This window comes from Toxorhynchites rutilus, chromosome 3 (assembly GCF_029784135.1).
Source record: "Toxorhynchites rutilus septentrionalis strain SRP chromosome 3, ASM2978413v1, whole genome shotgun sequence".
Taxonomy (NCBI): Eukaryota; Metazoa; Arthropoda; class Insecta; order Diptera; family Culicidae; genus Toxorhynchites; species Toxorhynchites rutilus.
Genome location: NC_073746.1, coordinates 300,733,109 through 300,805,197, shown reverse-complemented (window position 1 = coordinate 300,805,197; position 72,089 = coordinate 300,733,109). Strand labels below are relative to the sequence as shown.

Sequence of the window (72,089 nt, the reverse complement as noted above, 5' to 3'; positions counted from 1 at the left end):
ACAAAAATTGTCAAAATATTGGACTCCCGGCCCCGTCAGGCTAACGCCACATGTGCCTTAATAAAAAATATATTTTGGGGGAAAAAAAAATAGCATTGTCGGAAGAAATGTATATCACAGTATCGTCGGCAAATAGGTTTATGTCACAATATTTTAGTATTCTCTTTAAGTCGTTGATATATAAAACAAACAAAGTGGAACCTAACACACTGCCTTGAGGCACACCAATATTTGTCTCTTTGGTATTGGATATCACAGAATTGTACTTAGTCCTTTGAGTTCGACTGTCAAGGTAGGACACAAACCATTGTAGAACAGTGTCAGTAATACCATACTTTGTAAGAGTGTTCAGTAGTTTTCTTCTCGATATCGACTCAAAAGCCCTTTTAAAGTCCAAAAACACCGCAATCACATTTTGCTTCTTCTCGAAGGTCTCTTTCCATTTTACAAGGACTAGATTCAAAGCGCTTTCACAAGAATGTTGCTCACGGTATCCAGATTGTTTAAGAACTAGAGGGGTTGTTTACTACAATGTACTCCAGCAACTGTTCCTTGACGATTAGCTCCAACACTTTCTCGTACACTGGAAGCATGTTTATCGGGCGATACTTTTCTGCTTTCACTGTTCCATTCACCTTCTCGATGGGCACTACCACCGATTCTTTCCACGAGTCAGGCACATTTCCGGTGACCAAAGAGTCGTTTATTATATTTAACAGGTGTACTTCAATAGCTTCAAATGCATCTTTCAAGATTCTGGAATTGATCTCATCAGATCCTGATTTTTCCTCCAGCAACCAAACCACCGTTTTGAGTTTTTCGAGAGAGATTGATTGAAACCTCGGCAGCTTACTACCAGTGAAATTTTCAGTCAGTTCTACTAGTTCTTCTACCTCATCTATTGAGTTACTGATATCCTCGATGCTCCTCCAAAATATTCGTTGAACTTTTCAACAATGACCTGCTCGTCACTTACTTCTTCTCCATTAAAGTTAATAGCTTGAGGGTGGACTAGATTAGGTATTCATGCCTTGTTCTCCTCAGAGTACATGCATATTCGTTCCGGTGGACTTTGTATGTTTGCCAAGATTGGCCAGAGCGTTGTTGGAGGAATTTTCTATATGTAGCATCTCGTTTTCTCTTCATTCGCTGTAACTCTACGGTGTACCACTTGTTCGTGTTTTTCAGTTTAACAAACTTGACAACCACTAGTTGATCAACACATATTTTCATTACTTCAATGAAGCCGTTAGCTTTCTCATGGAAGTTGCTTCAACTCACTACTTCTGACAATTTTTCCCTTAATAAATTCAAAAGGGCAGTGCGGCTGTAGTTTTTCCAACAGTCAATTTTCACGTCAGTTTCATCAACTTTGTCCAAGCTACCGTCAAGAAACATACACAATGTTTCGTGGTCAGATATCTTAAAATCCGGTACAACACAAACATTGATATCACCGTTCGAGAATATTAGGTCAATTGATGTTTGACTAGTACGGGTTACACGTGTGCATTGTTGGACTAGTTGCATGAGTACTTGCGCTTCAGCCACAAGCTTTAACTGGGAAGCATCTCGTGAATTGAACCAGTTGATGTTGAAATCGCCAGCAAGTAGTGTGAATTTGGACAGATCAACGATTTCTTCCAATCACGAATCCTCCAATCCTCCATTCGCAGGAATATCGAATCGCTTTCTCCCGGTGAATGATATAAGACTCCATAATGACCGGGCTTCATACCATCCAGGATCTCAATCGTCACGATCCAGTTTTTGTCAGCTTACGCGCTGAAGATTAGCCGATGTCTCAAGCTAGAATTGACGTACATCATGACAACTTATTATTTTGTATCCATTGATCTGGAAATGATCATCTCCTATGGTTTCAGTGACGTTTGATTCATTGATCATAACCAGTTTGGGTTTCAGGGTTTCTACAAGAAGACGAACTTCAACGAAATTTGTAGATAATCCACCACAATTAAGATAGATCACCGGATGATAGTCTTTTGTAACCATTGGTTGCTATTGGTTTCGTTCCAGCAACTGTTGTTTTCTAGCAACCAGTTTTTTATAGACAGCACATTCGTTGCTGTATGCAAAATGCTTCGTGCACGAGTGAACTGTGTTCTGAAGGCCTAACGGAATCCTACGTCAACTATGCGGTCGTGTCTCGAACACAACCCTCCTGTGACTTTTTTGCCAAAAAAAATTACAGGAGGTTGTGTCCAAGATACGACCGCATTGTTGACGTAGAACTACGCTATTATTTTATATAAGTCGCTTGTTTATATCTTCGGATATCATTCTATAACGCTTTGGCGCACAATCTTAACGTCTGCTTCGCCATAACGTCAGTTTAATGCATTGATGCATCCTCAAAGGCACCAACGAAGCCCTTATGATGACGGAAAACAAACAATGTTAACTGCTTGGAAAAAGACTGAATTATGCCACACAGCTTGTACCCTGCTGTAACACCCTTCGATGCGAATTCGCTGATGAGTTTGTCAAGAGCGACCGCCTTCACCACCAGCGGGGAGAGTTTGATTTGGTTGCTGCCTGGGTAACGGCGTTTACATGTTCGCTTACTTCGCTGTTGTTCGATGCGGTGTCACACTTGCGAAGGCTCGTTCAGTGCGAGCGCTTTTCATTGCACCAACATCGCGTTCATCATTATATGACGCTTACCTCGAAATTTTATTGCCCCTGGCAATGCGTTCGTTTTTTTTGCAGGGCTCGAGCCTGCCTTCCTCTTCTTCTTGCTCATCACACACTACGTGAAGTGTCCAATTTATGACGCGGAAAGAAAAACACACGATACGAATAACGCCAAAAACGAACTGAAAAAACCACACGACGATATCCAAGTTGGATTACCACTGGTGGGGTCCAATCTTAGATCGAAGCGCAGCGAAAGCAAAGTGAACTGGATTGCTCAACAGTCCGATGCCGAATGAAAGTTTGCCTCAGCGAGATCCACTGTTTATACTCTAGGCAAAAATTCCCCTTCATTCTTCTACTTTTTCTTTGTTCACGGAGACTTGAAATCCTACGACTTCCCCTCCGTTGGTCGTCGATAAGTTGCTCGTTACTGACTGCTCTGTTCGGGAAAGCACACAAATGTACAGAACAAATGTATGGAAAAATGAAAACGCTAAAAGTTTTCATGAGTTTTAACCATTTACAAACCAGGGAATTCTAATACATAGCATATTAAACAAATCTTACGGAATTTCCGATTCGTGTAGTATGCAATTCGCCAAAATCCTCTCGCGGCAAAAATAGTTATTAACGTTAACTTTATTTCATAAAAACGTGACCTGTTTTCTGATTTGGCACCCTTAATGAAAGACGTAGTTCTACGTCAAAAAACAAATAAGTTCTGCAATGATGGAATTTCAAAGTTGCGTGAAGGATTGCATCAGATATTAGGCACTGACTAACGTCTATTATTTTGTACAATTTAAGTGTTGATCAAATCAAAACTACATAACGCCCCACAACGTTTCAATATCTTGAACAGCGTAATGATATCCATATCGATTTTATTATACTACTGAGGTCTTATTTCGCCTCAGCTTTTCGCCTCAGATTTTGATTAATTCCACTAACGAAGCCCTTGATTTCATTGTTTGATTTTCTCCAAAACTTAAGCAGCTCAGCTAGTTTACGTTAGTTTACGCTACAAAATGTCCGAGATGAGATTTACAAGTGATGCTTTGATATAACGTATAAAGTAATAAGTAATATAAAGTAATATAATGTAATAACAACGTGAATATAATTTGAATGAAATTAAGAAGTTATACAAATAATTTCACGGGCAATTTGTTGGGAAACAAATAAAAAATGAGCACAAACCACTGCTATTGATAAACTATTAGTAAACTTTTTTATCAATTTAAAAACATAGCATAGAAAATAGAAACAAACTGAAATGGAATTTACACGCAATTCTATTACTTTCCCGATTTGTTTTCAAAAAATGGAGTAATGTCCACGTGGACAACAGGGGGAGGGGTATAGAGAATGTCCATGCTTGTCCACGGAGGGGGAGGGGGTGTCTAGAATCGTGCTTTTTCTGTCCACGTGGTATGTGGACAGCCCCAAAAGACTAAAAATGAAATGCAAACGCGAAAAAAAGATATTTCAGCAGGTTTTATTACTACAGACATCATTCAACTATTCATCTGTAAGATCGTGAGTTAACAACAACATCTAAGCCAGGATAACCCAGCAACATAAACAACGAGCCACTCAACATCATCACTCCATTTCTTAATATAAGCAGAAAACCGCTTAGCTAGCCGATGGATAAATAATGCCAAGAATCAATTAGTGAAACCATCTCACGGTCATCGCGAAAGAATAAACAATCCCACGATCAGGATTAGACGCGAATATCGCGTATGAAATAATAAACAATCTCACGGTCATCGCGAAAGAATAAACAATCCCACGATCAGGATTAGACACGAATATCGCGTCTTACTAAAATCTGTTATAAATATCAGGGCAAATGAATTGTAAGTTCAGTATTAGTATTAAGATAGAAGTGAATAAACGCACAGTGGTGCAGTGAAAAGAAAGAAATTGTTTTTTTAGTTAGTTTTAGAGTATAAGAATTAACTGGCGCCCGAATAGGGACCTGAGTGTTGCAAGTAGTTAGTGAAGTGCAAGTGCCTAGGAGACAAACTTAGTAATCCGAAACGAAAGAGTTAATTGGATACCAAGTGACCAACATCGCACTAGGAAACCGTGATCCGATAGAGGATATCACATTCCTGACTTCACTACCGAAACTTATCTGGATCGCAGGGAACTGCAGCCGTACGTACCAGCGCCATTAGTAACCAGGACAGCTAATCACTCGGCCTAGGTGAAAAGGATCACGCGGACGTGCTGAGAAGGAGAGAAAGACAATACATCAGGTTCCAACCCAACGAGTCTCTACTGCACCCGGCAGTGTTGGGAAAAAGGTGATAATAGGACACCGGTAACAAACCACTGAACACGCGCACCGGAGCTTTCCAAGAACGGCACCGTAAGAGGATTGACGTCTGGAAGTACGTTGTCCCGCAGTCTTGTGGTGTTCCCACAGGATGTTCAGGCTAGTAACGTAAGTAACCATTTTCTATCAATCATACAAGTGAATCAAATAAAAGAAATATATCAAGTGAAATACAAAAGTGAATTATAAAACATAAAACAAAAGAGCAATTTATAAAGTAAAGATATAACATATAAGAAAAACAAAAGCAAAGTGAAACAACGATTCTAGATTAAGTTTTATCCAAACGAAAAAAATTGACGAATTAACGAACTTATTGCAACAATTCCATTTCAACATGGAACAACAACAGTATCAAGATATTTTGAATAGACTCGCTGCACTGGACACTACCAGAGCCGAGCCAAGTGACATTGATACTTCAGATCCACCATTATATCTGACATCATCAGATGGTACACCTGTGGACCCAGAGAAAATTGAAAAGATCCCTGATCTCGTGAAAGATCTCCCTATTTTTACTGGAGATCCGAATGAGGTTTGTGTTTGGTTAAGTGATGCAGGAGGTTTAGTACAGTTGTACCAACCTTCAGCAACAAGCAGCATAGACACCAGAAATAAATTTCACGTAGTATGTAAAGCAATTCGTAGGAAAATCCGAGGTGAAGCAAATGATGCACTAGTAGCATCAAATGTGAACACCAATTGGAATCTCATCAAACGTACTCTCTTGACATACTATGGAGAAAAAAGAGATATTACAACATTGGATCATCAGTTGATGAATTGCCAACAAAATCGTAGATCATTAGAAGACTATTACGATGAAGTAAATCGTATCCTTTCTTTGATTGCTAATCAGGTAAAGACGGATGTAAAATTCCAACATCCCGAAGCATGCAGAGCAATGATCGACATGTACAATGAAAAAGCAATCGATGCGTTCGTAAGAGGACTATATGGAGAGATTGGAAAATTCCTTAAAAATTACAGACCGGACTCCCTCGCAAGTGCATACTCCTATTGCATTTCTTTTCAAAATGTTGAGTTTAGAAAGAGTCTCGCTAGACCAAAGCCCCCAGAAATATCTCAAGGCCCACGAAACTCAATACCCTTAATTCCTCAAAGAAATAACATACCTAATCTACCCCCGAGAATTCCTCCTAGAAATATTATGCAGAACGGAAAGATAAATCTAAATAGATACCATCCTTATATTCCAATCAATAATCCACAACCCTTCATAAGACAACCATTTTTCAATAAACCACAGAACGCTCAATCGTTCTTCCGCCCAAAACCACCACAATTCAATAAAAATCCATTTCAAAAACCTGAACCAATGGAAATTGATCCTTCCATTAGAACAAAAATGATTAATTACAGTAATAGACCCCAACAATCTCATCAAAATCATCCCTTAAAAAGACCTCGATTATTCAACACCGAAACAAATGAAAAGCAACCGCCAGACCAAGAATGTGGATTCGAAGAAAGATATGGATACACACCTTCAGACGACGAAGAATATTACCCTGAAGAATCTTCTACATTTGAAAGGTACATGAGAAATATTGAAGCTCAAGAACCAGATGATCTCGAAGAAATTTCTGAAACCGCAGAGTTAAATTTTTTAGAATAAACTCCGCGTTACCATATTTTCTTTACTATGGTAACATAGAAACTCCCTTGAAAATTTTGATCGATACTGGATCAAACAAAAATTACATTCATCCCAAATACGCTCAAATTTCACATACCACTAAAACTCCATTTTTTATATCATCCGTCGGAGGTGACATCAAAATCAATAAATTTTCGAAAGCAAAATTTTTTAAACCATATTCAGACCTTATGGTAAAATTTTATCATTTGGAAAAATTAAAAACATTCGATACAATAATAGGGCATGACACACTGAAAGAACTTAAAGCTATAATAGATACATCAAACGGAAAACTAATCATTACAGATAATCACGTAATTCCACTTCTCCAACACCAGCTACAAGAGGTTAATAAAAAACATATTCGAGATGAACACCTAACAGAACCTCAAAGGGAAACACTTAACAAATTTCTAAATAACTTTCAAGATCTATTTCAGCCACCAGATGACAAGTTACCATTCACCACAAAGGTAAGCGCAGATATACGAACCACAGACGAAAACCCTGTGTATAGTAAAACCTATCCATATCCACAAGCTCTAAAATCAGAAGTCAATAGACAAATTGAAAAACTTTTAAATGACGGTATTATTAGACCATCTCGATCTCCATATAATTCTCCAGTTTGGATCGTTCCGAAAAAGCTAGACGCATCTAACGAAAAAAAGTATCGCATGGTCATAGATTATCGAAAAATAAATTCAAAAACCATTAGCGATAAATACCCTATTCCAGATACTTCAGTAGTTTTAGCCAATTTAAGCAACAATAAATTTTTCACAACTCTTGACTTAGCTTCTGGATTCCACCAGATACCAATGGCACAAAAGGATATAGAAAAAACAGCATTTTCGGTAAATAATGTAAAATATGAATTTGTACGATTACCATTTGGATTGAAAAATGCCCCTTCAATTTTTCAAAGAGTTATGGACGATGTTCTGCGAGAACATATTGGAAAAATTTGCCACGTTTACATCGATGATATCATTATTTTCGGAAAAACCTTCGAAGAACACTTGAAAAATTTAGAAACCATCTTTAAAACATTACGAAGTGCGAACTTTAAAATCCAACCAGATAAATCAGAATTTTTGAAAACAGAAGTCGGATTTCTAGGTTTTATAATTTCAGAAAACGGATTGAAACCAAACATGAAAAAAGTAGAATGTATTCAAAAATACCCAGAGCCAAAAAATCTCAAAGATTTAAGAGCCTTTCTAGGACTTTCCGGATACTACCGACGTTTTGTAAAGGATTACGCTAACATTGCGAAACCCTTGACAAAACTTTTAAGAGGGGAAGATGGCCATCGCCAGATTCCTAAAAACCAATCAAAAAATTTTCCCATCAAATTCGACATCGATGCAAAACAATCCTTTGAAACATTAAAAGAAATATTATCTTCAAACGACGTACTAGCATATCCAGATTTCAAAGAAACTTTCATTCTGACTACTGATGCTTCAGATACAGCATTAGGAGCTGTACTATTAAAAAATTTCACGATGGAGAACGACCAATAACTTTCATTTCAAGAACACTCTCTAGAGCAGAAGAAAATTATGCTACAAATGAGAAGGAAATGCTCGCAGTAGTATGGGCTTTACGCACTCTTCGAAACTTCATTTACGGAGCTAAACTAAAAATATACACCGATCACCTTCCCTTAACATTCACATTATCCCCTAAAAACAACAATGCTAAACTAAAACGATGGAAATCCTTTTTGGAAGAACATGATTACGAAATGTTTTATAAACCAGGAAAATCCAACGTTGTAGCTGATGCATTATCCCGTATACAAATCAACTCTTTAACTCCTACACAGCATTCAGCAGAAGATGATGACAACTCCTTCATACCCTCAACTGAAGCCCCGATAAATGTCTTCCGCAATCAATTAATTTTTACAATTGGACGAAACTCTAGCTTTGAACAAAATATGCCATTCGAAAGTTACCACAGATATATCTTTACAGAACCAAACTTTACAACTAACTTCTTAAAACAGAAAATGAAAGAATACTTAGTACCAGGAATTATTAACGAAATTATGACAGACGAAAATACTATGGGACAAATACAAGATATATACAAAGAAAATTATAATCCCAAAATGGTCAAAGCTCGATTTTCTCAAATAAGAGTAGAAGACATAGAAGAGGTAGAACAACAATTCGAAGAAATCAAAAATATCCACAATTTCGCTCACCGTAACGCTAAAGAAAATTCAATACAACTATAAAAAAAATTTTACTTTCCCGGAATAAATAAAATGATCCGATCATATGCTAATACTTGTGAAATTTGCAAAACCGAAAAATATGATCGTAAACCTCAAGAATACATACCTATAAAAACACCTATGCCACAATACCCAGGAGATATTGTTCATATTGATATATTTGTCTACAATGCAAATTTCCTATTCCTTTCATCCCTGGATCAATTTTCAAAATTTCTTAAAATCAGACCAATAAAATCCAAATCAATAGTAGACATTAGAGATCCATTAATGCAACTTCTTTATGATTGGGACGTGCCAGCACAAATAGTAATAGATAATGAAAGTGCATTCGTTTCAAACATAATAGAGCAGCAAATCAGAAATCTAGGAATCCAAATTTTTAAAACACCAGTGCATAGATCAGAAACTAATGGACAGGTAGAAAGATGTCATTCAACTATCAGAGAAATAGCAAGATGTATTAAGGCACTTAACCCAGGTATAACTGTAAACAATCTAATTCAAGAAGCTGCACATAGATATAATAATACAGTACATTCATTCACTAAGCAAACACCTAAAACAGTTTATATAGGAGACAACCCAAACAATTTAAGTTTTTCAGAATTTGCCCAAAGAAAAGAACAAATCAATAAAAAAATATAACAATTGTTTAAAGACAAAGAAAACAAGATCGTACCCAAAAATTATAAAACATACATACCAGATAGCTATGCATACGAAAAAACTTTTACCAATAATAAAAGAAAAAGCAGATACAATATTGTAAAAATTAAAGAAAACCACGATACCTATGTAATTGATTCCAATAACAGAAAGATACACAAAACAAATCTTAGAAAAGACACAAGCAATTGAAAAATGTACAAATCTCTTACTTTTTCAGATTCGCCTTCTGCGTATCAATAGTACATTCAGGCATTCATATACACGACCTCACGAATAATCCGTTAGCTATTATACCGTTAGGGAAAGCCAAGGTCAAGACAGGGTACGTAAGAATTGTACATCCGATAGATTTAATTCAGATAGGCAACACAATAGCAAATGTTAATGAAGAAATACAATTGAATCCATCAAGCAATCCATTATATGAACTTATGCAAATAAAAAATTATAAATTATACGAAACATTCCTTAAGTTAAAACCATTTGTAACAAGACAGAAACGATGGGATACATTAGGCACCGTATGGAAATGGGTAGCAGGTAATCCAGATGCAGAAGATCTACGAATAATCAACGCAACGCTTAACTCCCTCATTACACAAAATAACAAACAAGTTATGATCAATCAAGCTATAAGTAACCGAATCCAAGAAGTAACTGATTTAGCCAATCAAATATTAGCAATGGAAAGGCAAAAAGCAGAAAACCATTCCATTGAAATCAATCACCTCATGATATAATCAAACCTAGATTCTCTTCAAGATCAAATAGAAACACTAGAAGAAGCAATCTTAATGGCAAAACATGGCATTCCATGCAGCAAGTTATTATCCATGCGCGACTTCAACACAATAGCAACCTTTTTGGGAAACCACGATATATCCGTTACATCATTCGAAGAACTCCTATCACAATCAACCGCCCAAGTAACATTAAATACCACTCATATTGCATATATTCTAAAAGTACCTCAATTCTCAAAGAATATCTATGAATACGAATATATGGACTCTGTCATTAAAAACAACAAACGAATCGCATTACAACGCAATTACCTTATGCGAAATATTACACATATATACGAATCAAATCAACCATGTGAAGACCAAGGAAACTATTTTCTATGCGAAACCACAACATTAACCTCAAGTAATGATTGCATTAACCGACTCATCCGAGGACAGCATTCTAATTGCATTTTCGAAAAAGTGTACTCAAAAGGATTAATCAAACGAATAAACGACGCTTCTATTCTCATCAATAACGCAATAGTAGCAGTCTCATCAAATTGCAGCAATTCGAATCAACAACTCAATGGTTCATTCCTCATCCAATTTGAAGCATGCAGCCTACAAATCAATGGAGAATTCTTCTCTAATTTCGAAGCCATCATACCTGGACGACCATATCATCCTACAACCGGTCTACTAGTTACCGAAATTGACACTCTCGATACACCACCTGCCGAGTATTTACAAAACCTAACATTGGAAAACAGAGAACAACTAGAAACAATAAATCTTCAAAATAACTTACTTACATGGAAGCTCAACTTATTTGGATCATTTGGAGGAGTAACGTTTATTTCAATTATCGCCATCATCGGATTATTCCTATACAATTCCCGGAAACCAACTATCAAAGCAGAATTCAACATTCCAGAAATCAACAAAGAAAATATCGCCCTTGAAGAAACACATTCTCCAGTCAGCGGAAAAGATGAAATCATCATAACAAATCCAGAGTCAACATCAGCAGAATTAACAGAACATCGCAAAAAAGAAATTCAATCATTTATCAATATGCCATCACCATTTAGAACAATTCAACTTTGAGGACAAAGTTACTTAAGAGGGGAAGAGTTAACAACAACATCTAAGCCAGGATAACCCAGCAACATAAACAACGAGCCACTCAACATCATCACTCCATTTCTTAATATAAACAGAAAACCGCTTAGCTAGCCGATGGATAAATAATGCCAAGAATCAATTAGTGAAACAATCTCACGGTCATCGCGAAAGAATAAACAATCCCACGATCAGGATTAGACACGAATATCGCGTCTTACTAAAATCTGTTATAAATATCAGGGCAAATGAATTGTAAGTTCAGTATTAGTATTAAGATAGAAGTGAATAAACGCACAGTGGTGCAGTGAAAAGAAAGAAATTGTTTTTTTTAGTTAGTTTTAGAGTATAAGAATTAACTCGTGTACACCAGAGGACGGATAATGTGAAGACTATGACCACAACAAAAGCTTAAAAACCTTCCACTCACTGACAAATTTCGGAAAGTACTATAGAATTACTGTAGAACTCACTTCAGCGGATAATCATCCGCTCGAGGATAATTGAGTGATTTTTTTTTAACTACCGGTTTGTCGCCTAAAGACATTTCAGCATAAAAAAACGAATCAAATGTAAGCATTTATTGTTCAGCATTCAAATACAGTAAAAATTATCTACTCTCTACTTTACTACAATCAGAATATAATCTACATCATTATCATTACGCATCGTGCCATCCTGTGACTGCACTCACTAGTGATGTCTTCCAAAGTAAGACCGATCTTGCTCATGACGGGCAGCGTCCTGATAGTTGGTACCGGATCTTCCTGCACCTCCTGCCCCATTCGCTGCGTACGATCTACGTCCGGCTGAATTGTTCACATTGGGAGATTCCTGCTGCCCAGCGATCTCACGCACAATCTTGATAGGCGTCGAGCTGACGTACTTATCCTCCTTTCGGTCGCCCGGTTTGCGATCGTCATGCTTCGAGGTGGACAGCTTGTACGAACTCATCGGTGCCTTTGTTGTGTGGAACGGACTGAAGCGATTGTTATACTTGTTATAGTTGTGATAGCGCAGATCAACGTTCGGAGGAGTTCGGACAATCTCCGGCAGATTGGCGTAGTAAATGATTCGTCGGTTTCTCGATGGTACGTATATCGAAGTCGGAGACGGTGCTGGGGCTGGCACTGGATCTATCACGTCGTTTGTGAACAAATAATGTCGGTCACGGTAGTACGAGGGAACGTCAAACCGTTTATCCGGATAGTAGTAGTAACTTGAGAAAGATTGTCTAGGGAAGTAAGAGTCATAGTCGGTATCGTGACGTCGCTGGTAGTAGTTATCGAAGCGATGTGGGGCGGGCGGATGCATCCGGTCCATCATGTCCCGATGGAACCCATCGTATTTATTGTAAACTTTCGGATACATCGGCGATTGAGATTGGGCTGAATAGGAATCGTAAATCCGCGGCACGTCTGGATACTCATAATACAGCCGAGCCAATGGTTTACGATATAATTCTGGAATTATTTTGTCTTCGCGTGCCTCCAAAGAATCCGGGTTGGATTTCCTCTGCGTAACAAAGTTCACCCTTGGTGCTCTAGCCTTTATCCCTTCGCTTATCATAGATGCTTCTGCTTCTGAATCCCCGCTCTCTTCCTTTTCCTGCTTGGCAGGTGCCTTCACCTGATAGGGGGTTTTCGCCCATGCTTCCACAGTGCGCTCATTCATCATTTGCTTCTCCGGTTTAGGCAACTCTTCCGTTGGCTTAGGGGATTCCTCCGTCACAGCGTCAACACTCTCCATGTCAATGCTTCGCCGATTTCTTCGCCGCGAGTGGTGCTCTTTTTGCTGAAATCCATCGTCTGTATCGGGTCGCTGCCTGAAATGGCTTCTCAACCCGGGGGACTCCAGAACGCGGTACGGAATTTCCCGGCGGTCTCGAATTGCACGGTACATAAACGGCTCGAGTAGACTTCGCTGCTCGTAGAAATCGTCTTCCGGATTAATCTCCGTACCGGCTGAATCCATTTCGTAGCCGTCCAAAATTTCCATATCTTCAGGGATGTGCATCGGATGTGCGCTGACGATGAATGCCGCCAGCAAAATAGCGAACGGCGTTCGCCGAAGGTGCGCCATTTTTCTCTCTACTTCCGATGGTTAAATCTGAAAACAAAGAAAAACGATAGCATTTGGTCAATCCAATCGTCTGAATTTGGGTTAACGAAGAGTTTAAATAGATTCAATTTCCGAAATTGAATGGAACCGATTTAAATTGGAACACGAATAGAACATGTGCGGCCCCAAATGGGTTCAATGGGCAGTGGAAAACAAAGAGCGCCATTTGCATACGTTCGTAACGAGTGTTAACAAAAGCTTGGCGGAAATTTTTCGCCACAGGTGTTGCCGTCAAGGTCTCCGGTGGCTTTTATTGTGCATACCTACCGGATGGTGGCCAAACAACACGGAATTACATCATGGGGGTGACCCGACGTGTTTGCGGCGATGAGCATGGCGAATTTGGTTTGATTTTGGTTAGGAATGTTTTTATTCTGCTTGACAAAAATCTACAAAAACCGATAATCCAATGTAAGGTCAACACGAATCATGTTTTGCAGTTGAATTAGTGTCTAGCTGGATATAGATAGGAAGGAAGATAGACGATTTGTTTCTGACAGCTGTTGATTCCAACTACGATGTCATAGATCTCACCAAACCTGGCTCGATGAGCGATGAGCGAATGCATCACAATTGTTTGACTGTGTGTATACTAGGGTGCCAATGAATGTATGGGAAAAAATCGACCCTAAAATTTCAAAAAGTTACCCTATACAAAATGTTCACCACCTCGAAAAAACATCCTATGCAAAAAAATGCAAAATATCAGCTCAATCGGACTTATTGTAGAGTGGCGCAAAGCGTTCCCCTTTTTTCGAAAATCGAACCATCACCCAAGGGGGGTGGGAGGGGGTTGAGGACCGCTGGTGTCGTTAAGGAAATCGAGGTTTTAGAAAAACAAAATTTTGATTCCAAATGACTTAAAATTGCATGAAACGTCGATATCTAGTGTCATCTCGAAAATTTTTTTTTGTGAAAAATCGACACTCTGGGACTTAGTTTTTTTTTTCGGAATACGAAACCAAACGTATGGTTTTGGGTACCAATAAAAATAGTTATTTCGATTTTTTATTCGGAACATGCTGGGAAATGTTGATTTGCACGATAATATGTCCTATGCAAAATATTAGCTCATTCGAACTTCATTTATTAAAATTTGAGTTTTTTTTTAAACTGAAAAATCACCGGAAATCGGGGGTTTCAAATTTTTTGTTATGCCAAATGTCTTGAAATTGCATGACACGTCGAGATTTACAGTTATCTCTAAATTTATTTTGTCTAAATTGACTTTTAGGACGGAAAAACGACAAAACGCGAAAAAATTTTTTTTTTGACAATTTTGTTTTTCGAGATAACAGTAAATCTTGACGAGTAATGCAATTTTAAGACATTTGACAACAACATTTTTTTTTGGAAAACACCGATTTTCGGCGATCTTTCGATTTCCAAAAAACTCAAATTTTAACGTCTGTAACACTAATAAATGAAGCTCGAATGAGCTAATATTTTGCATAGAGTATATTATCGTGCAAATCAACATTTCGCAGCAAGTTCCGAATGAAAAATCGAGATAACAATTTTGATTTGTACTCAAAACCATATTTTTCGTCTCGTATTCCGAAAAAAACCCAAGTGCCAGAGTGTCGATTTTTGACAAAAAAAACAGGAAGTGGGTTATATCTATGGTATAACCGCAAGGGTGACGTAGGACTATCGTTGATTTAGAGATCATTTGTTTGGAGTTGAATCAAAATCCATTCTGAATGAATGAATAAATGAATATTTGGGGGACTTCGAAAACGAGAGCGTTACGTTGGAGGCACAAGGTTTTATGCATCCAATATAGGATACGAAAAACCTTGTTCTGAAGAATAATCTTCAGAAGCTTTCCTGTTAACTGCACTTGATTGACAAATCACAAAACCAAATGTATTATATGGATATTTTATGGATAGAAAACATTAAAATAAACTCTTTCGCTTGAATGTAATTTTCAATTCCAAGGGGAACTGGCAGATTATTTTCCAGCAACGATAAGATATTTCCACATTTTCCTCGATACTGGAAGCCCACCAGTGGTTAATACTAACTCGATAACCACCTGTTAATAGCACTTGATTGAAAAATATTTGGTCACAGTGTTACATGGATAGAAAACATTAAAATAAACTCTTTCACATGAATGTATTTTTAAATTCTCAGAGGAATTTAAAAATGGAATCCTTCGCCGTCCACCTCCTCCAGCACGTTAGGCAACGATGTTGTCTTGTCGATGTCCACACGAAAAATGAATGCGTCTCACCACCAGAATATCGCTTAAGTATGCTCTTTGTGCGAGATTGAATCGAGAGAAGGTGTGGTTTACGATGGCAATTTGGAAGGCAAACTAGAGGGGATTGAACTCTCTGAGCTCGAAACTTCCGGCGACTGAGCAATAATCGATTGCGTGCGCATACAATATTGGATACGGAAATATCCTACTGATGGGGAAGAATAATCTTCAGAAGCTTTCCTGCTAATTACACTTGGTTGAAAAATTACAAAATCAAATGTATTTGATCGCTGTGTTATATGGTTAGAAAACATTAAAATAAACTCCTTCACATGAATATATTTTTAAATTCCCAGAGGAACTGGCAGATTATTTTCCAGAAATGATTAGATCTTTCCGGAACTTTCTCGATGCTGAATGGCATCCAAACGGAAAGAATTCCGCGCGTGTATGTGTGTATGTAGTGATGTCTTCCCGGAGAACCGTTTGTGGCATCACTCTCCTCCTGATGGATTCCCTTCTGCCCTAAGGTGCACAAACAGGCTCTTGGTGACACCGTTCATCCGCGCTTTTATGATAAACGAAGAGCTTCACCACAACAGCGACAACATGCTCCAATCGCTGTTCAATTAGAACTGAGTGGATTTCCGAGCGGCGCTCGCTTATATACTGATTGGTGATTTCAATAGCCTGTTTCGAGAACAATTTTAAAGCTATTGAAACAAGTTTGTGGATCAAAAAGTAACAAGTATATAACGCGTAGACATTTTATCTTTCGAATGAAGTGTTCATCATACCATTTCGTTCAGTTGTTCAGGAGCTATTAACGCTCAAAATCTCGGTCTCCGGCGTAACGCTTTCGATTTCGAAACTTTGATTTTACACCCCGGTATAGAAATGAAAGACGTAGTCCTACGTCAAAAAAAAAGATTTCGAGATAACACTAGATCTCTACGTTTCATGCAATTTTAAGACATTTGGCATCAAAAAAAAAAAAAAAGTAAGCGCCACTCTCCCTGAAGTCCGATTGAGCTGATATTTGGCATAGGGTGTTTTTTCGAGGTGGTGAACATTTTTTATGAGGTAACTTTTTGAAATTAGAGATGACCATTTTCATTGGCACCCTAGTGTATACTGTATTTTGTAAGGCCCGTAATCATCTGAATAGTTTCAAATCACGCGGAGGTGGAGTCTTGATTGCAGTTTCAAACCATCTTAGTTGCTGTCGCTACCCTTATCCCGTTTTTTCGTCTCTCGAGCAGTTATGGGTCAAAATTACGACACCTCACAGATCATTAAGTGTTGGAGTAATATACCTTCCTCCTGACAGGAAATTAGATTCCATCAGCATCAACAGTCACATCAGCTCGATTGGTAGTCTACTGTCACGACTAGAACAGAATGACCTGGCTCTAGTTCTTGGCGATTACAATCAGTCTGGGTTGACTTGGAACGTCACTGCAAATGATCATCCCACCATTGATGTCCAACAAGTTGTACACTCCTGGACGGTTTCAGTCTCCATAACCTAACACAAATCAACAAGATAATGAACATTAACTCTCAAATCCTTGATTTTGTGCTAGTGAATGAAGCTGCAATCCCGGAATGTTCTGTCATTGAAGCTTCTGAACACTTGATCGGCATCGACAATTGGAAATTCCTATTAGAGCCCCCGCAGACTGCAGACTGATTTGTGGGCCGATAGTTTGGTCGGCTTTTTAATCAATACGGAGAGGTATGCATGTACGCACATTACGCTGATTCAGTTGGGTCGGTTTTTGCACCAGAAGACCGACCCGACCAAACTGTTGGTTGACAGAAAGTCTGTAGTATGCGGGGACTCTTAGGGGTAGTGGGGGCATATTGGTCATGCGGGGCAAAGTGGTCACCTGCTTGTTTGGTAGTATAACTATTGACTATAGATGCCGTATCGATAGTCACCTTATGTTTAAAGAATTTAATGACTTTTGAGTCGCCCTATACTTCAGTAGGGCTGTCCCATGTCAAAATATAGATAAAAACATAAATTGCTTTCTCGATACTCATTCGGCCGTAGTTCTGTGCGGTATCTAAGGAATTTCTCGTGAAATTTGGTTTATTCAATCTGATATGTTGGACGAATCATCAGTTTGGATGACTGTTCACATATTCTAGGAGAGGTGAACAAATATTTCTTTTATTCTCAGCGATTTATTAACATAGAAATTATTTTGATGTTTGGGGGCAAAGTGGTCATAGGTGCATAACGACTTACAATGTTCTGTTCACTAAAGCTGGTATACCTCATCACATTCTGCTCATAAAGAGGTTCCTTTTGTGGCTTTGACCATTGAAAAATATGCCACTCCAACTAAACCAAGCCCCATTATGCGGAACGTTATGTGTTTCTTACTACGTTTTTGTATACATGAGAAAATTTCAATTTAGACTTTAGGTTAATAGGCCAGGCTTATTTCATACATGTACCTAATATATCGAATATGGTTTGAACAATTTTGGATGAAAAAAACAGGAAGTGGGTTATATCTATGGTATAACCGCAATGGTGACGTAGGACTATCGTTGATTTAGTGATCATTTGTTTGAAGTTGAATCTGAATCCATTCTGAATGAAAGAATAAATGAATATTTGGGGGACTTTGAAAACGAGAGCGTTACGTTGGAGGTACAAGGTTTTATGCATCTAATATTGGATATGAAAATATCCTACTGATGGGGAGAATAATCTTCAGAAGCTTTCCTGCTAATTGCACTTGATTGAAAAATAACAGAACCAAATGTATTTGGTCGCAGAAAAACATAAAAAACATTAAAATAAACTCTTTTGCTTGCATGTTATTTTCAATGCCAAGGGGAACTGGCAGATTATTTTTCAGAAGCGATATCTTTCCGGACTCTTCTCGAAGTCCACCACCAGTGGTTAATGCTAACTCGATAACCACCTGTTAATTGCACTTGATTGAAAAATCACAAAACCAATTGTATTTGGTCGCAGTATTATATGGATAGAAAACGTTAAAATAAACTCTTTCGCTTGAATGTAATTTTCAATTCCAAGGGGAACTGGCAGATTATTTTGCAGCAACGATCACTTCTTTCCGGATTCTTCTCGATAACCAGCAAACGTAAAGAGATGCGCGCGTGTACGCGTGTGTGTGTGTGTATGGCAATTGCTCCGATGCCTCAAGCGAAACCTGGTATTCTCTCGGTCGTCTTCTCTTCTCTTTCTGATGGATCGGCTTTTCTGCGCTCCTTCACAGTCCCAAACAAACTGAATGCGTTTCAGGTTAGGTCAGGCCAGGTAATGAATCCCTTAATCCCTCACCATCAAGCTCGTCCAGCTCGTTCAACTCGTTCAGTAACGATGATGTCTTGTCGATGTCCTAACGAAAAATGAATGCGTTTCAGAATATTGCTTAAGTATGCTTTTTGTCCGTGATTGAATAGAAAGAAGATGTGGTTTACGATGTTAGTTTGAAAAGCAAACTAGAGGCGAATGAGCTCTCTGAGTTTGAAACTTTCAGCGACTGAGCAATAATCGATTGAGAATTATGTTTTTCGCGATGTGAAACATTTTCCGTTGCGCGCGCATCCAATATTGGAAACGAACATATCCTACTGATGGGGAAGAATAATGTTCAGAAGCTTTCCTGCTGATTGCATTTGATTGAAAAATCACAAAACCAAATGTATTTGGTTGCAGTGTCATATGGATAGAAAACATTAGAATAAACTCTTTCGCATCAATGTATTTTTCAATTCCCAGGGGAACTGGCAGATTATTTTTCAGCAACGATTAGATTTTTCCCGATTTTCCTCGATACTGGAAGCCCACCAGTGGTTAATGCTAACTCGATAACTACCTGTTAATGGCACTTAATTGAAAAATATTTGGTCGCAGTGTTACATGGATAAAAAACATTAAAATGAACTCTTTCGCATGAATGTATTTTTCAGTTCCCAGGGGAACTGGCAGATTATTTTTCAGCAACGATTGAATCTTTCCGGAATTTTCTCGATGCTGAATGGTATCCAAACGAAGAGTTCCGCGCGTGTATGGAATCACTCTCCTCCTGATGGATTCCCTTCTGCCCTAAGGTGCACAAACAAGCTCTTGGTGACACCGTTCATTCGCGCTTTCATGATAAACGAAGAGCTTCACAACACAGCGACAACATGCTCCAATCGCTGTTCAATTAGAACTGAGTGGATTTCCGAGTGGCGCTCGCTTATATACCGATTGGTGATTTCAATAGCCTGTTTTGAAATCAATTTTAAGACTATTGAAACAAGTTTTTGAATCAAAAGGTAACAAGTATATAACGCGTAGACATTTTATCTTTCGAATGAAGTGTTCATCATACCATTTCGTTCAGTTGTTTAGGAGCTATTAATGCTCAAAATCTCGGTCTCCGGCGTAACGCTTTCGTTTTCGAAACTTTGATTTTACACCCCGGTATAGAAATGAAAGACGTAGTCCTACGTCAAAACGCATAAATCTATCCCGTTTAGTTTGATATTTGCAAGTGACCACTTTGCCCCCAATAGGTGATCACTTTACCTCCAAGCAAAAAAAAAAGTTCGATTTTTTATCTTTTTTTCTAATGATGAAAAATGTACTATTTTGAATTTTTATAGTAAAAGTCGTTTGCTATCTTGAACAACAATGAGTTGAACTATAATATTTTTCGAAACACTGGAATTGAAGCGGTATGTGGGCGCTGGAAATGGGCATATTCCTTAGGGTGACCACTACCCCACTTCCCCTAATTTATCCATGCCCGTTCGCTTTGACAATACAGCTGATGTGCGTGAGCTCGACTTTCGAAGAACTGATTTCGTTGCATTGCGTCAGTTATTTGCCCAGACAGATTGGCAGTTGCTGGACTCCCACTTTACAATAGATGAAGCCGTTAACTATTTCGAGGAGATCGTGGGCCGAGCTATATCTGATTGTGTACCGTTGAGCAGACCTGCTCCGAAGCCTGCTTGGTCCAATGCTCGACTACGTCATCTGAAACGACAGAGATCAAAGGCGCTCCGCAAGTACTAGGCGTCTACAGGATAATCTACGACAAATCAGTTCTGGTCGTTTGTGAGGACAAAAAGGAAGAAGGATTCACTTAGGTAATAAAACTGCCTGCTCCTCACTGTGAAAATGTAAACTACTGTGTGAGCACTTCAAAAGTGTCTTCAACGATTACTCCGCCTCTTCGACCCAAATTGATCATGCGGTAAGGAACACACCTAGAGATATTTTCGATTTCGATATTATCACGATCTCATCAGCCAGCGTCGAATCTGCCATCAAAAAACTGAAATTCTCCAACGCTGCTGGTCCCGACGGAACTCCCTCCGGTGTACTAAAGAGTTGCTCTCTTGAGCTTATAACTCCGCTGTCGCAACTATTCAATATTTCGTTGCAGCAGGGTGTGTTTCCAACACGTTCAAATCATCATTTGTGTTTCTGGTTTTTAAGAAAGGAGACAAACAGAACGTCGAAAATTATCGAGGGATCACTTCGCTTAACGCATGCTCTAAAAAATTAAGATTATAATTAACGACGCATTATTTTCTTGCTGCAAACATCACAATTCTGCTGATCAACACGGTTTCCAACTGATAACAATTTTCTAGCGAAACAGCTGGTTGTAGTTTTTGCTCCATCACTTTAATTATAATTGATTTGCCATAACATGTTTTCAACCGTTCATTTGTCACTCGCTTCAAACAAATTGAAAAATTAATGGCAGAAATATACTTTTCTGTGAACGCGAATGTGCTTGAAAAACTGAGGCTCACAATTTTCATTTATATATATATATATATATATATATATATATATATATATATATATATATATATATATATATATATATATATATATATATATATATGTATATATATATATATATATATATACAGTAGAACCCCGATTATCCGCTAAAGCAATTTCTCTACTAATTAGAACAGTGATTTTCAACCGGTGGGGAATTTAGTCATTAAAAGGGGGGAATTGGACACGGGAATATTGCACATTTACTTCGCTTGAAAGATGACATTGATTTGCAAAAATTGTCACATGAACTTTATTGACGAATTTACGCAAAGCTAAATCAGCTCATGCGACATCTACATTAGAGCTCAGAACCACAAAAGTGAGGGTGTATGTTTATTTTACGCACTGAAAAGCAAGATTCGGTGGTGATTATTCATTTTATTTCAATTTAGATTCGTTTCAGCCATTGAATGTCGTCAGTATATGGTAAGAAAGTTGGAGTTTGGTATATTTACGATGGTTTCAACAAGTGATTTGACCAAAGTCATAGATAATCTTCGAAAATTTGAAGTTTGATAATGCATACCGGTTATTGATACTATGGTTAATTGCGATGAAATCGATATCATATCAAATTGGCTGATATCATTGATTATGTAGGGGCCGATACGAGAAGGATTTGCAGTATTTTTAGCGCAAAACACCCTATTCATCGTTTATTTAGTTGAAAAAAATAAAGTTACAATACTTATAACAAGCCATTCCTCGTAATACACATAGCACATTGTAAAATGATGATTTTCTAACCTTTTCAGCGTGGAAGGAATACATGAAACCGGGAAATTTGAAGATAAATTCTGATTTGTCTAGAAAATTTGAACGAATTTCATACCAAGAAAACAAGACATCCTCATTTTACTCGTTGCGCCATCTGGTTGTAAATCCAACGTATATTCGTCAATTGGATACACTAAAATTTGCCATGGACAGTCACATCCAGGGTTGCCAATAATATTATTCAAAAAACTGGAAGATTGCCTTTAAAAAACAGGAAGTGGGCTATATCTATGGTATAACCGCAAGGGTGACGTAGGACTATCGCTGATTTAGAGATCATTTGTTTGAAGTTGAATCTGAATTCATTCTGAATGAATGAATATTTGGAGGACTTCGAAAACGAGAGCGTTACGTTGGAGGCACAAGGTTTTATGCATCCAATATTGGATACGGAAATATCCTACTGATGGGGAAGAATAATCTTCAGAAGCTATCCTGTTAATTGCGATTGATTGAAAAATCACAAAACCAAATGTATTTGGTCACAGTGTTACATGGATAGAAAACTAAAAAAATAAATAAAATAAACTCTTTCACATGAATGTATTTTTAAATTACCAGAGGAACTGGCAGATTATTTTCCGGATCTTTCTCGATGCTGAATGGCATCCAAACGGAAAGAATTCCGTGCGTGTATGTGTGTGTGTAGCGGCTGCTTCGATGGTCACCTTCTCTTCTCCTGAAGGATCTGCTTCTCTGTGCTCCCTCACAGTTTCAAACAAACTGCTTGCGTTTCAGGGCAGATCTCGATCCTTCTCCGTCCAGCACCCTCAGCAACGATGTTGTCTTGTCGATGTCCTCACGAAAAATGAATGCGTCTCACCACCAGAATATCGCTTAAGTATGCTTTTTGTGCGTGATTGAATCGAGAGAAGGCGTGGTTTACGATGGCAATTTGGAAGGCAAACTAGAGGGGAACGAACTCTCTGAGCTCGGAACTTTCGGCGACTGAGCAATAATCGATTGGATACGGAAATATCCTACTGATGGGGAAGAATAATCTTCAGAAGCTATTCTGTTAATTGCGATTGATTGAAAAATCACAAAACCAAATGTATTTGGTCACAGTGTTACATGGATAGAAAACATTCAAATAAACTCTTTCACATGAATGTATTTTTAAATTCCCAGAGGAAATGGCAGATTATTTTCCGGATCATTCTCGATGCTGAATGGCATCCAAACGGAAAGAATTCCGCGCGTGTATGTGTGTGTGTGTAGCGGCTTCTCCCCGGGGAACCGTTTGTGGCATCACTCTCCTCCTGATGGATTCCCTTCTGGCCTAAGGTGCACAAACAGGCTCTTGATGACACCGTTCATTCGCGCTTTCATGATAAACGAAGAGCTTCACCACAACAGCGACAACATGCTCCAATCGCTGTTCAATTAGAACTGAGTGGATTTACGAGCGGCGCTCGCTTGTATACCGATTGGTGATTTCAATAGCCTGTTTTGAAAGCAATTTTAAGACTATTGAAACAAGTTTTTGGAGTTTTTCGTTCAGTTGTTTAGGAGCTATTAACGCTCAAAATCTCGGTCTCCGGCGTAACGCTTTCGTTTTCGAAACTTTTACACCCCGGTATAGAAATGAAAGACGTAGTCCTACGTCAAAACTGGGAGAAAACTGGATCCTGTAGAATCGTTTTATTTTTTAAAATATCGGCTCTAAAATGATTTTTTTTACTTATTCTAATGATTGAGCAATAGGATTTCCTTCGAAGCTTCGTGTAGTATTTATATGTAGTTCACAAAATGGCGAAATAAACAATTGATCAATCATATCATTCGAGCAGATCTATATATTGAAATGCAGTAATAATTTTTTATCAGGTCCTACAATATTATTCCAATACTAAAAAGAGCACTTCCAATTCCAAAGCAACACTGATAAAGTGTTACTTTGGTATTGAAATTATGAAATACTGGTATTTAAAAGCTTTTTCTTTCCAATTTTTGTATTATTCTTTGGTATTTTATCAAGATCTAAATGAGATTTCCTGTTGCACGAGTGTTTTACAAATTTGATAAATGTGGAATGTAGCGTACGAAATAGTTAACCTAATGCAATCAATAACTCGATATTTTCAATTTTGCGACTTGGTCTCCTCTGACTTAACACCGATTATATTGACTCTATGATCATCTGAACTTTAGAATTATTTGGTGGATCTATAACATTTGATGATTGTACAAACTCAACGCCAGCATAGCACACGGTCTCTTTGAACCTTTATGGGTAAGATTTCTTGCTATGTACATTGTCAGTTGTGGTTGAAATGGTAGTTCAATTGGTCTGATCTTCAGAATGTTTTGTGGGACCCAGAATATATGATAAATGGAAATGGAATGGTGAGTGAGGGATCAGAGATGCCAGACATGTCTTCATCTTGAAGACATTTGAATTACTGTGAAGACATTTCATTTTGTGAATAAATTTTGAAGACATTATGGAATATGTGAAAACATTTCAGTATGATAGCGTACGTGGTTTGAGAGATGTTATTTCCATGAAATTCTAACTTTTGGCCGAAAATATAGTCTAGATAAAAGACTACTATCACAGTGTCATTCGCTCGCCTTCTTATCATTGTCACTTGTTTTGTTCCTAGTAATTGACGGAGACTTTTGTCTCGAGGTTATTCACTTGCTTTTCTCAAACTTTTCCAAGCAGAAAATCCCCAAGCATAAAGAATGAATTCAACAACAAAGCGGTTTTTACTTCAAATTCTGGAGAACTTCAAGCGGTCTGAATACATCTCTAGAAGACATTAGCTTATTTGTGCCCGAGAATTCGGATGATTACGACATTGTATTTTTATTATTTTGGGCTTAAACTATACAATAGATTAACCGAATTCTTTCAAACGACTACTTCTCGAATCGACGGTTATCCGGTTACTAACCGGTTCAATAATTAGTTTTATGGATATGGTTTTAGACACAACAGAAACTTGAAGGCTGAAATAAACAAATTGAGTTATCACAGTTCCGTGATATGAGTAGAAGTAGAAGAACTGGGGCTATATTCAATCAATCAACGGTTTATCAAGCTAATTATCACTTCTAAACTCATAAAATTTAGTATGCAGTTGCGTAATATATTCTTTGTTCACATTTATTGAAATAAACATCAAAAAGTCAAGGTAAGTTTAATGAAATGCGCTATATAACAATACCTATTAGAATAAACATTGAATAAGCTATTCAAAAGTAAGTTATGAGTTTTAGTTTCCTCCGATATGATTGTGAATACATTTGAAGACATTTTTTCGTACCATTTGAAGACATTTGAAAAAATCACCTGGAATCCCTTTGAAAGATATTATTTATGCACCGTGAATTCATTTTACATAACATGCGTAAAACGGAAGCACACATATAAAAAAAACTGGATAAAACTGGATGATATTTCAAAAAACTGGAAGATTTTAGGATTTAACTGTTTGACTGGATCGGAAGAAAAAAACCAACGCTGGTCACATCCATAATCACATCCAATGTATGATGGAAAGTGAAGGGAATAATATTGAACTCTTTTTTTATATTGCTTTCTCTTTTTGTTCTATTTCAGTACTGGACGTACAAACACTGAGAGAGAGAGAGCGAAATTATTCCTCTCACGAGCGATAAACATCTACGCTTCATATATTATTGATCTGTCCACATTCCCCCCACTACACGTCCATTATACCTGCATCAATAAAAATGTTCTACTTTTCGGCTTGTTTTAATTTCAGTAAAAAACATGAAAATGGAATGACTTTTTATAAATCCATGTATTGATCAATATTATAAATTGTTTTGGTCTCTTACTTCCAATTTTTCTGATAAACATATGTAGTATAGCTATTTATACCGACCGGTCAAAATGACTGTTGTATACGGTAGAAATAGGTAATGCTGAAATGAGTGCAGTTGAGATACTCACAATATTGTGCAAAATAGGGTTCATTTAAAATAAAAAAAAAAAAAAATATATATATATATATATATATATATATATATATATATATATATACTGGTCATTGATACTGGTCAAATTTCAGAATTTTATTTCATAACATTTTGATCGATATCAGAAAAGTCTTCTCTTGAATCTGTTACGCCCTTCAAAACTCTAGATACGTCAAGAAAAAGTGTTTCCTTAGAGAGCAATAGTAAAAAGAATCAATTTACGTAGACTGAGAAGAATGTTGATACTGTCGTCTTCTTCGGGAGAAAAGGATCATCAACAAGCTTAAATTTCAGTTCATGGAACTATCAGCATAAAACGCTGAATGTACTCCAGGAAGGATATAAGAAAAAAACATCATTTTCAAACGAATAATTGGAGGGGTGGAGTGTGTGTATTTGGGAGAATACGTGCGAGTATCTTCACTCCTTACAATCTTCATATCCACAAACGCCTGAAAACGGAAGTAACGAATCATTCATTTGGAGGGTACGCATAGCATTTTGTAATTTTGGTACAGTGTACGATGAAGTGTTGCTCTAATTTAAGGCCGTTTTATATTATCCAGCACGTAGCGTAAACGGTACGTACCGACACGGGCAGACAAATACATGATGTATTCATATTATCAGGCATAGCAACTTCTCTGTACGAACCGGCAGCACAGACGGAGCGGAGAAATTTGTTTTCGGAGCGGGAGAGTAAATTCGCGTTGACGAAATTGAGCCAAGCGTAGCTACTGGTGATTGAGCCGATGTCGTACCGAAGAGTGACGAACGCACTCATACCACGAACTTCGACGTTTGATTTGTATGTATGGTGCTACTTGCTCGTGTAGTTCGTGCCCGGCACCGGCAAAATATTCTTTTCGAGAATACCTTCATGGATTTGTCTGAAACGTGATGTGTATGCCCGGAACCGTTCCGCTATATATTCGCATACACATTTGAAACACACGTAATAATATTTTTTCTTGCTTGAAACGTGCCGTGCCGGTTACGTTACGTGTCCGATAATATAATATTACCTTTACTCCAAACTTCTATCGATCGGTTAAAAAAAAACGGCTGAACGTATATATATGAAATGTTCACAGTAGTTTAGGGGATACACTATGTTAAAAATGCTAATTGCTAACATTCTCCATTGGAGGAGTATAACTTCCTTTCTCGTTTGATCTACGACAGCGCACTTCGCGCTCAAACGAAACCAATCCACCATCCGTCGAAGGCCTCCCAATTCATGGTGGGATAGCCAATGTTCCAAGCTTTATCAGAATAAATCGAACGCATTCAAAGCTTTTCGGAAACGTGGAACCATTGAAAATTTTCAGTCGTATTTGGACCTTGAAAATCAATTTAAAAACTCAAAGGAAAAAAAACGTGCTTATTGGCGAAATTTCGTGGGAGGTTTGCACGAGAAACGTCAATGAAAAAATTATGGAAAGTGGCTCGAAACATGAGAAATCGCTCTTCAACGAATGAAAGCGAAGAATATTCACATCGATGGATTTTTAATTTTGCACGGAGGGTTTGTCCTGATTCCGCTCTCGTGCAAAAAATTGTTCGAGATATACCACAAGATAGGTGCGATCTTGATTCTGGGTTTTCGATGGTAGAATTCTCTCTTGCTCTCCTTTCTTGTAACAATTCGGCTCCAGGAACGGGTAGAATTAAGTTCAACTTGTTGAAAAACCTCCCTGACGTGGCGAAACATCGCTTGTTGAACTTACTCAATCGGTTTGTAGAACATAATATTGTTCATATTGTTCATGATTGGAGACAAGTACGAGTTATAGCTATTCAAAAAGCCGGGAAACCCGCGTCCGACTTCAATTCGTACCGCCCAATAGCAATGCTGTCTTGTATACGGAAATTGTTGGAGAAAATGATCTTGTTTCGCCTTGATCGATGGGTTGAAACGAGTGGCCTCCTCTCAGATACACAATATGGGTTCCGTAGGGGCAAGGGGACGAATGATTGTCTTGCGTTGCTTTCTTCAGAAATTCAAATGGCTTACGCCGAAAAAAAAACAAATGGCTTCAGTATTCTTGGACATAAAGGGGATCTTTGATTCAGTTTCAACAGAGGTCCTGTCAGACAAACTCCATTCTCGGGGTCTGCCGCCTCTATTGAATAATATGTTATATAACTTGCTTTGTGAGAAACATTTGAACTTTTCTCACGGAGATTCGGCAGTAAGTCGGGTCTCTTACATGGGCCTCCCCCAGGGCTCATGTTTAAGTCCCCTTTTGTACAACTTCTATGTAAGCGATATTGACTATTGCCTTACATAAAATTGCAACCTAAGACAACTTGCAGATGATGGAGTGGTGTCTGTCGTTGGATCAAACGAATCCGACCTGCAAGAACCCTTACAAGATACTTTGAACCATTTTTCAGCCTGAGCCATTGGGCTAGGGATCGGATTCTCCACGGAGAAAACAGAGATGGTGTTTTTTTCTAGGAAGCATAGACCAGCAAAACCAAAGCATCAACTTTTGGGTAAACCGATCACTTATGCTATGTCATTCAAGTATCTTGGGGTCTGGTTCGACTCCAAATGTACTTGGGGGGCCCATATTAGGTATCTGAGTAAAAAATGTCAACAAAGAGTAAACTTTCTCCGTACAATTACCGGCACCTGGTGGGGATCCCATCCCGAAGATCTTATAATGTTGTATCGAACAACTATTCTCTCAGTGATGGAGTATGGCAGTTTCTGTTTTCAATCAGCTGCCAAAACACACCTCATTAAACTCGAGCGAATTCAGTATCTTTGTCTCCGTATCGCGTTGGGATGTATGCCCTCAACGCATACCATGAGTCTCGAGGTTTTGGCAGGCCTACTCCCACTAAAAGATCGCTTCAATTTATTATCTCTTCGGTTCCTCATCCAGTGTAAGGTTATTAACCCATTGGTGATCGGAAATTTTGTGCAGTTATCGAGCTAAATTTTCATTCTGGATTCATGAGCTCATATCATGAATTCATCTCCATGCAGGTTGATACTTCTTCGTATACTCCCATCCGTGTTTGTTTTCCTGACTACATCAATTCCTCTGAAGGAGAAAATCCATGGAATTCCAGATTATCATCGATCGGGGATCGTTCCTACGATCTTCAGTGCAAAGTATAGGCGTATCAATTGTGATAATATGTACTTTACAGATGGGTCCTCTATGAACGAGTCCACAGGATTTGGAGTGTTGAACGAAATTTTCAGCACCTCCCACAGTCTTCAGTTTCCTTGCTCAGTGTATATTGCTGAATCGGCAGCAATTCATTGGGCACTGGACAGCGTCGCCTCACGACGCGCTACTCTTTCGTCTTAATCTTGTCGATAGCAATATCTGTGCTTGTGGCCAAGGTTACCACGACATCGAACACGTTGTGTGGTCGTGCGAGGAGTATCTTGATGCCTGATCGAATTTAGAAAACTCTCTTTGGGCTAGAGGAAGGCAGCCCAATGTGCCGGTGAGAGATGTGTTGGCTAGGTTAGACCTTGATTACATGTCCCAAATATATGTCTTCCTGAAAGTTATGGATCTTCGTGCCTGATTGTCCTCATATCCTTATATTTTCCTTTTCCTTTTCTTTCGCGAGAAATCAAAACCCTTCTTACTAACAATAGAATATATACTCGTACCAATACAGTGAGGGGTTGGGCTCCTTTAAACTTATGTAACTGAGCCTGTAAAAATAAACGATTAAAAAAAACATTCAAGTTTACTGAAATATTTGCAAAATTACAGAAGATTTACTAAAGCACTGTAGAAAACGTAATTTTGACGCTTTTTTGAAATTCATGCAAAAAATTAAAATTATTTTGTTCGTCAAAGCAACAAATTTACATTATACAAAATTTACTGGAGTTTGAAAACTATGATAATTTCTTTATTGAATTATTTATCATCAAAGATTAAAGGATAACTTTCCATTCAAACAAATATATATATATATATATATATATATATATATATATATATATATATATATATATATATATATATATTTGTATGTAAAGGTCCTACATTAACGTTATAGATATCAAATGAAAGCTGTTTAATAAGGCTTATTGGATCTGTTATAGAGTTGGATAGCAAAAAAATTGTGTTAGTCTACAAAAAGTTTGAAAGAAACAAAAAGAAATCGATTTTTTATTACCTTCTGATATTTTTGTCCACTACATCTACATACAACCAGATAAAAATGTGTTCATAACATATTCCAGAACAAAAAGATTAAGCTTCAAAATGGTATGCATTCCATCTTCATACGTTGATTTTTCAAGAAGTTACAGCATTTCAAAAATCACTTTGCACTCTGTTTCTCTAACTGTTTTGTCGAGTGTATATCTGAACAAAAAAAAAACAAATTAAAATATTATATTCTAGGTAAATACATGTATTTATCATATACTTGCAATATTAGAATGAAATATATTTTATTTTATGTAAAAAAAATCAAATTTTTATATTTCGACAACTAAACGTCACACCGGTCAAAATGACCGGTTTGGTAGAAATAGGTATATAGCAATTGTCGGTAGTTCTAGTGTTAAATGAATACCAATAACGCCTAAAAATGCACAATAGCAATATTACAGAGCCAGTATACGAGTTACGATTTTGTGCGCGAGTACAGGAGGGTTAAAATACTGAAAGCATAGTGAAACAGATGGAACATATTCAAAGTTCCATGCAAAGGCAACAATAAATTTAAAAAAAATTGGATTCACATCTAGTGGAAATACGAGCATATGTTAGTGGCTTAAAATTGTAACGAGCATTTTTTTTCCTTTAGTGTCGTGCTAACTTGTTTTAGTATGAATAATAACAAAAAGTTGAAGGTGTCCGAGACATGATCGCATTTTCGGCATAGGATTACGTTGCCATACTTGCTGCTAGTTGTTTTTGAATACCTTTGAATAAAATACGCAGTCACAGTCGAACACTGTTAGGAAAGCTCGTTAGTATAGGAAATGAGAAGCTCCTATTCAACCCTATTCTGATATATTCTCTATAGAAAAAAATTATAATTATATATACTGCGATACATTTTTAGGGAGAGTCCAGAGATCGATTATTGCAGAAAATCTATCTAAACTCTATGAGCAATAAGCGCTTAGAATCGGACAATTTCCTTGACATGATCGATATTATTATGCGTACAGATTCATTGTTAACGGAATGGAATAAGTGAACAAAATGATATTTTATCGAAACCGAGATACATTTTTTTTGAAGTTTTTACTTACGCAGTAAAAACTACTTCCACAATACGTTGAAAAAAAAAACACGAGATATTTATCCGATTTACACACTTGATCCTCCAATTTCCGGAACACGTTCGTAGTGTCCAAATCTTCTTGTGCACAATTTTTTAAAGTCACTAAAATTCACTTTGACATCATTTCCAATTCTGCTTTTCGGGATTTTTCTGCTACTGTTACTGTGTTCAAACTGTTTTTCTTCCACTCTTGCAGATTGATTCCCGCACGCATCACGCGGTAATCCGAGGAACATCCATTCCGAACAGAACGCTAGACGCAACTAGTCGCCGAACCGTGCGTCGATTGTTATCATCGCTAGCAAACGCTGAACCGGGAGGAAAAACTCAACAGGTCTGAAAAGTCAAAATATTGGCACACGTAGAGGTAGCACAAAAAAAAAAAAATCTGAACGTAGAACATCAACGACAAATGCATACGACCCACGACCGTACGAACGATACGGTGTGTGCGATGACACGGGTGAGTTGCTTTCCTATACACAAATGCGGATTTTTCCGCCGACAATAGAGCGCACCGACCTCCGCGGCCGCCGGTTCCTCAGTGTACCCCAGGGGAGGTATCGTCGGGTTTATCCAGCAAGTGAAACAAAAGCTTGCACGAGATGAATCGGTTTCACGTGGACGAAGTTTATATGTCGACTGATCGCGGAGACTATTCGCTAGATACAAGTTTCGATTTTTAGTGACTCGCGAATAGTTATTGAAGATGTCACTTTTCCGTATTTTTTCGTGAAAATACTAAATAAAAATACATTTTTGGAATATGTTTTATGATGCCACCACACATATGGTTAAATTCTGATTTTGGGGATGTTCATGTTTCAACACATTAAGGTAGTGTGAAAGAATTTTCTGTCCAAAATTTGTCGGATAATTTGTCGACGGACAGTTGTGGTTATACCGCACAGTGGTCCCTCAGAAATTGTAGGTGACATTAAATAGAAAAATGAATGGTTATGCCTTGAAATTTGGTGTACGAAGATTTTCGAAGGTGCTAAGTCTATTTTCGAGTCATTTTGGTTATGAACTTCAAAGAAGGGCTGGGGAAGGGGGGTAAAATTTGAAATTTTCGGAAAAAACACTTGTGGGGTGTCTTAATATATGTTTTCAAACTGTCTGAACACGTTTTCAATATTCTTGTTACCCAAAACCCAAAAGGGGGTGCAGGGGGAGGGAATAAAATTTAAAAAAACAAATCGAAATACACGTAGGGGGTATCAGAATATTTACGGCATTTTTCGGCAAAGTGGTCAGAAGTGACCGGAAGTCATAAAGGGAAAGTGTAGAGGGGACCCCAAGGGAGACATTATCCTATTTAATGCAACCTACAATTTCTGAGGGACCACTGTGTACCGCCATTCCATGCCAAACCGCTAGAGATTTTCGTGAAAATAGTTAGTTTTGTTCCTTTTCGCAAAATATTGGACCGTATTTTTTTATTTTTTCAATAAGGTGCCCCTTTTCCATTTTAGGGTAGTCCGAAATATCGATTTTTTTATTTTTACCCTATTTTTCCCGAAAATGACTTAAAAAAAAATATATTTAGCTAGCCTTTTTTTGGAAAAACGTTACATTTGCAAAAAATTAAGGTTTTGATTTTGTCATTATTGATTGTATTTGTTTTTTATAGTTTTCATGGTCTCGGAACTAAGGCCGCTATATCTATTTATATTTTTTCTTGACAGTTGAGAATTTTTTACATAACATATCCAAAATTCAGGAAGGAGTTATTTTTGGTCCTTAAGCTATGATTTTTCAAAGTTAACCGATGGTACGAAAAATCATTTTTCCCTCCCTTTTTTTCAAAAATTCATAACATTTGAAATAATTGACCGATTCAGATGATCAATACATCAATTTGAAACCAATGAGTTGGTTTTCCTTGAAAAAATGCCACACTTGCTTGAATTGGATTCTAGTTGCATATATGTAGCACACTGCGTTTCACAGCTCATTTTTTTTCTGAATATTAAAGGAGTTTCTCGGCAACCTTCTCAGGATGCCAAAATAACCTTGGCCGAGAATTGTTAAAAAAAAATTTGAAATGTGATACGAGTGATGAATAAAAATACATAGTTCGAGAGTTTTTCAAGCAGTTTTCTCAGGTCAGATCTCATTCCACCGAATAGTTGAGAGTTCGCGTTTTCAGAATCACATCACTCACCACAGTAAATCCTGATTCTTCTCACCCATTCCCACTAACAATTTTTCCTTTCATGATAATTGCAAGCGAACCACGCGATAGAGGCGACGCTTCTGGTCACAAATATTATACTAACATTCCTTCCCTTCCTCTGGTGACCGTAAGGACTTGGCCGGCGTCGTTATTGACTATTTAAAGCTCGAATCACCGAAACTTGCATAATGAGAATGATTTGCTAATCTCAAGCATAATTCAGTGAGTTCTTTGCGCAAATTCGCTGGTTCTGGTCAATTACGGAGAGTAAATACGAAGTGTACAGGCTACCCAAGTTCAAACTCAAAAGATGAACGGTTCTCGACGGACTGCCATACAAACGAAGCATACATTCCTGCATAATTCAAAAACTATTCAAGCAAACGGAATCAAATTTGGCATGTGGAGGTTTTAGGGCGCAAGAAAGGTTTCTATGGTAGTTCGACACTCCTCCCCCCTCTCTAAAGGGGGGCTCCCATACAAATGAAACACACATTTCTGCATAACTCGAGAACTATTCAAGCAAATTGAGCCATATTTTGCATGTGGAGGTTTTAGGGGACACGAAACGTTTCTAAAGGGTGTGTCACATCAAATTGCATCACGGAAAAAACGCTGTAGAAATTCGCCAAGTAGACCGATCCTTTTGAAAATTTTAGACAGTAACATAAAAACTATTAAACAACTTTTGGCATTTTCTTTTTATTCATACTTCGAGCCCAAGCCCGTATGCTCGCACCTTCCTCTTTACCCCGTCCATAAGGTTCTGTACAACGTCAGGTTGTAGTTTTTTTTTTGAACAGAAATCGGTTTTCTCTTGAAGTCCGCCTCCGATTTTACAACTTTTGTGTTCTTCCGGAGGGCCGCCCAATATTCTCTATTGGGCGAAGCTCCGGCCCGTTGGGCGGGTTCATTTCCTTTGGCACGAAGGTGACCCCGTTGGCTTCGTACCACTCCAACACGTCCTTTGAATAGTGGCACGAAGCGAGATTCGGCCAGAAGATGGTCGGGCCCTCGTGCTGCTTCAATAGTGGTAGTAAGCGCTTCTGTAGGCACTCCTTAAGGTAAACCTGCCCGTTTACCGTGCTGGTCATCACGAAGGGGGCGCTCCGCTTTCCGCAAGAGCAGATCGCTTGCCACACCACCTACTTTTTGGCAAACTTGGATAGTTTCTGCTTGCGAATCTCCTCCGGAACGCTGAATTTGTCCTCTGCGGAGAAGAACAACAGGCCCGGCAGCTGACGAAAGTCCGCTTTGACGTAGGTTTCGTCGTCCATTACCAGGCAATGCGGCTTCGTCAGCATTTCGGTGTACAGCTTCCGGGCTCGCGTCTTCCCCACCATGTTTTGCCTTTCGTCGCGGTTAGGAGCCTTCTGAACCTTGTATGTACGCAGGCCCTTCCGCTGCTTGGTCCGCTGGACGAATGAACTTGACAAATTCAGCTTATTGGCGACATCCCGGACCGAACTTCTCGGATCACGTCTAAACTGCTTAACTACGTGCTTGTGATCTTTTTCACTGACGGAGCATCCATTTTTGCCGTTCTTCACCTTCCGGTCGATGGTTAGGTTCTCGAAGTATCGTTTTAGTACTCTGCTGACCGTGGATTGGACGATTCCCAGCATCTTACCGATGTCCCGATGTGACAACTCCGGATTCTCGAAATGAGTGCGCAGGATTAATTCACGACGCTCTTTTTCGTTCGACGACATTTTTCCAAATTTACGAAAAATTGACAGTGAAGCATGTCCAACGTGATCTATACACTCTTATCTGATTATAAGCGAAAGCTGAAGATATAATTCCTCAAAATTAAAATTCTACAGCGTTTTTTCCGTGATGCAATTTGATGTGACACACCCTTTATGGGGGTTCGACACACCTAGCCCTCTCTACACCCAAAATTGATTTTAGCTGAATTTAGCTCATGTTTTGTCATCCCGATTTATTACATTAAATGAGCGAAAAAATGACAGAAAATGCCATGGCTCACAAATACTGGTAAGCATTTGTATAGTATACATGATACGGCAATATAAGATTGATACGAGCGAGCAAAACAAGAGACACGTTTCATATAAGCACGCATTACTTTGCCACATATGTACACGGCCCAGACCAAGATGGATATAGTTCTTCTTCATGCTGGAAAGTGTTTTCTAAGAATAAAATTAGAAAACACTTTCCAACTTCAATTTGTAATGAGATGTAATATTATCACGCTTCTGTGTAACAGCATCATTAGCTAAGTGGATAGCGTAGTCGTGTGAAACAGTGTATCATTCCAGCCGGCCTTGGTTCGTTTCCCGTTGACGCCGTTTGTTTTTTTTTGTGTGCAATCCCAAAAAAGATGAAAAAAGAATGAAGAAAGAGATGTCTGCTTCCATACATACAAACATTTTAAAGCGTTGGGGGACATATGACATTATTTGCCTATTTGACGCTTCAAGGCAGGAATGACATGTTTTCTGTCGAAAATGAAATTCTTTCTGACAACGCTAGTTTGGGTGTAAGGGCATGGGAGCTGCCATACAAATGAAACAAAAACTTCCGCATAACTCGAGAACTAATCAAGCAAATGGAGCCAAATTTGGGATGTGAGGGTTTCTGGGTACGAGAAATGTTACTATGATGTCCTTCTCTGGAAAGGAGAGGGGGGCCCATAAAAATAATGCACATATTTCAACAAAACATATTCCAACCCAACATGACAATAGAAAATTTTCGGAAAACTCTGAAGGAAAATGGAAAAATTCGGAAAATTCAATTCGCATGTGTTCTACAATTACATATTGACAAGCGTTGTTAATCGGTAACTGTAACGTATGCGGTAACGAAATTGATCTTCGTTCGAAAGTGGAAATGGATTTTAATGTGATAAAACGCACTCATATATCGTCTTCTGTCTATACAAATAAAAATGGATCGCCGAATGTGTTGATAAGAGCAGAACTCGAGGAAGGAATTGTCCGATTTAGGGCTGTCTTCATCCTATCATATTTTCTGTATCAAACATTTATTCCATGTAACAGAGAAAAATCATGCACGAGAATTGTGTCTGAAAATAATCTGATATTATAATGTCGAGTTTTGGTAGAAGTAATGAAATTTAATAGTAATTTTAAAGGGTCGATTAGAAGATCAATCAATGAACAGTTCTGCGATTGGACCCATGAACGTTCGCTTAGTAAGAAAACGTGAATGTGATAACGAAAAATAAATTTTAGGCGGGACGAAGTTTGCCGGGTCAGCTTGTTATGATATAAAAGTTTTCATGGCTTACGTGTCCCGTTTTCATTCCTGAATTATTTGGTCAGCCTAATAATACATGACAATGAACTTGGTCTGTTTAAAAATCAAGATTTTTACTCCACTGCACTTATAATACAGCAATTCCAAATGAAATCGTCCTAAAAATGCAAATTTTAAAAACTTGTATTTTTGATTCCAATAAAAGTGTGTATTCCGTTTGGGTTGGAGGAGTTATGAGTTTTTCACAGCAATTGGGAATTTTTTGACTCAAGCGTAACTTTTGAAAAGGGCGTATCGATTTTAGTAAGAGAAATCTTTGATAATTTATATCTCAAAAACTATCAAAAAAATTGTTGGAAATTATAAGAAAATTCATAAAATTTCAAGAACATGACGGTATAACACGACAAACATATTAAAAGAGATTATTTACTATAAAAAGATTATAAATTATAAATTTTTTTTTTAAATATCTCGAGAATGGTTGCATTTAGAAGGAGATTGATACTAACCTTTTTTGTTTTGAATCACATCAGATTTCATAATTTGTGGCAAAGAATGATTGCTAACATACAAAAATTCGAAGTTTCGAAAATTCCTGAAAATTCGATGTTCCACAAATTTCGTCAAAAATAGTTTTACCATCTTGGGCCCATTTTTTAAAATTTCTACATGACTTTTATTTTAAATGAAAAAATTGAAAAAAATAGAAAAAAAATACATAAACTGTTAGCCCTAGTGGTCTTATCAAAAGTACATTGTCGGTCCATAGGAACAGACGTGAAGCACGTGGAAAGTTCAGTGTATGGGGACGGATGGAGAGCTCAACGTGTTAATGCACATCCCTACTCAATGTGTGGGCTGTTTTTGCATGCGATGCTTGACGATGATAGTTGATCAAAACTCTAGAATACCGGAGATTCCTGGTCAACCGCAGAACAATGAGATGGCTCAGTTCAACTCAATCCGTCTCTACCCGTCGGACGTTACTCTCACGTTGATCGGTAACCGGTGGTCAGTAACCTAGGCAACTGTTCGTGCATGTTCTCTCAACAATGTGTCTCTTTTCGGCACCTGAAGCGTAATTCCGCAAACATCATACACACTACCGCACCGCGCTTACTGTGGCTTAGAATGAACATATTTTTGCCGCGATCGAATGGTGTAACGTGTATGTGTAACATTGTCAATGCGTGTCTTCCTCGCGGATCCAAAATGGGTACGACAACCTATTTTTCCAGCCTCACACAATCATCGCGACTTTCCCATTTTGTCGCGCAATTATTTCCACACATCACCTGACCTGAACTGGTCCACCTGCTGCTGCGCTACGAGCGGGGGAGTTGTGTTACTGATTGATCGCTGATGGATGGACATAACTTTGATTCATTCACCAACAGCAGCAACTGAATTAACGACAACAGCGACAAAAAAATCGTACGAGAATCGAAAACTTTAGAATGCTAATGAGATGCATCCATCGCCAGGTCGGAAGCGTGATTGCAACTGCATCTCAGCAGTACCTACATATTGCCTCAGCAGGTTCGGAGTGGCGTTTTGCATAAAATTAATGGGGCGAAACCGAGCGCATAGCGGGGCGATGTTTTGTTTTCTGATGCCGTTTGTCTGCGGGAGGTGCAGCGAGTGGTTCCGCAGCGAAAGTGTTGGACTGTGTTCCGATATTTTTCGGAGTGTGTTGTGAAAGTAAAAGTGCATTCATCATCCATCGAGCAGGGAGGCTGACTGGACACGGAATGGCGTCTGCCCCAGTTCGCCGATACTTGTTAGATACATTATGGAATTTGATTATGGATGCGCATTGAATATTATTAGCACTAACTAAAGCACTTTTTATTATGATAAGACACATGATAAGACACTCAAAGTTTCGCGGTGCAAGGAAATTCAATAATTTTGTAGTTTTCCTGTGACAGTACATGAAATTGCAGTGATGGACAGAACAATAAGGTTTCAAAACCAAGTTTATCATTTAAATTACATTTTAAGTTGTCAGTATATTTTCATTCATTAGCCGAAAAAGTTGAACTACAAATTCTTATAATTATGGAAAGAAAATGTAGATTTTATGCCGCTATTTCAAAACACTCGTGTTTCAACGGCTTACCAAAGCTATCGAAAATTCAAAATCTTTTTGAATGCCACCTTCAATAAGTAGCAACTAGTGACACCTATTATGCTGACGGTCGTGCCTCTCGAGGCGATTCTTATCCGCAATCTCCCCATTCACGGATAGATTACCGCCCGATGGCAAGGATCATATAACCAATCTCGGGGATAGAAACAGCAAGCATTTCACGCCACAAGACAACACGACGCTGATTGCGTGCTACGACAACACGAACATAGGGCTTCAGGTTGACACTCATAAATGATGGGCAAAAATGCCCCCGCTGATTATGTTCGTCACCTCGCGCGTAAATGGAGCAGCGCAGATCTGCTACAAATATCGCAAGTTCGTGACAGAAACCACCCAAATAAAAATCACGCTCTAAGACTTTTGCGCGGAGCAACAACGAATTCGCACCAATCGCGCACGACAAAACGGTTTAATTAGTTAACCTTTTGGCGCGCCATCTGCCACACCATCGCCATCTAAGCAAAAGCCAGTGCAACAAAAGCACAAGAGTAGGCTCTCGAGAAAAAAATGAGACGGTGGTAATAAACTGGGGCTATTCCCGGTCAGTGCAGATTGTAGCCGGGGAAAAGCCCAAATCTCATTTGCCGCTGGATTCTAACCCGAATCTGAATTGAACTGATCGGAAGATGCAGGTAACTGCGGGTGGAAATTAATTAAGGTGCAAAACGCGATGTGAAATCGAGCACTTTGGGAGGTTTCGGATGCGCGCTACTTTGGCTGAAAACCGTCCACAAACTGCGAGCAAATCGACGCTGGAGGGTCATAGACTGAGCCGAGACTGCTCGCTGCTAGTAGAAGATTTGATACCAGTTTTTAATTTTTCGTTTTTCAATCGAAACTAATTAAAATCTAATATTGAACTTATAGCGAAAGGAACGATTATAATTCAACCATTTTTTTCGTCTCTCCGATTCGATTGGCCGATTGTAAATATTCCTAAGCAACTTTTATAATTAACACAATTATATATATTTTTTAAATAATTTATTGAATCATCTACTAGATCCTACTAGATTAAGAACGTAGGCACTATTTTTTTTATCCCATTTATTTATTTAAGGCTCATTAGCATTTTAGATGTAACAGAGCCGAATTTTAATCGTGTACATGTCACATGGTTATCATATCTATAATTAGCACATTACACAGTTGTCATTCGCCAGTATTCCTTCTATACCATTACATATGGTACATTCACACAGTAGCCATTTAGGCGTAAGAGTATTCTTTTCTGTTCTTCCATTATCCAGTTGGACCACCGGACAGCGGAGACAGTTGATTGATCATTGTTGAGTTATTTATAGAACAGCAGCCCGATGTGTCTTGCAGAGCAGAGCAGTTGTATGGATGAATCGATCTTATTTCGACCGTGGATCGATCTCCATCGCTGATGATTGTTGCGTGGACGTAGCTATTCTGTAACAACACAAAGATGGTCAATGAGGGCCCTGAGTTTTGAGCTCACGATCGATCGCTTACTAAGCGAACGCGCAACCAATGTGGCTACGGAGACCCCATACGTAGGCACTATTGTTATATATCAAAGCGGTGGCGATTTGACGTAGTGGTTAACATCTGTACCTCTCACGCTAAAGGTCACGAGTTCAATTCTCACTCCCGACATTTTTCCTGTGGAATGGGTGCAGCATTATCGTGCATTATCGTCTTCTCCTTCTCCTTCTCCTTCTCCTTCTCCTTCTCCTTCTCCTTCTCCTTCTCCTTCTCCTTCTCCTTCTCCTTCTCCTTCTCCTTCTCCTTCTCCTTCTCCTTCTCCTTCTCCTTCTCCTTCTCCTTCTCCTTCTCCTTCTCCTTCTCCTTCTCCTTCTCCTTCTCCTTCTCCTTCTCCTTCTCCTTCTCCTTCTCCTTCTCCTTCTCCTTCTCCTTCTCCTTCTCCTTCTCCTTCTCCTTCTCCTTCTCCTTCTCCTTCTCCTTCTCCTTCTCCTTCTCCTTCTCCTTCTCCTTCTCCTTCTCCTTCTCCTTCTCCTTCTCCTTCTCCTTCTCCTTCTCCTTCTCCTTCTCCTTCTCCTTCTCCTTCTCCTTCTCCTTCTCCTTCTCCTTCTCCTTTTCCTTCTCCTTCTCCTTCTCCTTCTCCTTCTCCTTCTCCTTCTCCTTCTCCTTCTCCTTCTCCTTCTCCTTCTCCTTCTCCTTCTCCTTCTCCTTCTCCTTCTCCTTCTCCTTCTCCTTCTCCTTCTCCTTCTCCTTCTCCTTCTCCTTCTCCTTCTCCTTCTCCTTCTCCTTCTCCTTCTCCTTCTCCTTCTCCTTCTCCTTCTCCTTCTCCTTCTCCTTCTCCTTCTCCTTCTCCTTCTCCTTCTCCTTCTCCTTCTCCTTCTCCTTCTCCTTCTCCTTCTCCTTCTCCTTCTCCTTCTCCTTCTCCTTCTCCTTCTCCTTCTCCTTCTCCTTCTCCTTCTCCTTCTCCTTCTCCTTCTCCTTCTCCTTCTCCTTCTCCTTCTCCTTCTCCTTCTCCTTCTCCTTCTCCTTCTCCTTCTCCTTCTCCTTCTCCTTCTCCTTCTCCTTCTCCTTCTCCTTCTCCTTCTCCTTCTCCTTCTCCTTCTCCTTCTCCTTCTCCTTCTCCTTCTCCTTCTCCTTCTCCTTCTCCTTCTCCTTCTCCTTCTCCTTCTCCTTCTCCTTCTCCTTCTCCTTCTCCTTCTCCTTCTCCTTCTCCTTCTCCTTCTCCTTCTCCTTCTCCTTCTCCTTCTCCTTCTCCTTCTCCTTCTCCTTCTCCTTCTCCTTCTCCTTCTCCTTCTCCTTCTCCTTCTCCTTCTCGCTTCAACTAACTAGCAGCAAACAACATTTCTTAAAACTAAAATGTCCTTTAGAAGGCTCGAGAAAGTTGGTTTTGATTTCCTAAATGGCCTTTTCCAAAGGTCGAGGCAAATAAGGGTTAAAGTTTCTATTATACAATGAACACAAGCAGAGTACAATGTCCGTTTTGCTCCAGCCAGCGAGCAGTCAACCGTCTTTCTCAAGGCCAAGAGTTCACTTTGAGTTTCCAGAAGGCCCAAGACCATGATTTAGTTTTATTTTAAATGGACTTTTTTAAGGTCTAGAATAAACTAGTGAGTGAATGAGCGAAGCTTAAAGTCTCTGTAATGGAAACAAGGAAGAAAACAGCAAATTTTGATATACTATACTATGCTATTGTGTATTGCGCTATATCATTTTCAAGTGATAAAGGGAAAAAGAAATGTGAATAACCAACATTATATTACTTGGGAAAACTGTCAATCGCGAGGATTAGACAAAGAAGAAAAAGAAGTAGGAGTAGAGGGGCATTGATTGTAAATAGGATTTTTAATTGAGTTTTTCTCAACGGCACAATATTTTTATTTCGGTTTTATATTATTCGGAAGTTATTTTGATCGATCTTCTTTCCTAAAACTTGCATATCAAATTTGTAAAGTTTTTTTTTCAGATTTAGGTACAAGGATTCGTCTTTAATTCGACATCTAGCTAATTTAACAGAGCTGTAATGCGACCCGAATAATTGGACATTTTCGTCTGAAATTGGACATTTTTGTAAACATCCCTTGTGCAAGTTTCTAGATTATGTATTTTGCAATGGTTTTTTGTTATATTTTCAATGATTTTTCTGTTTTAATTTGTTTTTCATGTGTTGAGCTTGTTAATATGTCCAATAACAGGTTACAACCGCCTCTAATGCGACACTGAGTGGTGTCTCGGTATGTTCAATTACAGCCGAATCACTGCAATAAAATAACATGATGTAGAAGTTTTCATTAAAATTTTAACATTTTTAAACTGGCTTCGTGCCTTTTAATATGATAGTCCCCTTCATTCTGCACGGCGAATGACGTGAGATGGCTCATGTCACGGTGCCAAAACTCATTTCCAATTGAATAGGTGAATTTCTTCATAGTTCCCTGAATGTCCTCAGTTGAAAATGAAAATTCTCGGCATTGATGTCCTTGGTTAGCCAAGATTTACACGCGATTTTTCGTTCTTAGTTTTAGACATTTTGTATCGGTGATTGAAGGGTAAAGAGGATAGATACTTGGGCGATTGTTTTTGCAATACTTTCATTGATTGAAAACTTTTAGTGTGCATCCATTAACTCGATTCGTCGACGTTTGTTTGATTTGTTCTGTCCTTCCATTTTTTTCCTCGATAGCATTTTCTCTCTAGTTCCCCATTCGTTTTCTTTTGAGATACTCTTCTGTTGTCAGATTTGGACAAAACATTCGAGCATAATTCTGATATGCCTCGGTGTTGGAGGAAATTTGCGATTTCACAGGTCTTCCACTTACTGTCATAGAGTAATCCACATTTTAATAAAGTTCTCTGCCAGCAATTTTACTTTTGTCAAATCAACGAATCTAACCTCAAAATGTTGGTTCGGTACCACGATTATAGGAACAGAAGCTCTTAAATTGTCCCTTTGGTGTCCATTTTATAAAGACTAAGGTCAAGAATTGTTCTTTGTGTGCTTCTACTTTTTTATTGCTTTTTTTCCTCGTAAAAAAATCTCCATCGCGTTATAAATTTCGTAAGCCGTTTAGAGTTTCGAGCAGCTTTGAAAAATTAAATTGAAATTTATTGGAATCATAAGTTTCGAAAACAATTTAGTTTACCAAACTTTTGAAGTACTTTGAAAAAGTTGTTACAACTCATCAGATAATGGTGAATAGTCCCGGATAAGTCAAAATAATGTCAAACATTCTTATACTAGTATTCCCGGAGTACTGAATACGAAAACGGAATGCTGATTACTTTCATACCAGTATTGCCGTAAGGGGTTGTGTGGAGACTATCGCTTTTTCGACGTAGGACTACAGAATTATATTATTCAATCTGCTTGTTTATCACTTTGGATATTACTTTGTATCTGTCCTCATTTTGCGATTGAACTGCGCTGCTAATTCGCACCCGATTTTCTCCTTCCCACTCAGATATCGACCTCGAACTATAATCACTTCTGCTATTTTTGCTTGAGATGGGAATGAACCCCAGCACATGCCACAGTAAGATTTCCCTACCGAAAATTTGTAAGCATACATCCATAAAAGGTACGTTGTATCTAAATAAATGCAATGTATGCCCATACTCAAAAATTCTGGATACTCCTCTAAATCTACTCTGGCATGAACATTTCCCGTATACTATAGGCACCTTCTTTTTCGTTGAACGCTTTGATACAGCCCTCTGTATCCTCTTCTTTGAGGCTGTTGTAGTGAATGTGAACGAAATTGCACTGTTGTTTTGCATTATCTTCCATTCTTTTCATTCTTGTATTGAGGTGTGTGTGTGTGTGTGATAGCGTTAGGAAAAAAAAAGTTATCCGCTCGTTATGTCGTGCACGTTAGCTCGTTCGAGACTGTGGGTTTAAATCGCGAATGGCTTTTTTTTATTAAATCGTTTATTTTTACAGGTTCAGTTACATAAGTTTAAAGGAGTCAAACTCCTATCTGTATAGTTACAAGTATATATAAACATTTTTCATTAATTCTAATGTTAATGAAGTAGAGAACCGATTACTCGCGGTTTGCTCGAGTTTAGAAGGGTGACATTTTTTTTCAGAAAAATAATGGGATATAAGGATATGTTGACGATATTCACACTCACATTCAGTTAGTAAGAAGGGATTTGATTTCTCGTGGAGGAAAAGGAAAGGGAGAATATAAGGATATAAGGACAATCACACACGAAGATCGATAACTTTTAGGAAGACATATATTTGGGACATGTAATCAAGGTCTAACCGAGCCAACACATCTCTCACCGGCACATTGGGCTGCCTTCCTCTAGCCCTAAGAGAGTTTTCTAAATTCGATCTGGCAACAAGATACTCCTCGCACGACCAAACAACGTGTTCGATGTCGTGGTAACCTCGGCCACAAATGCAGAGATTGCTGCTGGCAAGCTTGAAACGAAAGAGTAGCGCATCTAACGAACAGTGATTGGACATGAGTCGGGAGAAGGTGCGAATAAAGTCCCGACTCAATTCCAGACTTTTCAACCATGGTTTGAGGCTAACCTTAGAGATAATCGAGTGAAGCCAACGACCCAATTCATCTTCGCTCCACTTACGTTGCCAGTTAGCGATGGTATTTTTACGGAGGCGATTTGACGCTGATAAATATCGCCTTCAATTGCACCTATTGCACCTTTGCCAATGAGTCAGCCCTATCATTACCCGGAATTGAGCAATGTAAAGGGACCCAGGCAAAGGTAATGACATACCAGCGTCTGGATAAAGCACTCAAAATTTATCGTATTCTCTCAAGGAAATACGGCGAGTGCTTTTCCGGCCTCACTGAACGGATAGCTTCGACAGAGCTAAGACTATCCGTTACAATGTAATAGTGTTCAAACGAATGGCTTATAATGGCATAAATAAGTTGAAAATGGGCAGACACGAATCGATGCTTGGTATTGGCGATACGTGTAGGTAATCACATACATCGGCAGAACAAATTTATGGGGAAATGGGGTAATGTTCCAGTTTTAATTTAGACTGTTTTTGGGGATAAGGGTACTGTACTGCATAGCATATCAAACAAATCTCCGAGAATTTCCAATTCGATTGGTATGCAAATAATTAGAATTCGTCCGTAGTGAAAATAGTTAACTTTAATTTTATTTCATAAAAACGTGACCTGTTTTTTGATTTGGCAACCTTCCCAATAGACGTAGTCCTTTAGAAAAAGAAAGATTAGGTTCTTGTTCTGCAGTCAAAAGTATGTCCGATTAGAGTTAATTTCCGCAGTTGGAAACCTCTTAAAATAAAGGCTAATTCTGTATATGTATAACTTAACACCATAATAGAACGTATGGTTAGATTTGAGTCGTGTTTATATCGTTGTGTTTGTCTCCACCCAAATTAAAATGTTAGAATATTTTGACGAATATTAACGAGAAACACGAAAATTCGAAGAAATTGACTACGCATATGTTCCGCGGTGAAAACTGAGTTCGCAAATTCGTACATTCTGTTCTTCAGTGAAAACTTTGTCCAATTAGAGTCAATTTCTTCAATTGGAATTAACTTTGACGACATTGAGCTTTATATTACGTGATTGTGAAAATAATGATGGATTTTCGGGTGGGATAAGTGCATTAAAAAACAATGCGTTTATTCAATAAATGTAATTCGAGGGGCATCGTCTGTTATCGATCGACGCAACTTTTTGGCGAGACGAAGTTCGCCGGGTCTGCTAGTAATAAATAATGTTGTACATTAATATTTTGTAGATTAATATTTTGTAAAGTAAAGTAATTTTGTAAAGTATCCAACCATCTTTTGCCTACATCGTATTGTTTATATCCAAATGTTGTAATTTTTTGCAACGGCCTTTGTTCTTCGCGACGACTTCGCGACCTAAGACTACAATTTGCCATTGAATGAGATATAGTGTAATCTATAGTCATCTGTGCCGTGTTCCGAACTGTTTTACCAGTTTACTTGATTTTTTGCTTCATATTTTCCTAATACTTTTCAATCGAAATTGGGTGTATTTAGGTTCTTTTCTATGATTCAAACCCTATTGCTACGACACTATTGAACGATGTCCCGACTGTAGAAGCAACTCGTCAAATGCTTATATAAAAGCAGTACGCGTTTCCTAAGACATTCTTCTTTGTACAACTTCGAGCCCATCGTCCTGTTTATGACAAAAACCTTGGTTTTCGCTCCAAAGGTGCAAATACCTTGTCAAAGCATGAACTTCCGAGCAAGTTTATCCATGAAAGCGAACTTAAGTCTACCGGGGACATCTCACCATGGCACGAGGTCAATGAAAAGGCAACAGAGGTTGTATGACTATGTTCTAAGAGGTACCATGCTCTTAGAACATAGTCGTACGACGTTCTGTTTGATTGCTTGAATCATAAGAAGATTTTGATTTTGATATATATTTTTTTATTTAGGAAAATGTATTTATAATTTACGAAACGATCTATAACCCACATTTACGACTAGCGACTCATCTGTGCATCTGTGGACCAAACCGCACTGTTATCAAATTAATTTGCGAAATTCATCTCCGGCGCAGGTATTCACCGTAAGTAGAACAAATGAGCACAAGACAGCGCTCGGCACCGTGGAACTGTGTGGAGCTCGGCGATGACCCAAGCGGATTACCATAATTACCGGTACTGTGCCACCTGGCATTTGTTGCATTCGGCGCGCAAACACAACAACTACACAAAATCATCGTGTAGAACACGGAGAGATACCTGAGAGCCAAGCTCCGGTCAGGCGATGCAATTAATTGCCACTGGAGTCCTATCGGTGTAGTTTACCGGCCTTTCCTTAAAATTGATCGGGAGAGCCCTTCTTCCTCACTTCATCTTCGCAAAGTAAGTCCCCGGGTGGAAGCTTAGAATTTAATTAGGAAAAAGTGAGCGAGAGACTGAAGGGGACACATGTTGTGTTTGTACCAGCAAACCTCTGTAATACGTCTTTTTATTACTGGCAATCAATCAGTCAAACGCTGCAACAGATCTCCCGGCTGCCAAAAAGGGCGGAGGTCGTTTTTTATCCATTTATTCCGATAGTACGAGAGTTGTCCCGCTGTAGGCACCTCCAGGGGGCACTTGTTGAATTGGTAGAGGCTGGTAAAACATGGGAATCTATGGTGTTTCCGATCCAGCCTACAACACAGAAGGGGGAATGTTTCCCCCTGTTTTCGTTTTGGGATGTGATATATGGAAGTGAATAAAACGGAACGACATCGGTACCGGCAGTAGAAGAGATGTGAGTGCTGGTTTTTTGTCGTTTTTTTCCAGTATGGGAGCTAATCTTCCCCTAAACGAAGCGAAGAGGCTCTTATGTTGGTCATTTTTTATCAATCATTTATCGATTTGCTGTTGATTTGGGGATGCGTCGTTTGGTGTGTTGCAATGCGAGTTGTTGAATCTTGTCGTATCCAATTGACGGTACTTTTGGGGACTTATCCTTTCTCATCTTGTCGGAAAACAATCAACCTCCCCTCTGGATCCTCATCGTACGTATTTACATCCCCTTCGGAATGTGTCAGCTCGTAATGACGATTGACACATCTGCTCGATGTATCAAGTGTCGGCACTGCTGCTCTGTGCGCCCCTCTAATGGTGTGAATACCTTCATATGCTTCGGAAAACATCAGCGCTAATCTTAATTTTATTGTTTCAGAAACACTCTTGATTTTTTCCCCATTAGGGAGGCTGGACGGTCCATTCGTAACGAATGAGAGAGAGGACGGAATGCGAACCGAAAGTGAAAGGTGATTAGTATTCTGGAAGAGGGACTTTGCCTCTTCTCGGTGTGTGATAATTAATGAATCGGAATAAATTAAATGTCAAATGTTTTATTCTCTGTCATTAAGGTCTTCCGGCAATAGCAGGCCAGATCCCTCGTGTTGTTACTGCCGGTCGGGCTCATGCAGCATCCGTACTGATAAAGTAATTCTGATTATTGCGAATTGATGATGCTGTTGCCCTACAAATAGAGTTCGGAAAGAGGGAGCGGGCAGTCATTGAAGTCGTTCATTGACGCTCCCAGTCCAAATGTTTACGCTCCACACTTGAGACTGCCACGGAGTCCGTTTCCAGCCGGAGGAATCAACTCGCTTGCAATAAAGAGTGTCATTGTCGTCATGTCCCGAGCAGAACACAAGAAACCCATTCAAAACTAAAACTCACTGTCGACTTTTATCCCCGCAAACTTCTGTCTCTGATTACAATCAGTCTCCTTTTCATAAGTCCCTTCTCGGATCGTGGCCACTCAAGGGAGCGTTGGCTTCGGGGCTGCGCAGGGATTGAATGACAAATTTTTAATCATTTTATCCTCAACGAATCGGCGCGGTTGTCTCTCACATTTTCGCTGTCACGGATGACAAAAAGTAATCTGCCAGTGGGACAAACAAAAAAAAAAGAGCACAAACTGGGAAGCGAAATGCGCCGTGAATAACTACAGATCAACAGTGCGCTGAATTGCGCCGGTTGTGTGTTTTGTTGTGTTTTGCGCGCGATCCCGTGATCGTGATCAAGTTTTATCATAAAAGGATTTGAATGGACACGGTCTGTGGATTGGACTCGCCAGCGGCATGGATCACGATACGGTTTGCGCGGATGACGTTTTTGTCATCCGAGTCAATAGGTTGTCTCGGGCGAAATCGGAGGAAAGAATGTTGAGCGCTTGTGTTGTTTGATGGATTCGTTAAGGGTTACCCGAGGGTAAATGTTACAAGTGTATCATTGATAGATTAAAATTGGCGACGAAATCAACCAGATAACATATTGAACGCAATGAATTGATACATTCGTGAATTGAAACTAAATTAAAGAACAAAGTAAAAAAACACTCTTGATTTTTTACAAGTTCTTATCTGAGGCAATGATAGCATATGATACACATTTTGTCAGGAAAGTTTAGGAAATATGCCAAAGGACCTTATTACGCACAGTAGTTCTCGTTGAAAATGACATGAAATAAGCGCAACCATATTACGGGTAGGATTGTCAACCTTCCAGTTTTTTCTGTGTATTACCAGTTTTTTTTCTAGCATGCCACCAAAACAGCCAAAGGCAAAAATTTTCAGTTTTTTTTTCAAAACTTTCACAGTCTTATGCAGCTTTTTTAATTTATTGGCATTTTCAAGATTTTTACTCCCCAAAATCATGGGCCCTATTCCAGAAAACGATACGAGCAATCCGTCTCGTCTCGTCTCGTCTCGGCTTCAGTCACTGTCGAGACGAGCAAAGTATCCTATTCCTGTACACGAGTTTAGTTGAAATGTTTTATTTGGTAGACTGGTAGAATCAAGATATACCAAGATATAGGTATGTGTATATATATACACCAGCGTCATCTTCACTTTAATATGAAGGGAAATACGGTTTGTAGAGCAGGGGTTGATGTCCAGACCAAAAACTATGGCGTTTACTCGAATCATTTTATTGAAAAAAGCTATGAGGAGCTAAGTGTGAAGGTTGGGGCTAAACAGCGCAGATAACTTTTGGAAAAGGGTGTGCAAATCGCAAATCTAGCAAATCGTCAATGCACAAGAAGCGTTGAAAACCAAGAATGCAATTACGACACCTTGCTTGACCATAAAGGTATATGGAGTATGACAAGTATTATGGTTTCTTGATACTCAAACTGTTCGATGTTTATTTTTGGAACTTTTTCTTACTGTTTAATATGTACAAAACATTCTATGTAGGCTATATATATATATATATATATATATATATATATATATATATATATATATATATATATATATATATATATATATATATATATATATATATATATATATATATATATATATATATATATATATATATATATATATCTAAAATATCTACGTTAATATCATTTTTGAAACCAACAGTGGAGCTATGTTATTATCATTTGATCCGTAGAGTTTTAGTGGTAGCGGTAACAAACACCGTATACTGTTGCCTTTTCATGCAAAAAATTGTATGTGTGATAGATGAAAGTATTCTAAAGACTTCTAGTGGGGATTTTAATTTGAAATATAATTTGAAAAAAAATCCGTGTAGCCCGTCTAAAGGCGGGGTTATGTTGTAGAGCGTTAAACGTCTTCGGAAAATGTGGATGAAATCTGAATGAATTATTGAATAGACCTCGTTTTAATCAACTCGAATGAGTTTCAACTTTCAATTAGAGTTCGTATTTCAAATTTCAACGTTTTTCAAATTTTTACGATTTTTTTCCTGAAATAAATTACCTGTCAATGTTTACAAAATGAAAAACAACAAAAACAAACTGTGTATAACCGCGAGGATTTCTACTTTTATGACGGATTTTCTTTTGCGGATCTTCCAAACTACCTTTTTTGCAGCCGGAATTATTAGGATGTTGTTTTAGTCTTCGTCTATTTTTCTGATATAAGAATTTTTCATTTTGTTTCTTGATTAGAGTTTCGGGTTTCTGTTCGATTGCATCCATCTCGGAAATGTCATCATTATTTGACGGCTGGTGGCCATCAATGTGAACGCTTTGAATTTTATTTTAAATATGAATGAATAACATAAATTTAAAAATGAAGCAATACTTGTAAAAATATTTATGAAATAAACAAAACATTGACATTATTTAAAAAACAATCAATCAATAACTTTGGCTCCATCTCGGAAATGTTGTTGACGGTTATGAACTCTTGGTGGCATTTGTCGCACATAGGAGAACTACTCAACTGAGGAGTGAAACTGCTCAATTTCTGCAGGATAGGTTTTAGTATCTGCTCTGGATGGTGAGTGCATTGGTCCCTGTTGAATATGCATAAGAATTAAAAATACGGCTTGTAATGAAACGGTCTCTCAATAAATTTACATGTTGTAGTTCACAAACACCATCCCACTCTTCCAGTGCAGTTTTATATATCCGAACAAAAGTTTTATTAATAGCTTTGCTGACAGCTATTTTCTTCATCTGATTGAACAATTTACCCTTGCCGCTTGCATCGAACCAATCCCAGATTTTTCTGGTTCCATTCACATTCGCCGCATCGAATCATACCAATACTTTACTACCATTCTCGGTATGTTTTAAAGAATAACACTTTTATTTGAAGACTATTTGTAACAGCAATTCATTAATTTACAAACTAAAAGCAACTAAAGCATAGAGTCCGTGTTATGATTACATCACCTGATATTTATATATACACACCTTGATCGAAACAAACTCAGCTCGTCGGTAGACAAGTGGTAGATTTGTTCTTTATGGCAAAATATTAGACCCATATTTTTTTTTTCATGAGGGTGCCTATTTCCATTTTAGGGTGGTACGAAACATCCATTTTTTCGACTATTTCTCAAAAAAGATTTTTTTCGAAAATTCATAACTTTTGAACTACTGAACCGATTCAGATGATCGATATATCAAATTAAATCCAATTACTCAGTCTTTTCCGGAAAATTATCATGCTTCTCAAAAATTTGGATTTTGTTTTCGTAATTATTGATTGTATTGGTTTTTTGTTGTTTTCATGGCTTTGGATTGTGTGGCCGAGTGGTTAGCATCACACCTAATATGCCGGGGGTTCGGGTTCGATTCTCGTTCTGGACAGGGGAATTTTTTGTCAAATAAATCCTCCGTCTTGCACTGTGGTCACGCGTATTTTAGAGCTTGCCCCTCAGAATACATTCAAGGCGTGTAATCCGGCATAGAAATCTCAACTAAGTACTAGTAAAAATGACACAAGTAATACTACGTCGAGACGGCGAAGTTCCTCTAGGAACGTTAGTGCCATTTAAGAAAAAAAAGAAGATGACTCTGGACTAGAGGGCGCCATATTTTTTTATATTTTTTCTTTCTTGAAAGCTGAGGTTTTTTTACATGACACATCCAAAAATTGGAGATGTAATTTTGTTCCCCTTCTACAAAGTCTTCCAAATATTTGCAATTGAAATGATATCAAGAAAATCGATGATGCATTTAGGGGAGTCTTACTGACTTAACTGTAAACGAATGCCAGGATTCTTCTTTTATGGTAAAATTTTGACTTAACACCGACCAAATGTATGTTGTTCATTTTTTTAAAGCCTGTCCACGTTAAATTTCGGATACTTTTCTTTCAGTGTAGTTTATGAAATATTTAATTAATTAATGAAATATTTCACTTACCCTCCTCTTTATTTCGATGTCCAACATGTTTACATTCTTCTACAGTTTGGTAAAATGGCGTCGAATCAAGTGGAAGTACGCAAACGCATTTTGCGCGAACGGCAGCAAAATCCAACACTGTCGGTACGCGATCTCGCCGAAAAGCTAATACTGCCGAAGAGTACCGTGTTTAGTGTGTGCAAATCGTTTGACTGTGGATCGGAAGGTTGGAAGCGGAACAAATCGAAAAGTATGCTCCCGACAGATGGACCGAAAGGTGGTTGCAGTATTCAGAAAACAAACGCAGCACTGCGCTTGAGTCTAATTTTCATCAGCGCGCGCTCAAAGAAAACTCGTATTCTCTCTTGGTGCGAAGAGCACAAAATTCATAAGCACGACAGCGCAAAATGTACTCGGCGTAGAACTCCGATACTAAATATTTCTTCTCACTTGTGTGATACGCGTCTTATTCTACACACACACACACACATACACATCAAATTCTAGCGCCGGCTTTGTCTTCGTTCGTTCTAAGCAAAGCATAAAAACAACAGCGCGCCCCCATTTGAACCGTATACGCTTGTGTGAAGAAAAATACCTCAACAGAGAGAGCAATCCAGATTCAAGCGCGCAGTATAGAAATACGGCGCAAATTTCAGTGTAAAACTCAGCTTAAAACTGGGCGTAACAACGGCGCTGACAACCAAACATTTCATCTGTGTTTCGGAGCGTGCTAATTCGCCAGAGCGCATGTGTGCACCAGGAGTGGGAGCTCAATTGGGTACAAAAATCTTGTTGCGCATCAGCACCGAGTTGCATTCTGAAGACTGGGTGGATGCCATTATTGAGAAACATCCCAACCTTTCAGTTAGAAATGTGGCTCGAAAGGTTGGAAAATCAAAATCATACGTACAAAAAGTGAAGCAGAGGCATGGACTGGAGGCGTACAAAATGAAAAAGGTGCCCAATCGTGATGATAAGCTAAATTTCACTGCAAAAAACCGTGCCAAGGTGCTCTATACCCAGTTTTTGCAAAAATGTTCATGCACCATAATGAACGATGAAACTTATGTTCTCGAAGACTTCAAACAGCTTCCGGGTCTCGCTTTTTATACTGCAATGCGAAGGAATGCTGTAGCCGAGTGTTTCCGGACCAAGAAGCAGTCTAAATTCCCGAAAAAGTACTTGGTTTGTAGGCCATATGCAGTTGTGGCCGAAAATCCAAATATTTCGACTCTACCGGCACCATCAACAAAGATGTCTGCGAGAAGGAATGTCTCCAGAAGCGGTTGCTTCCATTCATAAGAAGCCACGACTCTCCAGCGTTGTTTTGGCCAGATTTGGTCTCTTGTCACTATGCAAAATCCATCCTGGAATGGTAAAATGCACATGAGGTCAAATATGTGCCAAAAACAGCAAATCCGAACTTTCCAGAACCTCACCCAGTGAAAAAGTACTGGGCTCTGATTAAGCGAAAACTATTCGAAACTAAGAAGAAAGCGAATGGCATTAATGATTTCAAGAGGAGATGGAAAAGCGCCGCCGCCAGCATATCTGAGGATACTGTACGGAACCTAATGGCAGATGTTCCCAAGAAAGTTCGTGAATTTTACAGACAACGTAATTAACATCTAAGTAAGCTTTCCTTGTTTTAGATATAAGTGTATTCCACTGAAATAAACATTCGGTTTTGTTGTATTACGTGATTTTTTGTTTTACTGGCATCATCTAGGTGTCCGAAATTTAACGTGGATAGGCCTTATTTTAATTTCTTAGATTTTGATTTCACATTCTTTTCTTTCTTGTTAAACGTATGAAGTTGACAACTGCCAAATGTATTTACTACTAGAACTGTTTACATAACTATCGTAAATTTACAGGCGAATAAAACTGTAGCGGTGAAAGTACACATCATCTATGGCTGCTCTTCTCAAAGTGAAACAAAACCGCCATGGCAAAACCAAAGGTGCTACAATCTGTGGATTAGAAAAATATAATAAAAATTGTGTTTGAAAATCGTGCTCCGTTAAGGCGACAAACGGTTATGTACCTATCGATTGAAACTAGCAATCTGTCAGTTTCCGCGAGCAAAGCTTTCATCTAGAGTCACCTCGGAAATTATGGTATCTACGAGGTCTGTTTGGATCAAGATGGTCCACCTTCTCACAATTCCCAGCTAGACCATGGCACACTATGATTAAAGCTCGCTATCCTACCGCTCTCCAAGTCGGAAATCAACGGTGATCGGGAGTCGAATTGAGACAAACATGTTCCACTGGTTGGTGATCCCGATGTGGCCCCCAATGTTGGCGCAAATCTGTGGCAAGTTTAACACGATTTGCGCGATCCACTTCGCGGGGTGACGTGACGATGTTGCTGTTGTTTCGAATCGGTTGTCCGCTGAATGCATTACGTTTTCCATGGTCTCCGATTTGGTTGGACAAGTATGGAAAGGTTCGCTGAAATCTGTCAAACTTGTTCCTCGAGTGAGTTGTAGAAATTGTAACACCACGATCGTGCCATCAAATAGCATCTGATTTGACATGTGAGGAAAGTGACTGAAAAATGCGAGCTGAACTGAATTTCCCATCAAATCATTCGACATTAACCATGATCACTTCACTACCAATAACGTCCCATACAGTAATCGATAAAAGCAATTATTGGTTTTCTCCCTTTACGAGGCAATGATACGTGTCCGTTATCGTCACCCAGGGTTTTCCTTTCCGATGGCGGTCGTGGGCGACGATTGATGGCCATTTTTGCCAACTATTGTATTGTGTGTTCGGGGCAAATCGTGAGGCGAATATCCAGAAGTGGATTACCGGCGGCAGCTTCCAGTCGGACAGCAGAAGTTGCCCACAAAATGAACTCTCTCTGTCCACTTATTGCTCCCAGGGAAAAGATTTATCTTCTACTTGTTCTCTTGCGGGCACGAACCGGTTGATTGTGTAGCTTTATCGATCCCACAGAGCGTAGATGTTGTATTTGAAAGGAAATTGGAGATTACAAAGGCGATTGAATTACAAAAGCGCACAAGTGCTCCTTCTTGCCGAAAGGGGTTTTCCAGCAGAAGTGTAGACATGAAAAATCGAAGGGAACAATTACGCTTCTTTCGGTTCGCTTAATTAAATCTTTCCGTCGTTGTCACTCAGATGAATTGACATTGTGTTTTCCGAGCTGTTATGACAGCCCGGGAATGAGACACGCGAGGAAGAGTTGACACGTTATTGGAAAACTTTTCCCTGGGGTAATGCTGGATAAATCGATGACGATTAATTTTAATTTCAACGCGCGAGACAGCAGCTTCATATGCACATTCAGGTTACGTTCGCTCCGAACCAACGATTCCATCGACTTTAAAATATTAAAATTTAATTCCTAAAATTCACAAACTGCCTTTCCCTGCTTTTGTTTCTTTTTTCCTCGTTCATTTGTCTTTTCTGTTACACGCTCAATTGCAAACGCCGCCAGCAAAACAACGCAGGAGGAAAAAACCAAAAAAAAAATCAACCAACATTTATTTTTATGTTGTCGGCAGCCTTTTCACTACCGATACTGTTTCTCCTCTATGCTCAACGACTGTGTGTATGAGCGAGTCTTTTGGCACTCTTCTGACTGGCTTTGGTTGAACTTTTGATACTTTAGACAAACACCCCCGCTTCACTTTCTCTCGCCCTATCTCTTTGTGTCTGCCCCAACTCCACCAAAAACCCGAGCAAGCAGACTCCATCGCCAAGCTCAAGTCTTCCTTCCTACATGAAAGGGAATGAGAAATGAGATCTGTTTCTTTTTCCACTGCTTTATGCTGATTATTCGCGAAAATTAAGTAATGCTGTACAAAATTTATCAATCAACACAAGACACCGAAACGCATGCAACCCCTCGCGGGGAACGCGGTTTATAAACTTTGCATGAATGGCTTGAATGATCCGAAGTTGCTCAAATGTGCCATTCCGCCCACTCCACCAGGCACGAGAGAGTGTGGATGTAATCCGCGTATCAATGTTTGATTATGCCGTTTCGCGACTGAAAGATTGCGGGACGGTGTGTTTCGGTAATTTGAAACAGAAGTCAACTCTCGGGGAGGAATGTGTGTAAACATGTTTATACATTAATTGAGAGCAGTTATCCCTGGATTCTGGCGGTGAAGTAAGCCGAGTGTAAACGCAGCATTCGCGGGATGTGTGTCGAATTCATCATCAGGATAACTTTGAACGGTAGTTTTTAAATTTCTAAAAATTCTTAGCCTTTTTGGAGGCATATTTCAATAACTGGCGAGGACAGTTTGTATTCGATCATCTCTAGACCTTTGTTACCGTTTTGGATAGTTTGTGCTATGACTTTAGCAGGATCGCGCCTTGATGATACTAATAACATACAACATTTAGGGAAACAGATAAGGAATACACATAAGACCCATTCCAGCGTGACGTGACAACGTTTTGACTCACTAAAACAGTTTTTTTTCTCGTTTTCATGTATAAATCGCACGATTTCCAAATAGTAAACGATGTGAAAGTAATATTGAGGATATTCCTACAAGAATCATCAGTTGGAGAATATTTTACAGTTGAATTCGCTTGTTTCCTGCCCAATACTTTTGTGAGGTGACAACACCTGTCTTTTTGCGGTTTTTGAACATTAATGTCGAATTTTCAGTTCCGTTTCAAAACATACAAATAATCTTTGTTCTATGTTTTGTCAGCAAAAGATGAACGTGGATTCAGTTTTCCAAAAAACTTGCAAGAACAATAAAAAATTCGGCATGTATTTGAGGAGGCGATCTGGCGTAGTGGTAACATCCATACCTCTCACGCAGAGATCACGAGTTCGATTCTCACTCCCGACATTCTCCCAAAAATGGAAGTAAAAGTGACGAACCAGCCGAAATGTGTTGAAAGTCACTATAATAGAGACAAAAAAACGCGCTCTGTGTCTCCACGAAGCGCTGTCACGTCACACAACCATTGTACAGTGATAGACATTCTTTTAGCCGCACTTGAAAAAAAACTTGAAACACTTACAGAACAACTAGGAATGTTCTTTTTATCGGGATACATATTTGCTGTAGTGGTAGTATATTTAAGTCAATTTTATTGAAAGGACGTGCGTCACAATCACACACACACACAAGGCGGCATCGGTAGATATAGACATTCAAACGTCGTTTTTTCCCGAGGCATACGTTTGGCCGCAGGGCATAAAAATCGAGTTTTCGCATAATCACCAAGCCTTTATCTGTGTTTTTTGAAAAAAAATATTTGGGAATGTTCAGTTTAGAAGGTAAATATTAGATTTGCAATGTAAGAAGTTGGTCAGATTAGTGATTTACGTAGAATTTAAAGGAATGGCGTGTTGGTATTCTATTGACGGAAGAGGGGCGGAAAATAATAAAGATATTCAGTGAACAAAAGTTTTCTTATCACTCGATCATAACAAAACTTGGTCGATCTGAGAAAGTGGTACGGAATTTCTTTAAATAATGCCAGAAATATGGGATATAACGACCAACAAATGGGAACACCAAAGTTACTTTGCGTCTTTAAGGTCGAATGAGACACGAAGCAACCGAGAAACGATGTCCTGCTCATACATTAAGGCAGAATCGGTTGTTCCAGTAACGAAGAGGCATATTGCGCGCATCTTGAATGAGTCACTAAACATCATGCGGAAAAAACTTCAAGGCAGGACCATAAGCAGGACCATGAAAGGTTGTATTTTCCGGCGAAAAAAGTTCAATTTGGATGGCCCGGACTGTTACAGTTGCTATTGGTACAATTTAAGTCGACGGAATGTCGTGAGTTCGAAGCGAAACTTTGGAGGCGAAAATTTGACAGTGTGGGGAGCCGTTTCCTATCACAGCTAGCTTCCCATTTGTTTCATTTCCACCCGAATGAACTCCGAAAAGTATCTCCAATTACTGGAGGACGTTTTGATTAACCATATTGAGAATAACGCTACCGAGCATATCGTTTCTTTCAGCAGGATAATGCAGAGATCCACGTTTCCAAGCAATCGAAGGCATGGTTTACTGAGAAGGACATTCCACTTCTTGGATGACCTGCTTGCAGTCGATTGCAATCCCATAGAGAACCTATGGAGAATATTAGCCGAGATGGTCTATGCAAACGGATGACAATTTGACAACATTTCCAGCCTCAAGACAGTAATTCACGAGTGTTGCGCTATAATCAATATGACATAAAGAGCTGTCTTACTCGATGCCAAATCGAGTTTCCAAAGTGACCCGAATTGGAGGTGGACATACTAAATATTAGCTACCGATTGGACTCGAAATTTGCTATCAGATACTTTTTAAGAACTCATCGTATGCATCCGTATGCATGTGTGCAAGGGTGTTTATGTTTGTGTGTTGAAGATGACTTTGACATTGATTGTTGACCGTTGACGTTTGTGTGACGTTATTTGTCTAATTCCACACGGGTCTCTGTAAGTCTAAGTGCTTACTACTCAAATATTATCTCTCTATCGCTTAAATCCTATCTGCTCACTATCAAACTTTATTCTCTTTTATCATTTTTCTTCGCATACTCATGGATATATGCCAACGCCACCATTCTCGATTGTATTGTGGGATTTCATGCCATTTCCGGTCTTTTAGATCCGCTTTTAACGAACCGGAAGTCACCATCCTCGATTTTCAAATGACATCAGAATACGATATTCGACTTCCGCTGGTAAGACACCTGCAAATAATACCCAAATCGTATGGGTTTTCCATATATTTCCATATACTATTGTCAGCAAACCGGAATTCGAAACAAGATTATACAGGTCGGACTCGATTATATACAGACTCGATTAAATGTGATTCGATTATAAACAATTTTGGACTCGATTATATATAGTTTGGAGAATTTTTTTTTATATTTCAAATATGACTTATTTCAAGAAGAAATGTAACCTTTCATCGTTAAAGTGTAATTAAAGTGGCTATTACATGTACAGTGGAATTAAAATCGTGGTTTTTGAAGATTTTGCTTGAATTTTCACCAAGAATTGTTTATATTGATATTGCAGCCAAATTAAGAACGATAGAAGTTCGGTGTCAAAGAACAAATTGTAGAGCGGGTCAAAAGCTTCAATTTTATTGTTGAAAATAATCTAGTTTAATATAAATTTTTAAGATGAAACTAATAATAACACATTAAAAATTATTAACTTTTCTGTTTTTCACTTCCAAAATGTTATTAAAACCCACTTATTTAGATGTTCCACAACTATATCCTGTACTAAATTTTCTCATCTCTCAAATGAAAGCAACAGAATCGTCTTCTGTTGCGTACTTTGTAATGTAGAGCCGGTTTGAGGCAACAGAGTCCGAAACAACAAAAAAGTTCTATAACTCTGTCATTGTCGAAATTCAAACATATGCGTAGAAGGTTTTTTTTAACAAATATGATCGTCTATCACCTTCTGAGAGAATCTGGATAAATTTATTTTGTTCATGTGAGAAAGGTGTTTTTTGACTTACAGGGAGTGAATCAAAAACCAAATTCCTCTTTAATATTCAAAAAACAAAAAATATATGAAAAAAAAACCAATAATTTTTTTTTTGACTCTATTATATACAGGATTCGATTATATTAGGCTGTCAAAAAAGTCCTGCGGTATTTTTTTTGAATTTTCATTTGTTCATAAAATTAGTTACAATCATCTGTTTTAAATCAAATATGCGCCGTTTTGTTCGATGACTTGTTCCCAACGAGATGCCAACTTCATAATACCCCTGTTATAGAAGCTCGCTTCCATATTGGCAAAAAACTCGGATAGCCAATTTTCACAGGCCTCTTTTGTGGCTAACTTCTGACTACCTAGCTCGTTCGCCATGGACAAAAACAGGTGGTAGTCACTTGGTGCAAGGTCCGGACTATACGGCGGATGCAAAAGAACCTCCCATCCGAGCTTTGGCGCGTCACCAAAGAAGTGTGTGGCCTGGCGTTGTCCTGATGGAAGACAATGCGGCCTCTGTTTATCAAAGATGGCCTCTTCTTCATGAGTGCTACCTTCAAGCGGTCCAGTTGTTGGCAGTACAGGTCCGAATTGAGTGTTTGGCCATAGGGAAGCAGCTCATAATAGATTATTCCTTGACAATCCCACCAAACACACAGCAGAACCTTCCTGGCCGTTAATGAGGGCTTGGCCACCGTCTGAGCCGCTTCAGCGGGCTTCGACCACGACCGTTTGCGCTTCACGTTGTCGTAAGTGACCCACTTTTCATCGCCAGTCACCATCCGCTTCAGAAACCGGGTCGATTTTGTTGCGATTCAGCAGCGATTCACATGCGTCGATAAGGTCAAAGATGTTTTTTTTGCGTCAACGTGTGTGGCACCCATACATTGAGCTTCTTTGTGAATCCAAGTTTCTTCAAATGGTTAATAACGGTTTGATGACTTATCCCTAGCTCTTGGCCGATGCTACGGCTGCTACTATGCCGGTCTTTCTCGGCTAATTCAGCGATTTTGTCGCAATTTTCGACGACAGGCCTTCCGGAGCGTGGCGCATCTTCGATGACCTCTACACCAGAACGAAAACGTTGAAACCATCGTTGTGCGGTGGAAATGGAAACTGTATCGGGTCCATAAACTGCACAAATTTTATTGGCAGCTTGAGATGCATTTTTGCCTTTGTCATAGTAGTACTGTAAAATATGTCGGATTTTCTCTTTATTTCGCTCCATATTTGCGACACTATAACTCACGAACGACTTAACCAAACAAAACACTGTCAAGGACTATATTATAGCGCGGAAATACCTTTCCAATAAGCTATAGTATGACTCGATACAATGAATACAACTAGAACTACGCGCTTACAACGACACCTCGCGGAAATACCGCAGAACTTTTTTGACAGCCTAATATAAAAATGTTTGAACTTAGGTTCATCTGATAAACTAAAAAAATGCTCTATTTTTGAGACGTGACAACGCTTCAAAAGACCTGTTTTTCAAATCCTTATTTCTCACAAATTACAAAATGAAATCTAGGTCTACCAAACAAGTATTTAATTATCCATCCAGTGGTATATAGACATTGAAGTTTTATTAAGCAAGTGCAAAGATGTCTCAAGAAACCTAAACTTAGTGAAAACCTAAAATATTTTAAATATAATTTTGTAGTTTTTTAAACTCGCCTCTCTCGAAGGTTGGTGCATAAATATCAAATTCGTTTCAAAGAATCTATGATATAACTAGTGCTTATTCAAATAAAGTTTTAAATTTTCTCCTAAAACTAGATTTTAAATTTGGTTCACTGGTGCATAACCTCATGAAATGGGTCATAAACACATACGGACAGAAGTTATGAGAGTGATGGATATGATTGAGCCCAATTTCGGTGGTAATTACTAACAGTCAGATAGTAGAGCCAACATGCCGCAATCCAGTCGTTCTAAAGTCGTTGACCAGCAGGCCGACCATCACCGCACACTTTTTGCACTTACATGTGCAAATCGGTTTGCCATTCCATGCCAAACCTATAAGGTGGTTCTCAGATTTTCGTGACACCGTATTAGACCTGTTTTTTTATTTCGTCATTAGGGTTCCCATCTCCACTTTAGAATGGTTCGAATTGTTCCTCTATTTTCAAAAATGATTTTTTTCAACAAAGCATAATTTTTTATCTACTGTACCGATTTAGATGATCGACATATCAAATTGAAGCCAATTAGTCTTTCTTGGAAAAAATATCAGGGTTTGGTTTTGTAATTATTGATTGTATTTTTTTACAATTATTCTGTCGAGAAAGACTAGCTAGTTGGTTTTCATTTGATATGTCAATCATCTTAATCGGTCAATTATTTCGAATGTTATGAATTTTTAAAAATAAAACATTTTTGGAAAAGGGGGAAAAATTTGATTTTTCTAATAAAAAAAAAACAAAAATACGGGTCTAATATTTTGCGATAAAGAACACAACTACCACTTTTCATAGAAATCTGAGCACCACACTCGAGCAAGTCAAGAAAAAAGTCGCAGGAGGGCTGTGCCCGAGACACGACCGAATAGTTGACGTAGGATTACGTTAGGGTATGTTGTTAGGATGTTACATGCTTATCTTGGATATGATTTAAAATTTCATGATTAAACTCTTCAATAATAATCTGGTGGCCTTGAAAAGGACTGTTTTTTTATTGTTGGGTACTGTTTCTTCACCAGAAATAGATGCTGTTGTTTCAAATGGTACCGGAGGAGCAACCAGAGTAACAGGTTTCCCCAACACTGAATTCAAAACCAAGGGGGAATCGACATGCAAATACATGCTAGCCAGTGGCACTTCTGTTCCCAATGTATATACAGAGTGATCCGAAAAATCACTTTTTTCACTTTTTTTTTTTTTTCCAAAAATGACTTTTTTCAAAAATTCATTTTATTTTGTTTTCGTGATTTTTGATTGTATCTGTTTTTGACGTAGAACTACGTTTTTCATCAAGGGTGCCAAATTAGAAAACAGGTCACGTTTTTATGAAATAAAGTTAACGTTAATAACTATTTTTGCCGCGAACGAATTTTGGCGATTTACATATCAAACAAATCGGAATTTTCCTAAGATTTGATTGATATACTAAACATTCCAATCCCCTGGTGTGCAAATGGTTAAAATTCATGAAAACTATAAGCGTCTCGATTTTCCCATACATTTGTTCTGCTGATTTGCTGCCATCGACATTGCATCAATGTATTCTACTGACGCTATGGCGAAGCAGGCGTTAAGGTTGTGCGCCAAAAAATTATTACCCCAAATCTGCCTTCAACTAGGATTGCAATTGCGCTAACTTGATCATAATGAAGCAATGCCATTCTTTTCGAGGTTGTTGAGATTAACAGAAACAGTTTATTTCGTTTATTTAGTCACCAAAAAGTAAATGTCGTTCTGGTAGCAAAACTTTCTCCACTAAGGATAACAACTGCAATTATCTCGAGCATGAGAAAGTATTGCAACTTTTTTCGAGGTCAGTAGTAGTAATATTAACAGTATTCTTTTGAGAACAGCGCAAAATGATGAGAAGTGTTTATATTCCTAGTAGCTTCAAGCCACCAATGTATGGCTATGGCGAACGCTCGTTTGGCGCTTGGTTTACGTTGTACCTAGAGACGCGATTCCACTGAGGCAAAACTAAATGACATTTAGCATGATATTTGATACATGCAAGTATTGTCATTGTTGTTGTTCCCATGCGGTGCCAAAGATATGTTGATGTAGTTATGAGATGTGGAATAATGGTGCTGGTGCAACAAGTATATAATTGACTGCAGCCGAGTCAATGTCAATTGCAATGAGGCCACCAGAATAGTGTTCGAGCTAAATTTTCAATGCATTGACATGAAACAAATTGCGACATACGATCAGCTAGTGTATTGTTCTTCGAGGATGAATCATCAATCAATTATCGTCAACTGATTCTACAATAAAAAAAATCATCGATCAAACCATTCTACTAAACAGTGATTTCACCCCCTCCTTCCGCCAGAAAAGTAGAAACATTTGCACCCAGCGAAGAGTCTGTGTCGCACCCGGGGGGAGGGGGAGAGGGAAAGTCGATTTGCATCCCCACCCCCCCGTCAGAAATCATATTTATCCAATTTCTTCATATAAATTCGGTTCATTCTGCACCCCTAAAATCGTGCACCCGTGGCGGTCCAGCTCCTCCGCACCCTCCAGTCGACGCCACTGTCAATAATTCTATGCGACTAGACTGAATCTATGCAACTAGAATCCATTTTTTCCGCTAGTGTGATATTTATTTAAACTAGCTAATGTGCTTTAATTTGGTATGTCAATCATCTGAATCGGTTCTGTAGTTCAAGAGTTATGAATTTTTGATTGAAGTCATTTTTGGGATCAAGGGGAAAAATGATTTTTTGAACCATCGGTTAAATTTTAAAAATCATGATCATAAAAACGAAAAATAACACATCCCTGATTTTTGGATTTGTTATGTAATAAACCTCAGCTTTCAATAAAAAATATAAGAAAATACAGCGCCCTAGGTCCCGAGACCATGCATTCCATGAAAAAAAAATACAATCAATAATAACGGAAACAAAATTCAAATTTTCTGCAACTGTAGTTTTTTATAGACAGACAAGCTAATTGGCTTTAATTTCATATATCGATCATCAGAATCGGTCCAATAGTTCAAAAGTTATGAATTTTCGAATAAAGTCAATAAAGGGGAAACATTATTTTTTCTGACCACCCTAAAATAGAAATAGGCACCCTAATGAAAAAAATAAAAAATACGAGTCTAATATTTTGTGATAAAGAACAAAATTGCCACTTTGCACGGAAATCCGAGAACCACTATATCGGTTTGGCATAGAATAGCTGTATATGCATATCGGAATGAATGTGTTTCCCTAACACGGATTTCAAATCCAAAGTGTCTGAGGAAATCGTCTTTACGAATACTAAAGGCGAATGAACTTTCATGTTTTGAATCCTCTATGGTAGGAAAAATTGAAGTTGAAGTTATTGATTCATGCACGCCGGAGGTACTTTTGTATCCGCATGTATTTTTATACTCCGGATGTTTTCCTGACACGGACTTCAAAAGCGGATACGAACACAACACTCATTTAATTGATGGTTTAATCAATACAAACATTGATTACTAAGTCAACGGTAGTCCTAAGTCAACCTTGTGGTTATATCATAGATTTATCCCACCCATTTTTTATATCAAAAAGCATACGTTTGACAAATAAAATTTACTGTTGTATTAACGTTTGCACTAAAAAAATGACCTTTTTTCGGATGATGATAAAAAAAACTAAGACAGATAATTTAGTTTGATAAATTTCCCATGGAAGGTAATTATATTGGGTTGGGGAGAAAGAAATGTCGTATATTGTCAATATATGGCAACACTTAAACATATCTTGTTTTGTACTTATCGCATCGGGTCATACTATACGGCTATTTAAAGACGACAATCTGGGCTACACTGTCGTTTTGACAGTGTTGTGATTGTCCTTTTCAGTCTCAAGTTATAGCGCGTCAAAGATGGAGTCCACCAAGCAAGAAATTCGCCATATTTTACGTTTTTACTACCTGCGAGGTAAAACTGCAACGAAGGCGGCCGAAAAAAATCGTGTAATTTATGGACCCGATACTGTAACGATTCGCACAGCACAGCGTTGGTTTGGTCGATTTCGTTCTGGTGTAGTGGCTGTCGAAGATACACCCCGTACTGGAAGGCCAATCGTCGTGGAAACCGATAAAATCGTTAAAATCATCCAAGTAGACCGGCATGTGAGCACTCGCTCGATTGGCCAGGAACTGGGTATAGACCATAAAACCGTTTGGAACCATTTGCAGAGGATTGGATTCAAAAAAAAAGCTGGATGTATGGCGGCCACACGAGTTGACGCAAAAAAAATTTTTTAGACCGAATCAACGCCTGCGATGCACTGCTGAAACGGAACGAATTCGACCCATTTTTGAAGAAGATGGTGACTGGTGATGAAAAGTGGATCACGTACGACAACCTAAAGCGAAAAAAGGCGTGGTCGAAGCGCGGTGAGTTGGCCCAAACCATCGCCAAGCCCGGTTTGACGGCAGGAAGGTTTTGCTGTGTGTTGGTGGGATTGGAAGGGAATCATCCACTATGAGTTGCTCAACTATGGCTAGACCGTCAACTCGGTTCTCTACTGTGAGCAGCTTGACCGTTTGAAGCAGGCATTTGACCAAAAGCGGCCAGAAATGATCAATAGGAATGGTGTTGTTTTCCACCAGGACAACGCTCGGCCTCACACATCTTTGATGACCCGCCAGAAGCTACGGGAGCTAGGATGGGATGTCCTATTGCACCCCCCGTATAGTCCGGACCTGGCTCCAAGTGATTATCATCTCTTCCGGTCCATGCAAAACGCTCTTGGTGATACTAAGTTGGCCTCAAAAGAGGCTTGCGAAAACTGGCTCTGAGTTTTTTTTTCAAATAAGGAGGGGGGGTGGTTTATAAGGAGGGATAATGAAGTTGCCTTCTAAATGGCAACAAGTTTGCGAACAAAACGGCGCATATTTGACTTAAATTGGATAATTTTAAGTATGTTAAACCATTCTTCGCCGATTGCCCGAAGTAACCAGACGAAGGAAAGTCGCGTCTAAGTTTCGTTATTGGTTACCGCGTGATTGTTGTTTTTTTTGCCGCTGAAGAGTTCATTTCGCTATCTGGATAGTGAGTGGAGTACCCTGAATGAATGCGGATAGAGGCTTTCAACATCGGAAAACCAAGGATTGGTTTTTATTTTGTCGCTGCTTCGCCGACATTGGAGTTTTCGCCGAATCATCGTGCCAACAGTACCAGTGCGGGTAAGCTTTTACCGACGACTGTGTGTAGTGGTGTCGTAAGCACATTCTCACCACCAACGAGCTTTCAGCGCGCTCCCGTTCATCTGCACTGGAGTGCGTTCATAGGTCAATCAGATTAAATATACTCAGAGAAAATATTTATTAATTATAAGTTTTTTTTTGTTTTTGTGAATTATTTTATTGTGAAATATTGTTTAAAAAACAAAAAATACTTAGAATATAAGTGCAAATTTTAAAATGGCAGAGAGTGGGGGACCTTCGGATATGGAGGTCTCTGACTCCAGTTCCCTCCTAAGTGATAAAAAAAAGTCACTCAAACGCGTACCAAATACGGAAGATACTTCTTCTGGGGACGAGACAGCTAACCCTACCAAGCCTCCCTCCAAAAAACTAGCAAATCTCCCATCTGCCCTTAACGATCCCACTTTACCTTCAACCTCGTCTTCTCCCTCTGTTCTCCTCGCTCCTTCTCAACCTTCACCTTCCCACCCTACTGTCCCTGATCCCTCTCAATCCCCGTCCTCGCCTTCCTCCCCTGTTATTTCCACCCCGCGTGTGAGGGTCTATCCAGAAGATGCGCCCGGAATTGGTCCCTGGGTTGTTTTCTTCAGGCCTAAGCCTAATGGAAAAGCGTTGAGAGTCATGCAGATCGCGAAAGATCTGGCAAGGTATACCTCCGTTTCGGAAATTTCGAAGGTTAGACCAAACAAATTACGAGTTGTCGTGACTGACCGGAAAGACGCAAACAAGATTGTTGTCGATCAGCATTTTACAATTGAGTATCGGATTTACATTCCCTCTCACATAGTCGAAATTGAGGGTGTGATAACCGAAACGGGCTTGACGTGCGAATACATTACGAGTGAAGGTACCGGCCGTTTTAAAAAACTGCCCTCGACGACTGTTAAGATCTTGGGTTGCCGCCAGCTCGGAACAGTCTCCCATGAAGGAAATGACACTAAATTTACGCCGTCCAACTCGTTTCGAGTCACCTTCGCTGGTTCAGCTCTACCTGACTACGTGATGGTAGATAAATTGAGGTTAGCCGTGCGACTTTTTATTCCAAAGCCAATGACTTGTCTAAAGTGCAAGTCAGTTGGTCACACGGCTGCTTATTGTGCCAATAAAGAACGATGTGCCACTTGCGGAGAACAACATGAGGGGAAATCCTGCAGTGCGACTGAGCATAAGTGTCCATATTGCGGGGGATCCCCACACGTGCTCTCAGCTTGTGAAACATACAAGACTCGCTGGGAGAAACAGAAGCGCTCTTTGAGGGAACGCTCTAAACGCACTTTCGCAGAAATTTTGAAGGGCGCTTCTCCACTGGCTCAAGAACAACAACCAATCAATACACACAATGTCTTCGCTACGTTGCCAGTTGACGAAATGGAAGCGGATACAGCTAACGGGGGCACGCCGTTTATTTCTCAAGGGAATCCCCGGCGCAAAAATGTGACCACTCCCAAAGTTCAAGGACAAGTCCCTCCGGTGATACCCCCTGTTAGCTTGCCTAAAATATCGAGTACAGCGGATAAGCAAAATCAGGTCCCTCCTGGCCTCCGTGGTAATAGTTCACCTTCGAACAACCCAGCACTCGAGGGGACATCAAAAACCCCAACTGTCCCTGTTTTTCCGTCCAGTTCAACTTCCCAATCGGGATTTATAAAGTTGTCTGACCTTGTGGATCAAATCTTCACGTGTTTTAATGTTTCCGACTCCATCAGAACCATTGTCACCGCAATGCTTCCAGTACTAAAGACAATTTTGCAGCAATTGATGCAAACATGGCCCCTCCTTGCAATGATTATCTCTCTTGATGTCTAATTTAAATAGAGAGGTCGGAGATATCACTGTTTTACAGTGGAATTGTCGTAGTCTTATCCCTAAATTGGATACATTCAAATTTCTAATTCATAAACTCAATTGTGATGTTTTTGCTCTGTCCGAAACCTGGCTCTCTTCTCAAAATGATCTCTCTTTCCACGATTTTGATATAATACGCTTGGACCGCGATGACAGATACGGAGGGGTACTATTGGGGATCAATAAGTGTCACTCATTTTTTAGAATTGACCTTCCACCTATTGGAGGGATCGAAGCTGTTGCTTGTCATGCAAACATCAGAGGCAAAGACCTCTGTATAGTCAGCTTGTATTGGCCTCCGAGAGCTGCGGTTTGCCGCAAGCAACTTGTTGACATGTGCTCACTCCTTCCTGAGCCACGATTGATCTTGGGAGACTTCAACTCTCACGGAACTGCCTGGGGGGAACAGTACGACGACAATCGTTCATTGTTGATATATGACCTTTGTAACAGCTTCAATATGACCGTTTTGAACACTGGGGAAATAACTCGTGTACCTAAACCTCCTGCTAACCCAAGTGCTCTTGACCTCTCGCTTTGCTCGAATTCACTATCGTTAGATTGCAAGTGGAATGTAATCCAGGATCCCAACGGTAGTGACCACTTGCCAATCAAAATTACCATCACCAATGGGTTGAATTCTTCTGAATCAATAAACATGGCATACGACCTCACAAGACACATTGACTGGAAAAAATATGCGGACGCGATTGCTCTAGCCATCAATTCCAGAGATGGTTTACCTCCATTGGAGGAGTATAACTTCCTTTCTCGTTTGATCTATGACAGCGCGGTTCGCGCTCAAACGAAACCCATCCCACGTTCCACTCTTCGCCGAAGGCCTCCCAATCCATGGTGGGATAGCCAATGTTCCAAGCTTTATCAGGATAAATCGAACGCATTCAAAGCTTTTCGGAAACGTGGAACCATTGAAAATTTTCAGTCGTATTTGGACCTTGAAAATCAATTTAAAAACTTGATCAAAGGAAAAAAACGTGCTTATTGGCGAAATTTCGTGGAAGGTTTGTCACGAGAAACGTCAATGAAAAAATTATGGAAAGTGGCTCGAAACATGAGAAATCGCTCTTCAACGAATGAAAGCGAAGAATATTCACATCGATGGATTTTTAATTTTGCACGGAAGGTTTGTCCCGATTCCGCTCCCGTGCAAAAAAATGTTCGAGTTATACCACAAGATAGGTGCGATCTTGATTCCGGGTTTTCGATGGTAGAATTCTCTCTTGCTCTCCTTTCTTGTAACAATTCGGCTCCGGGAACGGATAGAATTAAGTTCAACTTGTTGAAAAACCTCCCTGATGTGGCGAAACATCGCTTGTTAAATTTATTCAATCGGTTTCTGGAACATAATATTGTTCCGGATGATTGGAGACAAGTACGAGTTATAGCTATTCAAAAACCCGGAAAACCCGCGTCCGACTTCAATTCGTACCGCCCAATAGCAATGCTGTCTTGTATACGGAAATTGTTGGAGAAAATGATCTTTTTTCGCCTTGATCGATGGGTTGAAACGGATGGCTTACTCTCAGATACACAATATGGGTTCCGCAGGGGCAAGGGGACGAATGATTGTCTTGCGTTGCTTTCTTCAGAAATTCAAATGGCTTACGCCGAAAAAAAACAAATGGCTTCAGTATTCTTGGACATAAAGGGGGCCTTCGATTCTGTTTCAATAGAGGTTTTGTCAGACAAATTACAATCTCGGGGTCTGCCGCCTCTATTGAATAATATGTTATATAACTTGCTTTGTGAGAAACATTTGAACTTTTCTCACGGAGATTCGGCAGTAAGTCGGGTCTCTTACATGGGCCTCCCCCAGGGCTCATGTTTAAGCCCCCTTTTGTACAACTTCTACGTAAGCGACATTGACAATTGCCTTACACAAAATTGCAGCCTAAGACAACTTGCAGATGATGGAGTGGTGTCTGTCGTAGGATCAAACGAATCCGACCTGCAAGAACCCTTACAAGATACTTTGAACAATTTTTCAACCTGGGCCATTGGGCTAGGGATCGAATTCTCCACGGAGAAAACAGAGATGGTGGTTTTTTCTAGGAAGCATAAACCAGCAAAACCAAAGCTTCAACTTTTGGGTAAACTGATCACTCATGCTATGTCATTCAAGTATCTTGGGGTCTGGTTCGACTCCAAATGCACTTGGGGGGCCCATATTAGGTATCTGAGTAAAAAATGCCAACAAAGAATAAACTTTCTCCGTACAATTACCGGCACCTGGTGGGGAGCCCACCCAGAAGATCTTATAATGTTGTATAGAACAACTATTCTCTCAGTGATGGAGTACGGCAGTTTCTGTTTTCAATCAGCTGCCAAAACACACCTCATTAAACTCGAGCGAATTCAGTATCTTTGTCTCCGTATCGCGTTGGGATGTATGCCCTCAACGCATACCATGAGTCTCGAGGTTTTGGCAGGCCTACTCCCACTAAAAGATCGCTTCAATTTATTATCTCTTCGGTTCTTCATCCAGTGTAAGGTCATGAACCCATTGGTGATCGGAAATTTTGAGCAGCTGATCGGGCTAAATTTTCATTCTGGATTCATGACTTCATATCATGAATTCATCTCCATGCAGGTTGATCCTTCTTCGTATATTCCCAACCGTGTTTGTTTTCCTGACTACATCAATTCCTCTGTGCATTTTGATCTGTCCATGAAGCAAGATATCCATGGATATTCAGATTATCAACGATCGAGGATCGCTCCAACGATCTTCGATGCAAAGTATGGGGGTATCAATTTTGATAATATGTACTTTACTGATGGGTCTTCTATGAATGAGTCCACAGGATTTGGAGTGTTCAACGAATTTTTTAGCACCTCCCACAGTCTTCAGAATCCTTGCTCAGTGTATATTGCTGAATTGGCAGCGATACACTGGGCGCTGGACAGCGTCGCCTCACGACCTGTTGAACACTATTACATTGTAACGGATAGTCTTAGCTCTGTCGAAGCTATCCGTTCAGTGAGGCCGGAAAAGCACTCGCCGTACTTCCTTGAGAGAATACGAGAAAATTTTAGTGCTTTATCCAGACGCT

General features: G+C 39.0%; 1 protein-coding gene across 1 annotated transcript; it reads right to left on the bottom strand.

The window, feature by feature from the left end:
* Positions 1-12,016: 12,016 nt before the first annotated feature.
* On the bottom strand, positions 12,017-32,217 carry LOC129779597 (uncharacterized). The gene is made up of 2 exons (XM_055787164.1): positions 31,614-32,217; positions 12,017-13,559 (listed from the first exon to the last, which is right to left on the bottom strand). Exon 2 carries the CDS (start codon positions 13,530-13,532, stop codon positions 12,144-12,146), a length of 1,389 nt encoding a protein of 462 aa, XP_055643139.1. The 5' UTR covers positions 13,533-13,559; positions 31,614-32,217; the 3' UTR covers positions 12,017-12,143.
* Positions 32,218-72,089: the final 39,872 nt, after the last annotated feature.

What these genes read in the sequence shown, in the direction of transcription:
- LOC129779597 (XM_055787164.1), bottom strand. Translation starts at nt 13,532, where the DNA reads ATGGCGCACCTTCGGCGAACGCCGTTCGCTATTTTGCTGGCGGCATTC.